This window comes from Triticum urartu, chromosome 3A, assembly GCF_056163025.1.
Source record: "Triticum urartu cultivar PI428250 chromosome 3A, HENAU_Tu73, whole genome shotgun sequence".
NCBI classification, from domain to species: Eukaryota; Viridiplantae; Streptophyta; class Magnoliopsida; order Poales; family Poaceae; genus Triticum; species Triticum urartu.
The window spans coordinates 641167769-641228716 of record NC_141875.1 but is presented as its reverse complement, the minus strand read 5'-3'; the positions used below and the strand labels follow the sequence as shown (position 1 = coordinate 641228716).

The window sequence follows — 60948 nt, the reverse complement described above, 5'->3', positions numbered from 1 at the left end:
ATCCTCGTCCACCTCGAACTCATGGTCTTCGAAATGCATGTCATTGGTTTGATACCAATGCGAATTATTGGAGCCAACACCCATAGTTGACATGTATGCATCATTGTTGACACTACAAAATATATAGAACAATGCAAATAAGCTATCTATATGAATGCATTCAAAAAATAACAAGAAAAGAAAAGTTGGAAGAAAAATTCTACCTTTGGGGCATATCGTCGAACACGTTATGCGCGTCCGCCGGCGGCTCAACGAGTGAGCTTGCCGACGCTTCGGTAGCCGCCACGTCCGTCACACGCCCTGCAAGCTTCTTTCTCCTCGCCTTCGAGGTGTCGAAGCCGTCCGCCGCCTTGTTCTTCTTCGCGGATGTCTTGCCCTTCTTCGGCCGCGCCGCATTGGGGAGCTTCGAGGGGGAGGCGGCAAGGGGTGGCGCCGGCGCGACGCCACCCGTCGCCATGGTCATCCGCGGCGGCATGAAGAGGCCGCGCGCGAGGCCGATGCTCAGAGGAGCTCCGGTGGTGGCGAGGCCAACGCTCCCCACGCTAGGGTTTCCGGCAGCGACGGCGGGGGAGGGGTCATGGCTGTAGGATGGGGTGAGCGGGTGCCGGCGCGTGCGTCCATCGGGTCAAGTTCGCCGGCGCCGGCGCGCAGGGCGAAGGTGGCGGGGAGGAGAGAATGCGGCGCGAGCGCTCGTGTGTGCCGCGCGCAGAAGCGGGCGCCCCAAATACACAGCGCAAGTTGGCGATTCGGACCACGCGCCCAACTACATATGCCCCGCGTGCGGTTATTGCGTGCCCGCTAGAGCTTGTCTACAGGTTGCGTGCGCGCTAAAATGATAAAATTTGCGGCGCGGCACTTGTTTAGCGTGGCTGCTGGAGATGCTCTAAGAGCATCTCCAACAGCCGTCCAATGCGCGGCGCCCAAAAAACAGGTTTACATCGTGCAAGTAGTTTTTTAGGGCGCTAGAAGACGTTTGCTCCAACAAGCGCTGCAAAATATGTTACGCGCGCGAGTCCAGTGGTCCCATCTGCAGCAGCCCAAAGTTTACGACGCGCGTGACCGGACGCACTAAATATGCTGTGCGCGATGCCTTTTTAATGTGCACACTACATTAGTTATAGCGCGTGCTTTTTGTGCGGCTGGTGGAGACTTCAAATCAGGTCCGCGCGCGTTAAAAGCTGCTTTTATACCGCGCGTCGTTTATATAGCACTTCTGTTGAAGATGCTTTAATATAAACCAAACTGAGATCAACCATATACAAGCTCTAATCTTAATGTTTTCAGTTAAACTAGAGAAGCTATTTTGGCAGGACTATTGCCTCCTCATTACTTCTCTTTGCTCTCTCGATATGTAAAAGCTACTCCCTCCGTTAGAATCACTGACCTTTATTATGGATCGGGGGGTATTTTAGGCTCTGTTTGGAATGTCTCTGCTCTGCTCCACTCCGCGAAGCTGCGAAGCTCAGTTTGAGCAGCTCCATAAAAAATTGAAGTAGCCTGCTCCGCTCCAGGAGCTGAGTCACCGAAGCGGAACGAAACCGAACAGGCTTTTAGTAGAAGCATTTTTTTTGGTCAATGCCGGCAGTTCTTTAGAACTGTTTGTTACTTTGTCCATCACAGTCATATCCATTTTCTTAAAGCATCTTCAACAGACGCCGAACGCGCCGCACGCAAAAAACAACTTTAGCGCACGTCCATCGTCTGGTTTAACGCGGCGCGCAGCGCTGGCTCCAGCAGCCGCGCTAAAATGCAGCGCGCGCGCCGCTCCAGCAGCGCGTAAAAAATGCAGCGCGCGCGCCGCTCCAGCAACGCGTAAAAAATCTCGCTCATTCTACAAACTAGATGTATACATCGGAAGCATAGATAAACTAGATAGATTACATAGATTTTTTTAAACGATACAAAGGTATTTTACATCGAAAGCATAGATTGCATAGATAAAAACGACAAACGATAAAAACTAGATAGATTGTATAGATAAACTACTCTAAGTCGCTACCATCATCACTATTATCATCCTCGGCGGTGTCGTCCGAGGTATCGAGCCATATGTCCAACCAACGATCATCGTCTGCCGTGAAGAACGACCTCCCACCTGCTGCAACGAGATCGGACTGCGCATTCGCCAATGCCTTCCGCCGACGCCTGTCCAACCGCTTCTCGCGGCGCCTTCGCGTGTCCTCCTCGCGACGCGTTGCCCAGTAGACTTGCTCGTAGGCGACGTCCTCCAGGTGGCGCCGGCGTCACTCCGCCATGACCCGCTCGTCCTCCTGGGCGACGAGGAGACGGCGCTGCCGCTCAGCGTGCTCTGCACGGTCTTGTGCCGTGTTCAGACGAGGCGGCGGGGCGACGTCCAGCACCTGCTGGAGCGTGTACACATCTTGGAAATTGATCTGCCCGCGCGGCCGGCCTAGGCGCCACGCCGCCGCGTCGTACGCGCGAGCGGCCTCGTGCGCCGTCCCGTAGGTGATGAGGCCGAGCCGGAGATCGCCGGAGCGTATCTCGGAGTAGTACCCGCCGTTGGGGCGCAGGCGGACGCCGCGGTAGCCCGACGCTCCTCGGCGGCGCGGCGGCATGGTGGCGCGTCGGTGGCGGGGCGCTGGAGAGGTGAAGGCGCGCGTGGCAGAGAGGAAGAGGAAGAGGAGTCGTGGAATAGGCGCGTGGCGAGTGCCGCATTTTATAGGCACGCCGGAAGCGGTGCACTAAAAATAGCGCGCGAGCTGGCGCCTTTTCGCGCGCGCGCAAACGGTTCCTGCGCACACCAGTTTCCCGCCACCGCTGAAGCACGGCAAAACGTCTCGCGTGCGCTAAAAGCTAGGTTTACCGTGCGCACATCTTTTGGCGCGGCCGTTGGAGTTGCTCTTATAAAGGGACGGTATACACGTGACGTGTTGTCGTATTCGTTTAGGAGCCCTTAAAAGGCAAGAACAATGATGATTAAGAAAAGAGAATGATGGCAACCCTTGTTTATCCTCCGCCATCATTTAGCAGCCACAGAGAACAACACGTATCAGAAGATAACAAAAGAAGGGAGCAACGCTACGCGTCAGCCGGATCTGTCGCCTCAACAGCCCATAGATGCCGGCCAAGAGCTCAGCCTAGTCTTTACAATTGCAACAATAACTGTGTTGCAGAAACTTCTACAACAATACTCATGTTGTAAAAACTTCTGCAACAGAGATCATGTTATGTTTTTTTTTGCAACAAATGTCTTGTTGTGGATTTTTTTCTGAACATTTTTTCTTTCGTGGAATCTTTTTATAACATAGGTCTTGTTGCAAAATCTCATTGCAACACTGCATTTGTTGCAAAAGCACTTTACGGCGGCGAACACACGATGCTTCTGGTTCTAGAGAAATAGATTGAGGGTGCGCTCAGGAAGGCACGTGGCAAGTGGAGCAGGGACGCCGGCTGCATTGTGCGATCCGCCGACTGATTGTTAGCGTTTTCCAAGAAAAAGGAGAAAAAAATAACAAGCAAAACGGCATGGTGGAGGGAGCCTTTTGTCCATGCCACCTACCGCTGCAAAGCAGCAAAACCCCAGTACAGTCTATATAAGCGCACGGCCGGCGAAACGCACTGAAGCAAGGAGAACAGAGCGTACCAGAGTGCCATGGCTCTAGAGTTGCTGCGCTCTTTCCTCCTCTGCCTCGCCGTGCTCGCCGGCAGAGCCGCCTCCGCTCCTCTGCACTCGCAGTGCCTGGACAACCCGCCGGACCTGACCGCCGCCGGAGCCGAGGCGGGAAAGGTCGTCGATGACCTGGCCGGCTTCAGGGCGTACGTCACCGGCCCCGTCCACTCCGACCGGGCCATCGTCCTGGCCTCCGACATCTTCGGTTAGTTCATTTGATTTGATTAAACTGTATACGGTACATGTGCTTCGACAGTACGTATATACGGAGTACGTATGTGGGAAAAGAAGCTGCTTATGCCCTTTCTTTCTGCGATGAAAAACTGCATATACTTGCCTATGAATATGGCTGTTGCATTTTGGTTTCTTCAGGATTCGAAGCGCCGTTGCTGAGGTTCGACCATCTTCGCCCGTTGTACTCGTTGTCATTCGGTCTCCTATGTGTATTTTTTTTTCAAAAAAATGTATTTTTTCGGAAGAAGGTTCGTCACCTTCGATCTCTACACCTAGGAAAGTACAAAGTCATAAATTACTCTTGAAGTGAAAATGACCCACTAACAACTCCAAAAGGCAGACCCACTAAACATCACACGATGCATATTTCTCTCTTTTTTAATTAATGGAAAAAGGTTCTCAAACAAAATTAATGGAAAAAGGAAAAAAACATAGCATATTTTAGTCAAGCATCTGTAGCTATCTTTGAGAGAGAGAGAGAGAGAGACTTCATAACTAACTTATATCACATATTTTCTCGTACTCCCTCCATAAAGAAAGATAAATATGCTCGTAAATATGTGATATAAAAATACACACACATGGGGATTATTAGAGTGTTCTAGAAAAATAAAAATAATACACACACATGCATGCATGTAGGGATGTATTCTACATGCTCGTGAATTTTTACGCTGAAATACATTAATGCGAGCTAAATAATCATGAACTTTATGGTGAACAGTGCATGTGCTTAAAAAGTATGATTTTATTTTCTTGTGTAGCTCACATCTTAATGCATTTTGTCATGAAACTCTGCACATGTGTAGACTACACCCCCTCTGTGCATGTGTATTATTTTCATTTTTCTCTGAAACTTTGGAAAAGAAGGTTGGAGCCCAAGCACCAATAGGAATTTCCAGAACCTCTAACCATGCCATCCATTTTTTTCCCGGGATATGTGCTAGGCTGCTAGCTCACTATACTTATGCCATAGATTCTTTTTTGGTTCACCCAAACAAAACAACATAAAAACTTGAAACTCTGTAGGTCAATGTATCATTTGAACAACAATATGCAGAAAATATTTTCAGACTTTTGTGCGAAGATAAATATATAAAATGTGAAAAAAAGTCTCGATCAATCAAACAAAGTGGAACTTTAGTTTAGTGAAGAGTGCAACTTGCACCTTTTCACCTAGTTGCGCTTTTTGGTGAATTGAAGTTGCATTTTAAAATTTGATTGAGACTTAAAAATCTCAATCGACTGAGATTTAGCAAAATAGTTTAATATTATCATCCAAAGTTTTAATCTTAATATTTGTTGACATGCAAAGTTTCAAGTTTATACATCGTTGTGTTCGGGAGAAACAGAAAAATTCCTATGCACATATCTCAATCCAAAACTGATGGCCTGGATAGAGGGTGTATCCCTCACAAAAAGAAAAAGATAGAGGGTGTACGTGCCATGGTGCTAAACAACAACTTTTCTTTTCTATCATAAATATCAAAGCAAGATAGTACCTCTGTCATTTATGTACGTAGAAAAGCAAAGTGACATGAGAAAGCATTGAGTGTCGTGGGCGATCATTAGCTTCTTTAACTCCATATCTTTGCATCTAAATTATAATCATGCATCATTGTGCATAATGTTTCTACATGACAAGGAAGGCACGCAGCCGACAAAGTTGCTGAAGCTGGATACTATGTTGTGGTGCCTGATTTCTTCAATGGGAAACCTTACATGGGTGACCCAAGTGTAAACATCACACAGTGGATAGATGACCACTCTCCGGTAATACATTTCAATAAAGTTCGCTCTGATTTTTATTAAACATTTTTCAAATTTGGTCGACTTTTTTCTCTAAAATACATCGAAACATACTATTGTCAAAGTGGTATGGTCCAAAATATTTTAAGTATATTTGTGTTAAATTGATATATTATTTACTGGGTTTATCTTACAGGTAAAAGCCGCTCGAGATGCTAAACCAATTTTTGCGACCTTGAAAAAAGAGCAAAAATCAATTATTGGAGTTGGGGGATACTGTTGGGGTGGTCAGTTAAATCAATACACATTACTGCAACATTGGCATTACAACCAATATAAACTCCTTTGTTTTACAAGTCTAAACATAACTCAGCTATTTTTCTTGTCCCGGTGAATTAACAGGAAAGTTTGCAGTGGAGATAGCGAAAATGGAGGAGGTGAAGGCAATCGTCGTCTCCCATCCTTCATCCATCATTGTTGACGATATGAGAGGTGACCCTTTGTTTCTACTGCTATGGTGACTAGTTTCATTGTGAATCCCTCTTCTTATTATTTTAAGTTTACGCGGAACTCAGAGGTCAAGTGCCCCATTGAGATCCTTGGAGCTCAAAATGACACAACTACACCACAGAAGTTCATATATCAGTTTTTGCAGGCCCTTCGTAAAAGAAGTGATAAGGTGAGTTAGTATCGGATCTGTTGACACTTGATATCGAATTCTTTTATATAGCTCTACTGGCATTGCTATTCCAAAATTTGAAATGTAATTTGCTAAAGTATAATATTCAATTTAGAAACATCATAGTGGGTGCAACCGGCACACATTTCACATGTTAACATGATCGCGAACAAAATACAATTGTATTTATCGATAAGAGCTCATATTTCATGATGTAGTTGGAGGATAAATCTCAGTGTATGCAATTACTCACTCTATTTGCTATCATTTCACTTTTTGTACTTCCTTGAGTGTTAACCATGGTACTTAACTTAATATAAACTTTAATTTACATTAAAATGTGCAAACAAAATTATAATACTCTACATATACTTTGAATAACAAAACTGTTATATAATCATTGTACATAGTTTAACGCAGAAGGAATTCTTGGACAAGGAAATGAGGACAAAGGTAGAACTATAAAAATGGTGTTTGACTTAACCAACTACGTACCCTTTTTACGCAAGACTTGACACAAATAGTGTATTCATAGAGCTTACCAGAAGCCTTTTACCCACAAGCTAGCTAGCCTCATATGCTTGCTTATTGTAGGTACCTTACTTCGGCAAGATCTTTCCAGGAGTTGCACATGGTTTTGCTTGTAGATACAATAGCACCGACCCATTTGCAGTTAGAACAGCTGAACAAGCTCTTGCCTTAATGCTCGACTGGTTCAAGAAATACCTGGAATGAGAAATGTTAATCACAAAGGTCAGGTCCGATACAATTCTAAGTCTCATATCCATGTAAAGTTCTCCAACCCCATTTTTGTGTAGATGTGTATGCATCCATAAAAAAGGTACATGTATTGGGTATGATTTGTGAGTCATTTGTAACCTCCATATTGGTATGTATATTGTTTGTTTATATCAAAAATCTATGTGAAGTTTAATCATATGCATTTTAAATAATTATTAATTATATGATATGACTATAACTTAAAGAAAATAATCCATTAATTTTAACCCTAAAATTATGCTTGCTTTGTGTTAGCATCTACTCCTTTGGACAACAAAGTAGAGATCCAGATCCCCCCCCCCCCCACACACACACAAATTTGTGCCTTAATAGAGAGCAGTTGAGAACTTGCTCATCTCGATCTGACTAGCTACTCTAAACCTCATGGGTGAACACCGGGGATGCAATGGAGAGAGAGAATTTGTTTTGTTCATTCATAGCATAACAACTACTATAAATTGGATTACCTCCATGTTGAATAAGGCAACTTCCATGGCAAGGATCATTATAGTGTTACACTTTTGACCTCACATGGCTTTGCACACCTTCTCAATAGGAACAATTCATCATCTGGCTTTACCACCATTTCATGAGTATCTTAAACCCTAGTATGGTATTTTCGGCATATCCTCTACATCTTAGGGCTTTCCACTTCCTTGAGAGCTCCAACTTGGCTGGGTGGTGATGGGTCCTTTGGCAGACTGGCCATTCTTGCCTAACCAACCTTGTCGGTACTTGTTAGATAGGAGACCTCACACAGTCGATCTCATTGATACCTATGAAAGGTCGGTGTGACTTTCTCTAGTAGATCTCGTCGATACCAGTAGAAGCAGGTGAGGTTAACCTTGGAAAGTTGATCATGCGGTACCTATCAAACAACGCATGATTGACCTTGCATAGTCGATCATGTCTGTACTTGTCTTTCTTAACACTCATATTCATGGCACATTCATCCATTGTGGTCTAGGTTCGGGCAAGTCTAGGCGCGATAGTGGGTTAATGGACATGTGACCTAAGTAAGTGTTAAATATGTTTATTCATGTATACTAGTTGGAAGTTATAAAGGATTAACCCTAAAGGGATTTGAGAAGGGGTGGCAAAATTAAGGATACTTTTGTAAGATTTTTTTTGTGGCCCCGAACCGCAACATTGTCTATGATCACCATATAGTCATAATTATGGGGAAGACAATTGCAGATGTATGTGCATGGCTAAAGGTATGTTCAAATACGAGGGGTAAGGATCCATATCAATGAACTAAAGAGCAAAAGCAAGACTATGCCATGTTAAAATACAAAAACACAACAAGCTTAACATCATCACCCTGCATTGATCATATCTCAACCATCATTAAATGACCCACGAAATGATTGAAAGATAACCAAATAAATGTGGTTAGTGACAATTAGCATTTTTGAAGAAATATACACCAATACCTTCATGTGTGGTACGATGTTAGGCTTCGATGATCACAACATGATCATGCTTGGTTGAGCCAGAGCTTACCGATTGCACACTAGGAAGGGAAATGGTAGGCTTATTTCATTCTCACAAACAAATCAATCAACCACTCTCCTGCGGCTATCTGGACAACCCTTGGCTTTCCTATACACTGACATTGCTTCCATTTGGGAAACTGTGACCCCACCAGGCCTTGATAACACCATTTGGCCCTCGGTCACCCTAACCATACCGTGGAAAATTTGGGACTCTAGGAACGCTAAGGTGTTTCGAGATGAAAAACAACACCTCTCATGACCTCACAGAACATCGCACCCGACTTTTAGTCTCCCGATCAATATATTTAGGGAGGCCTCTTTAAACGTAACCACCATGTCCTGGCGCGACTACCTCTTCTCACACCTTAGTGCACCCCCCCCCCTCCGCGTAATTCTGCCATACTAGATCTGGCCCCTCTAAGTAATTGATTCAGGTGGGCACACTCTCCCCCATGATTGTTCAAACAAAACTCAAACAAGGAAAATATGGATAAGCTTGCAAAGCATAGCGTTGCAATAGAAGTGTGGAAAACATACGGGCTTTACCAATGAGGCCCCTACTCCCCATTTATCTGGGCAGACAACCTAGACAAGTTTCGTACCAAAAATGTTGCACAACCGGACCCCTTATTTCGAGCCCAAATGTCCATGTTGTCCAGCATCCTCCGAACCCAGTCAATATGTGGGAGGGTTTGGGGCGATCCGGACACGTTCGTCATGTTGGACCGGCCTGAACCCACAAAAACCCATCTCCTCCAGACGTCAGACCAAGCCATACATCACCTTGACCGCACCCCTCTCCATCCTCCCCCTCCCCTCTGCTTCGATCTGGTCCCCTCCCTGCCACCCCATGCCACTATCCAGCTCCAAGAACCACTACAAGAAATATGTCAACTTGCGACCACCACTATTGGTCATTGAAAGGTCATTGTTTTTCATTTGCGACATTTTTTTGACCAAAAACAGAAGGTCAAAAGCTGGCGGTCGTAACTGAAATTAACGACCTTCTCTGTGATATGTAAAAGGTTGTTGGTTCTTCGACCAAAATTTTGGTCACTAGCAGCCTCCCCAAGCCACGTAGGATCCAGCGTGGCAAGCTAACGTGGATAAGATTCAGCCCGGTCTGATTAGGTGTCTATATGGGCCGAGCACATTAATTCAACCCATTTAGTATATTTATTTCTGTTAATTTTTGTCTGCTACATGGGCCAAGCCCAACTGGTCAGCCCATCAATTTTTATGCACGTTTGGCCTTTCAAGAATATATGTACAATTTTGTGTAGCCCATTTCTGGTTTACATTCGGCCTTTTTATACATTCAAATATTAATTCAATCCTGGAGTTGGTCCAGTACTCTTTTCATCCCATTCACATATTCATACATATGATCCACCTTTTCGACAAATTTTGCAGATAATTTCATATTTCAGCACTAAATATGTTTACATCACAGGCCATAAAGCCCTACAAAATAGTATTACTTGTTCCTATACAAAACTATCAAATGATACGTACAACAAAACAGAATACATAAAATTTAGTTCAACAAAAATAGGTTTTCTTCCTCTTCCATCTTCCAGAACACACAACACATGTGAAAATAAAGATGCCACAACAAAAATGGAAGGATCAGCCACTAGAAGCATATTGAATACAAGGGAAACAATCAAACTAAAGAAATGAAAGGCACGCACGGTGAAAATTTTGACAGCACGAATATTTTTTATATTACCATAACAAACAGAAATGTAATCTGATTGCACAAGACACATAGCATTATCACACACCCAGACGAGCGAAGCATTAACTTGTGAGGATCAGACAAACAAAGCATTCACGCTGATGATTAACTTATAAGCCCAGCCACCCTCAATCCTCAATACAACACTAAGTTTTACTACTCCTGGCAACCTAATACACTACAGTCCAGAGGCACCTCAATTCGACCACCGACCTCGGCGCATAACAGAATCATGATGTCCATTTGCATCCAGGGCTGAATTTGACCACGAAAATTGGCTATTAAGTAGTATACTCATGTGGTGAATTTTATGGATTACTTAATCTATACTCTGCATCTACCAAAAGCAAATCTCCTTGAACAGGTTCTGATGCCAAACAATCCAAAGGCATCTAACTGAAAAAGGCAAAAGAATGGTGCTTCTGCTGCAGTGAATTGAAACCCAAAGCACCCTCAAACCGTAGCAGACTAAACTAGCTAGCTCTAGGAGAACTAAAACGCTAGCTGCAAGCAAGGAATGGAGGAATGGATGGTCACCGTTATTGAAGTTGATGCTTCAGGAGCCCGCCGGCGTGGTGGTTCAGGTGGTCGAGGAAGAAGAGGAGCATTACTACATGATCATCATGAAACAATAGTGATTGAGTAAATCATAAAGCAGAATAACAAAATCATAACTAATCTAAATCAACTCAGAATCAGATAGCATATGATGAGCATGTTTACATCTTTTACTAAAGCTTTCCATATTTGGTATTGATACATGTGCATTATCTTACAACAAAGAACTGCAATGTGAAATTCAAAGAAGAAAAAGTTAAACAATGCGTATAACTATGACCAGCTGATGTTATGATGGCTTCCACATTTGAAAAACAGATATCCTCATGTTATGGGTAAGAACCCAACAGTATACTGTGTTGATCACAATTTCAACAGTTCTGGACAAATCTATCAACATAAATCATATTAAACTGATGGAAGAATTTATTCCCAAATTACTTTTTGATAGAAGCTAAACATTTATATCAAGCGCAGTATATGATGAACTAACCTTGTTATGACTAGATTTGTTGTACTAGTATGCTAACGTAACCCAGGACAGACGGACGTCACCCATCCATGGTTTTTTGGTTTGGCAACCAAAGCAAGCAGAATACTCCTATATGTATAGGAAGTTAGGAACTAGTACTAGACAGAGCATTGAAAAGTGACACAATGTGTTGGTGCATTCAAGGTCAGTCTATCCGATAGTAGAAGAGTTTGAAAACGTGATTTTACATGCAATGGATGCACATGCGCGCACATACAAAGAGATGGAGAGAGATATTGCTAGCTAGAGCCAGTTTGAGTCATCCAAAATTGAACAGTTTCAGACATGGCATCCACAATCTGTATGCATCCAGAAATCATCAGCCTCTACGCTCTAGTCCGGTACCATATCCCCACAAAAACCATGCGGACCAAAGGTGCAAGCACGAAACCAGGATCTATGAGAAATTTCTATCTATGCACCATATTGCTGGATAATTCATGGAGCAAGAAGAAATACAAAGACAACATCTGATGATGCGCTAACAAATCAGCTGCTTCGTCCATGCAGATCACGGGCAGCTTGACAGAAGAAGAGACTACCTGGACGTCCTCGACGGCTGTGCGGAGGTCGGGCGAGTCCTTGACGGCCTTGATGTGGTCGACGACGTTCCAGAGGATGTCAAGCCTGCCGACGATGCGCTCGAGCGGGTGGACCAAGCACTCCCACGCCGGCTCCACGCCCTTCTCGAGCTCCTCCAGCTTGCCCTCCTGTGAGCAACCACAACCACACACGGTCAGATCCGGACGGGCGATGAGCGGGCGAACGAACGGGGATCAGGGGAAGGGGGATAAGGGCGTACGAGGCAGGCGAGGAGTGCGCGGATCCCAGGACGGACATGCGCGGGTTCGACGCGGTCGAAGGGCGGGAAGTCGAAGTCGGCGAGCAGCGGGTTGCTGCTGCTGTCGGCGTCCGCCATGGCGTCGGAGGCGGCGGTGCAGTAGGCAGAGCAGGCGGGGGTGGCGGAAGGAAGGGTCGCCGGGTCAGGGGGAGGAGAGGGCGGCGACGGTAGAGGGACCTACCGGCAAGGTGAGAGAGCCGGCGTGTCGATCTGGATCGGGGAGGAGGCGGCGACGCGTTGGATCTAGATCGGGGAGGAGACGGCGGCGCGTTGGATCGGGGAGGAGGCGTTCCACTTGCTGTGGGAGGGAAGCAGATGGGAGAGGAGAGGTCGTCGGTGGCGAGTGATACGTCTCCAACGTATCTATAATTTTTGATTGTTCCATACTATTATATTATCAACCTTGGATGTTTTATATGCATTTATATGCTATTTTATATGATTTTTGGGACTAACCTATTAACCTAGAGCCCAGTGCCAGTTTCTGTTTTTTTCCTTGTTTTAGAGTATCGCAAAAAAGGAAAATCAAACAGAGTCCAATTAACCTGAAACTTCACGGAACTTATTTTTAGAAGGAAAGCAACCCGGGAGACTTGGAGTCCACGTAAGGGAAGCAACGAGGAAGCCACGAGGCAGGGGGCGCGCCCTCGACCCCCGTGGGCCCCTCGTGGCTCCCCTGACGTACTTCTTCCGCCTATATATCTCCATATACCCTAAAACGATCAGGGAGCACAATAGATCGGGAGTTTCGCCGCCAGAAGCCTCCGAAAGCCACCGAAAACCAATCTAGACCCGTTCTGGCACCCTTCCGGAGGGGGGAATCCCTCTCCGGTGGCCATCTTCATCATCCCGGTGCTCTCCATGACAAGGAGGGAGTAGTTCTCCCTCGGGGCTGAGGGTATGTACTAGTAGCTATGTGTTTGATCTCTCTCTCTCTCGTGTTCTTGAGATGATGCGATCTTGATGTATCACGAGCTTTGCTATTATATTTGGATCCTATGATGTTTCTTCCCCCTCTACTCTCTTGTAATAGATTGAGTTTCCCCTTTGAAGTTATCTTATCGGATTGAGTCTTTAAAGATTTGAGAACACTTGATGTATGTCTTGTCGTGCGTATTTGTGGTGATAATGGGATATCACGTGATTCACTTGATGTATGTTTTGGTGATCAACTTGCGGGTTCCGCCCATGAACCTATGCATAGGGTTTGGCACACGTTTTCGTCATGATTCTCCGGTAGAAACTTTGGGGCACTCTTTGAGGTTCTATGTGTTGGTTGAATAGATGAATCTAAGACTGTGTGATGCATATCGTATAATCATACCCACGGATACTTGAGGTGACATTGGAGTATCTAGGTGACATTAGGGTTTTGGTTGATTTGTATCTTAAAGTGTTATTCTAGTACGAACTCTAGGGTTATTTGTGACACTTATAGGAATAGCCCAACGGATTGATTGGAAAGAATAACTTTGAGGTGGTTTCGTACCCTATCATAATCTCTTCGTTTGTTCTCCGCTATTAGTGACTTTGGAATGACTCTTTGTTGCATGTTGAGGGATATTTATGTGATCCAAGTATGTTATTATTGTTGAGGGAACTTGCACTAGTGAAAGTATGAACCCTAGGCCTTGTTTCAACGCATTGCAATACCATTTGTGCTCACTTTTATCATTAGTTACCTTGCTGTTTTTATATTTTCAGATTACAAAAACCTTTATCTACCATCCATATACCACTTGTATCACCATCTCTTCGCCGAACTAGTGCACCTATACAATTTACCATTGTATTGGGTGTGTTGGGGACACAAGAGACTCTTTGTTATTTGGTTGCAGGGTTGCTTGAGAGAGACCATCTTCATCCTACGCCTCCCATGGATTGATAAACCTTAGGTCATCCACTTGAGGGAAATTTGCTACTGTCCTACAAACCTCTGCACTTGGAGGCCCAACAACGTCTACAAGAAGAAGGTTGTGTAGTAGACATCAAGCTCTTTTCTGGCGCCGTTGCTGGGGAGGTTAGCGCTTGAAGGTATATCTTGTAGTCAAATCTTTTTGTTTCTTGTTTTAGCACTAGTTTAGTTTATAAAAGAAAACTACAAAAAATATGGAATTGAGTTTGCCTCATATGCTTCATCTTTTTAATATCTTTCGTGAGTATGATGGAAAGGAAAATTGTGCCAAAGTGTTAGAAGAAAAATGCATTAAAATGTTTGGCACTAAATCTTTGAATGATGAGCATGATTGCAATGTTATTAGTATGAACTCCTTGAATATCCATGGTACTAATGATGATTGCACTAGTTATGATGAAAATGTCTCCTATAAACATGTCAATTTTTGTGGAGTGCATTGGGTTTGTAAGTACACACCAAATAGGGAAGATAGATATTGCAAGAGGCATAAGTACTTAGAAACTAAATTGTTGCAAGAAAGGCTAGATGATTGTGCTGAAAATTTAAATTTTCTTGGCCATACTTGTGAGCTTTGCAATGAACGTGGCCATTTAACCATCCGATGCAAATTGTTTCATGATCTAATCGTTTCCAAAAATTGTGATGACTTGATTTCTCTTGCACATCATAATGAACTTAGTTTGCTTATGGGTTACAAAGAAATGAAACGTATAACTAACTATATTCCAAAATTTTCCCTTGATAGAGTTCTTCATTTTGATCTAGAGGAAATTTATATGTATTGTGCGGTGAATTGTATTGAAAATCCTTATATTGCCAACTACATAAATAAAATAAAACAAATAGAAGATGAAGAGAATACTAATGAAAGGGAAGAGACTTCCCAATACCCTCCTATTATTTCTTATGATGAATCAGGCAACGAGGAGGAGCTTCCTATTCCACCAATCTCATTAATAAGGAGTTCCAAAAACAGGATTGAACCCACACATGATGTGGTGAAAAAGAAGAAAAGAAAAAGGAAGAGAGGTAAAAATATATCTCTCCCAAATAATGTTGCTCCTATTACTATTGTGCCTCATGAAAATATAATTGTGGAAAATAATGATACTTCTTATGATCTTGAAAATCTTTTTGGCACTTGCTTGGAAGAATATGATAATTGCTATACTATTGGTGCTATCCATACTATTAATTATGAGAGTGATTGTGCTTATGATATGAAAAGGCCCAAGCTTGGGGATGCTATGTTTGATGAAGATGATATTTTTGAGAATATATTTGCTGCAATTAATGTTTGTCCCAAGCTTGGGGATGCTATGTTTAATGAAGATGATATTTGTAGTCTCCCAAGTTTTGATATGCAAATTTATAATGATGATAGCATGCCTCCTACTTATGATGGTTATTGTGATGATACTTATGCTATAAAAGGTAGTGATTATATTTATAAAACTTGTCATGATTATGGTTACCCCTTTTCTGAACATTACTCTTTTAATGTGGAAACAATTTATAGTATTCGAGTTTCTTATGATACTCCCACTATTCTGAATGAGAAGAATTTTGCTTATGTGGAGAGTAATAAAAATTCTATGCTTGTAGATCATGAAAAGAATGCTTTAGGTGCTGGTTATATTGTTGAATTCCTTCATGATTCTACTGAAAATTATTATGAGGGAGGAACATATGCTTGTAGGAATTGCAATAATATCAAGCTTCCTCTCTATGTGCTTAAAGTTTTAAAGTTATGCTTGTTTTACCTTCCTATGCAAGTTGATTCTTGTTCCCACAAGTTGTTTGCTCACGAAATCCCTATGCATAGGAAGTGGGTTAGACTTAAATGTGCTAGTCATATTATTCATGATGCTCTCTTTATGTTTCAATTCTTATCCTTTATGTGAGCATCATTGAAATCATCATGCCTAGCTAGGGGTGTTAAACGATAGCGCTTGTTGGGAGGCAACCCAATTTTATTTTTGTTCCTTACTTTTTGTTCCTGTTTAGTAATAAATAATTTATCTAGCCTGTTTTATAATTGAGTTTTTTTGTTTTAATTAGTGTTTGTGCCAAGTAGAACCGTTGGGAATACTTGGGGAAAGTCTTGTCGATCTTGCTGTAAAAAACAGAAACTTTAGCGCTCGCCAGAACTGCTGCCATTTTTATTTGGAAAGTGATATTTAGTTAATTATTTTTGAATATGATTAATAGATAAATTACTCACATCCAGCAATTTAGTTTTGAATTTTTGGGGTTCCATAAGTTTGCGTTAGTTATAGATTACTACAGACTGTTCTGTTTTTGACAGATTCTGTTTTTCGTGTGTTGTTTGCTTATTTTAATGAATCTATGGCTAGTAAAAGAGTTTATAAACCATAGAGAAGTTGGAATACAGTAGGTTTAACACCAGTATAAATGAAGAATGAGTTCATTACAGTACCTTGAAGTGGTGTTTTGTTTTCTTTCGCTAACGGAGCTTACGAGTTTTCTGTTAAGTTTTGTGTTGTGAAGTTTTCAAGTTTTGGGTAAAGATTCGATGGACTATGGAATAAGGAGTGGAAAGAGCCTAAGCTTGGGTATGCCCAAGGCACCCCAAGGTAATATTCAAGGACAACCAAGAGCCTAAGCTTGGGGATGCCCCGGAAGGCATCCCCTCTTTCGTCTTCGTTCATCGGTAACTTTACTTGGAGCTATATTTTTATTCGCCACATGATATGTGTTTTGCTTGGAGCGTCATTTTATTTTATTTAGTTTTGCTTGCTGTTTTAATAAAATACCAATATCTGAAATTATTTAATGTTAGAGAGTCTTCACATAGTTGCATAATTATTCGACTACTCACTGGTCTTCACTTATATCTTTTGGAGTAGTTTGTCATTTGCTCTAGTGCTTCACTTATATCTTTTTAGAGCACGGCGATGGATTTATTTTGTAGAAATAGATGAACTCTCATGCTTCACTTACATTATTTTGAGAGTCCTAAACAGCATGGTAATTTTCTTTGGTTATGAATTTAGTCCTAATATGATGGGCATCCAAGAGGGGTATAATAAAAACTTTCATATAGAGTGCATTGAATACTAAGAGAAGTTTGATACTTGATAATTGTTTTGAGATATGGAGATGGTGATATTAGAGTCGTGCTAGTTGAGTAGTTGTGAATTTGAGAAATGCTTGTGTTGAAGTTTGTGATTCCCATAGCATGCACGTATGGTGAACCGTTATGTGATGACGTCGGAGCATAATTTATTTATTGATTGTCTTCCTTATGAGTGGCGGTCGGGGACGAGCGATGGTCTTTTCCTACCAATCTATCCCCCTAGGAGCATGCGTGTAGTACTTTGTTTCGATAACTAATAGATTTTTGCAATAAGTATGTGAGTTCTTTATGACTAATGTTGAGTCCATGGATTATACGCACTCTCACCCTTCCACCATTGCTAGCCTCTCTAGTACCGCGCAACTTTCGCCGGTACCATAAACCCACAATATACCTTCCTCAAAACAGCCACCATACCTACCTATTATGGCATCTCCATAGCCATTCCGAGATATATTGCCATGCAACTTTCCACCGTTCCGTTTATTATGACACACTCCATCATTGTCATATTGCTTAGCATGATCATGTAGTTGACATCATGTTTGTGGCAAAGCCACCATTCATAATTCTTCCATACATGTCACTCTTGAGTCATTGCACATCCCGGTACACCGCCGGAGGCATTCATATAGTCATATCTTGTTCTAAGTATCGAGTTGTAATTCTTGAGTTGTAATAAGTAAATAAAAGTGTGATGACCATCATTATTAGAGCATTGTCCCAATTAGGAAAGGATGATGGAGACTATGATTCCCTCACAAGTCGGGATGAGACTCCGGGCGAAAATAAATAAATAAAAGAGGCTAAAGAAGCCCAAAAAAAGAGAAGAGAAAAGAGGCCATAAAAAAGGAGAAAAGGCCCAAATAAAAAAATAAAAAAATGAGAGAAAAAGAGAGAAGGGGCAATGCTACTATCCTTTTACCACACTGTACTTCAAAGTAGCACCATGATCTTCATGATAGAGAGTCTCCTATGTTGTCACTTTCATATACTAGTGGGAATCTTTCATTATAGAACTTGGCTTGTATATTCCAATGATGGACTTCCTCAAAATGCCCTAGGTCTTCGTGAGCAAGCAAGTTGGATGCACACCCACTAGTTTCTTTTGTTGATCTTTCATACACTTATAGCTCTAGTGCATCCGTTGCATGGCAATCCCTACTCACTCACATGATATCTATTGATGGGCATCTCCATAGCCCGTTGATACGCCTAGTTGATGTGAGACTATCTTCTCCATTTTTGTCTTCCCCATAACCATCATTCTATTCCACTTATAGTGTTATATCCATGGCTCACGCTCATGTATTGCGTGAAGATTGAAAAGGTTTGAGAACACCAAAAGTATGAAACAATTGCTTGGCTTGTCATCGGGGTTGTGCATGATTTAAATATTTTGTGTGGTGAAGATAGAGCATAGCCAGACTATATGATTTTGTAGGGATAACTTTCTTTGGCCATGTTATTTTGAGAAGACATAATTGCTTAATTAGTATGCTTGAAGTACTATTATTTTTATGTCAATATTAAACTTTTGTCTTGAATCTTATGGATCTGAATATTCTTGCCACAATAAAGAGAACTACATGGATAAATATGTTAGGTAGCATTCCACATCAAAAATTCGGTTTTATCATTTACCTACTCGAGGACGAGCAGGAATTAAGCTTGGGGATGCTGATACGTCTCCAACGTATCTATAATTTTTGATTGTTCCATGCTATTATATTATCAACCTTGGATGTTTTATATGCATTTATATGCTATTTTATATGATTTTTGGGACTAACCTATTAACCTAGAGCCCAGTGCCAGTTTCTGATTTTTCCTTGTTTTAGAGTATCACAGAAAAGGAAAATCAAACGGAGTCCAATTGACCTGAAACTTCACAAAACTTATTTTTGGAAGGAAAGCAACCCAGGAGACTTGGAGTCCATGTAAGGTAAGCAACGAGGAAGCCACGAGGCAGGGGGCGCCCCCCTGGGCGCGCCCTCCACCCTCATGGGCCCCTTGTGGCTCCCCTGACGTACTTCTTTCGCCTATATCTCTCCATATACCCTAAAACGACCAGGGAGCACAAATAGATCGGGAGTTCCACCGCCAGAAGCCTCTGTAGCCATCGAAAACCAATCTAGACCCGTTCCGACACCCTGCCGGAGGGGGGAATCCCTCTCCGGTGGCCATCTTCATCATCCTAGTGCTCTCCATGACGAGGAGGGAGTAGTTCTCCCTCGGGGATGAGGGTATGTACCAGTAGCTATGTGTTTGATCTCTCTCTCTCTCGTGTTCTTGATATGATACGATCTTGATGTATCGCGAGCTTTGCTATTATATTTGGATCCTATGATGTTTCTTCCCCCTCTACTCTCTTGTAATCGATTGAGTTTCCCCTTTGAAGTTATCTTATCGGATTGAGTCTTTAAAGATTTGAGAACACTTGATGTATGTCTTGTCGTGCGTATCTGTGGTGACAATGGGATATCACATGATTCACTTGATGTATGTTTGGTGATCAACTTGCGGGTTCCGCCCATGAACCTATGCATAGGGGTTGGCACACGTTTTCATCGTGATTCTCCGGTAAAAACTTTGGGGCACTCTTTGAGGTTCTATGTGTTGGTTGAATAGATGAATCTGAGATTGTGTGATGCATATCGTATAATCATACCCACGGATACTTGAGGTGACATTGGAGTATCTAGGTGACATTAGGGTTTTGGTTGATTTGTATCTTAAGGTGTTATTCTAGTACGAACTCTAGGGTTGTTTGTGACACTTATAGGAATAGCCCAACGGATTGATTGGAAAGAATAACTTTGAGGTGGTTTCGTACCCTACCATAATCTCTTCGTTTGTTCTCCGCTATTAGTGACTTTGGAGTGACTCTTTGTTGCATGTTGAGGGATAGTTATGTGATCCAAGTATGTTATTATTGTTGAGGGAACTTGCACTAGTGAAAGTATGAACCCTAGGCCTTGTTTCAACGCATTGCAATACCATTTGTGCTCACTTTTATCATTAGTTACCTTGTTGTTTTTATATTTTCAGATTACAAAAACCTTTATCTACCATCCATATACCACTTGTATCACCATCTCTTCACCGAACTAGTGCACCTATACAATTTACCATTGTATTGGGTGTGTTGGGGACACAAGAGACTCTTTGTTATTTGGTTGCAGGGTTGCTTGAGAGAGACCATCTTCATCCTACGCCTCCTACGGATTGATAAACCTTAGGTCATCCACTTGAGGGAAATTTGCTATTGTCCTACAAACCTCTGCACTTGGAGGCCCAACAACGTCTACAAGAAGAAGGTTGTGTAGTAGACATCAGCGAGCTGTGGGAGGGACGAGGCGGTGGGTGGGTGGCGGCGTGCGGAGGCAAGGATGCACGGGTGGGGCGTGAGGGACGCTAGGGTTTGGAGTTTGGCCAAGGGGGTGGGAGGGAAGAGGCCACGAGGGGTGAGAGTGTGAGAGGGACAAGGGCTGTCGTCGGATCCGGGAGTATCCGACGGTGTCTGACCCATGATCCGCGTGAGATGCCTATGAACCAATCAGAATGCAGTATACATTTTGAAGATGTCATGACCATTCAAATTGGTCGTAATTGATTAAAAATAAGTTCTTTTCACAAGAAAAGTATTTTCTATTTTTTGAGTAACAATAATTGTTCTTTTTTGTGAAAAACCTACCAAATATTTGTTGCAAAATGGCACCACATCATTTTTAGAAATCATTAGACCAAATTTTATGCACAATTGACCAAATGGTTGGGTGTGAAAAGTTTTTATCCACCTCTCGTGAAAAAAGACAAATTTCCGACGATTCAGCAGGAAACAGTTCAAATTTGAACTATAGCTGCCTCATAGTTTGTTATTTATTTTTTTCCAAAATTCATTTTTAGGTTCAAAAGTAACTATTTAATCAGAGAAACACCAAAAGTTTCTCAAGATTCAACCACTAGCTAGGAACGGTCATGCCCGCCGTTTTGACCGCATTTTGAAACGGACATGAAAAATTCAAAAAAAATCAAAAAATTGAAAAATCTTCGCATTGTGTCGTTATATGTGGCCAACTTACTGGTAAAAATAATAAACTTGTAATACGATAACTTCTTTAAAAAAGTGTTCTCGGAAATGAGCTATCATGCGTGAAGATTCGTGGCTTTCAAGCCAAATGATCAATCCTATGGCCACATTCATGACATAGTTTGTTCAAATGATCTTATATTGTGCACAAGGGTGCATCTTGGAATTCCAAACAATGTTGCCTAAGGGAGTTTTCATTTTTTTTGCACAGAAAATTCATTTTCCATTTTCTGAGTGCCCGAAATGAGTTTTTTTGTGAAGGACCTACCATATATTTGTTGCAAAATTGGACCAAATCAATTTTATAAAATACTAGGCCATATTTAATACACAATTGACAAAATGGTTGGGTGTCAAAAGTTTTGATCCACCTCTGGTGAGAAAGACAAATTCCCACCGATTCAGTAGCAACCGGGTCAAATTTGAACTGCAGCTGCCTCATAGTTTGCTCTTTATTTTTTTTCTAAAAATCATTTCTAGGTACATAAGTATCTATTTAATCAGAGAAACATAAAAAATTCATGATTCAACCACTAGCTAGGAACGGTCAAGCCCGCTGTTTTGACTGCATTTTGAAACGGGAATAAAAAATTCAAAAAAAATCAAAAAATCAGAAAACCTTCGCATTTGTGTCATTATATGTGACCAAGTTTCCAGGAAAAATAATAAAGTTGTAATACGATAATTATTATAAAAAAGTGTTCTCAGAAATGAGCTATCATGCGTGAAGATTCATGGCTTTCAAGCCAAATGATCAATCTTATGGCCACATTCATGGCATAGTTTGTTCAAATGATCTCATACTTTGCACAAGGGTGCATATTGGAATTCCAAACAATGTTGCCTAAGGGAGTTTTTATTTTCTTTGCACGGAAAATTCATTTTCCATTTTCCGAGTGCCCGAACTGAGTTTTTTTTGTGAACGACCTATCATATATTTGTTGCAAAATTGGACCAAATCAATTTTCTAAAATACTAGGCTATATTTAATGCATAATTGACAAAATGGTTGGGTGTCAAAAGTTTTGATCCACCTCTGGTGAAAAAGACAAATTCCCGCCGATTCAGCAGGAACTGGGTCAAATTTGAACTCCAGCTGCCTCATAGTTTGCTTTTTATTTTTTCCAAAAATCATTTCTAGGTACATAAGTATCTATTTAATCAGAGAAAAATAAAAAAAATTCAAGATTCAACCACTAGCTACGAACGGCCAAGCCCGCCGTTTTGACCGCATTTTGAAACGGGCATAAAAAATTAAAAAAAATAGAAAATTGGAAAATCTTCGCATTGTGTCATTATATGTGACCAAGTTTCCAGGAAAAATATTAAACTTGTAATACGGAAATTATTTTAAAAAAGTGTTATCAGAAATGAGCTATCATGCGTGAAGATTCGTGGCTTTCAAGCCAAATGATCAATCTTATGGCCATATTCATGGCATAGTTTGTTCAAATGATCCCATATTGTGCACAAGGATGCATATTGGAATTCCAAACAATGTTGACTAAGGGAGTTTTTATTTTCTTTGCACGGAAAATTCATTTTCCATTTTCCGAGTGCCCGAAATGAGTTCTTTGTGTGAAGAACCTACCATATATTTGTTGCAAAATTGGACCAACTCAATTTTATAAAATACTAGGCCATATTTAATGCAAAATTGACAAAATGGTTGGGTGTCAAAAGGTTTGATCCACCTCTGGTGAAAAAGACAAATTCCCGCCGATTCAGTAGGAAGCGTGTCAAATTTAAACTGCTGTTGCCTCATAGTTTGCTCTTTATTTTTTCAAAAAATCATTTCTAGGTACATAAGTATTTATTTAATCATAGAAACATCAAAAGTTTTCCAAGATTCAACCACTAGCTAGGAACGGTCAAACCCGCCATTTTGATCGCATTTCGAAACGGGCATAAAAATTCAAAAAAAATCAAAAAATTGGAAAACCTTCGCATTGTGTCATTATATGTGAACAAGTTTCCAGGAAAAATATTAAACTTGCAATACGGTAATTATTTTAAAAAAGTATTCTCGGAAATGAGCTATCATGCGCGAAGATTCAGGGTTTTCAAGCTAAATGATCAATCTTATGGCCACATTCATGGCATGGTTTTTTCAAATGATCTCATATTATGCACAATGGTGCATCTTGGAATTCCAAACAATGTTGACTAAGGGAGTTTTCAGTTTCTTTGCACGAAAAATTTATTTTCCATTTTTTGAATGCTCAAAATGAGTTTTTTTTGTGAAGGAGCTACCATATATTTGTTGCAAAATTGGACCAAATAATTTTTCTAAAATATTAGGCCATATTTAATGCATAATTGACAAAATGGTTGGGTGTCAAAAGTTTTGATCCACCACTTGTGAAAAAGACAAATTTTTGCCGATTCAGCAGGAAGCGGGTCAATTTTGAACTGCATCTACCTTATAGTTTGCTCTTTATTTTTTATAAAAATCATTTCTAGGTATATAAGTATCTATTTAATCAGAAATACATGGTTTGATGGCGATACATCGAGGTTTGGATGGTGGACGAGGGCCCCAACTCCAGAGCGCGTAAACTCGCATGCCCGCCGCGTGGTCACCGCGTGACCGTGGCGTTGCCATGTGTTCTGGGCGGCCTAGGCATCTCTAGGGGGTTGGGTACTTCCCAGGAAGGTGCTAGGAAGAAAATTACAACATAAGATTTTCATGAGGAGACCGAACTATGCTCAAACATGAATTAGCAGCCAAGTGTTTGATTAGCGATACGGGAAATGCACGTGGCCAATGGGCACGAGTTTTGGCTGAGGATGATCATCTACTAAGAAGACTGTCTTCAAAAAAATTTAGCTCAAAAGGAGGAGCCTAGGTGGTACTTGCTTTGCAAAGTACCACACTGGACAGAAATATGAATGTTGAAGCTGGGCTCAAAATAATGAATGGATTGAGCTGAAATTTGGTGGGGGGTGGTTATTTGGGCATAGGAAAGCACTATGGAAAATTGATACCATTTGGACATGCCAAAGTGGTACTTCCTTCACAATGCTATTCCCTGGACAGAAACTTGGGAAAATTAGCGAGAGAAATTGGATAAATTAAATGAGCTCAAATTTGGTGTAGGTAAGTTACATAGGTATGGTCATGCCCTGATAAATTTTCAGATCATTTGGGTAAGCCTAGCTAGTACTTACTTCACAAAGCTTCTCTTGAGATAAAAACTTTGGAAATTTCCTGAGAAAGATTTACCAGGGAAATGGAGCTGAATATTATCATGTGGCAATGATTTGGGTATGGAAGAGTGCCCAAAAAGTTTGAGGGTAATAGGAGGGATCTGGATAACACTTGCTTTGCAATGTGCCAATCTGGCCATAAAATATAAATGAAACCTGGGCTCACATAGATGATTTGACTGAGCTGCAATTTGGAGGAGGGTGATAATTTGGTCATATGAAGAAACTGTATAAATTTCATGTCATTTGGATATATAAAAATGATACTTCCTTCACAATGCTTCTAGGTGGAAAAAAACTTTGAAAATTTACCGAGGAAGATTTACTGGGCAAATGGAGCTGAATTTTGTCATGAGGTAATGATTTGGATAGGAAAGAGTGCCCAAAATTTTTGAGGGCAATCAAGAATATATAAATAGCACTTCTTTCACAAAGTATTGTTGTGAACATAATAGAAAAATGAATATTGTTGAATTATTTTTTAACTAGGCAAGGAAGGATTTTTACATATTTGACGAAGATATAATGGGCGCTGCTACGCGTCCACCGGCCGATCCGCGCGATATGTCCGCCACCTGGATGGCCGTTCGATGTAGGCGCGCGCAACCGTCCGATCGATCTCCTGGCACGCGGCTCGGTCGCCTCCCCTCCACTCATTAATTCCTGAAACAATGGTCCAGTTGCAGAAACAAAGGCTCTGTCCCGGCCCCGACCGACCTGCGCCCAGTGTGGCGCCGCCCCCAAACCACCGCAAAATCAGGCGCCGCCGGCGTGGGGGACCTCCATGGCGCACCACATCGCGCGCCAGATGGTGGGATCGGACGCAAATCTAGCTTACCGAGGACCGCTTGCAGAACGGACGCGGCCATCTTTGTCAGCTCCAAGCGCCGCCGGGGGGCTTCCGCCGCGGGCTGGATCTTCGACTTGGTTCGCAAATCCCCTGGTGGTGTTTCCTGAAGCTCGATCGAGCAGATCCCATCAACAATCTTCGGTGAGATCCTGTTTCTGAAACACTAGCTCTGTTCCACTCTAAAAAACATGAACACTTGTGTGAAAAAACAGAGGAATGAGCCTCCCAAATTTTAGTTGCACATAAGCCTCCATATTTCTTGAAACATTAACTCTATTCAACATGTCCTACCTGTTTGTATCTATGCACACATGAGACTCAGAAAAATTTAGTTGCATTGGCTTATGCCTCTAGTTTCATTGTTTAGTTGCCACTTGCTCTTAATTTTATGAAACTTGTTAATGCTTCCACTTTCATTGCATTGTGTATGTTTTCATGTTTCTGTTAATGCCCTGCTCCAACTGTGTGATTTGAATGTGGATGTTGCATGTTCATGGGACCCCTTGCACATGTAGAAATTCTGTCGGTTTGATTATGTTGCATGTTTCTGTGTGGTGCCTGAATTTCTGAAACATGATTTTTTTTGCTGATTCCATGGAGAGATGAAAATGACTGTTGCGCAACAACTCTGATGCAGGATCATGGGAATGAAGGGGAAGGGAGCTATGTCCAAGGCAATTTTTCTGTTTGTGGTGGTGAGGATTCAGACGCGTTGTTGTTTGCTGAAGATGCAATCAAAGATGATTCAGATGATGGAGATGTTTCATCACAGCCACTGCCACCCTATGTTGGCATGGTATTTGACACACTTGAGGATGCTCAGAAATTCTGCAATGACTATGCCTTCAAGTTGGGGTTCGGGACACATATATCTTCCTCAAAATTCAGCCAGAAGAGAGGCCAGAAGAAAGAGGATCAAATATTGATCAAGAGGGTCTTTGGGTGTGTGCATGCCAGAAAGCCCGATAAAACGGAAACGAGTAGCACATTGGAGAGCATTGCAACAGGAAAAAGCAACTCCAGTAGGCAGCCTAGTGAAGGAATGGATGTGACAAGAAAACGTCAAAAGAACAGGCTGCTCCGCCATGATTGTAAGGCGCACATGATTGTTGGGCTGAGAGAGGAGAGATGGACAGTGACTTGTTTTGTTGCGGAGCATACACATCCATTGCTGGAACAGCCAGAGCGTGTTAGGTACTACCAGTCGCACCGCAGCATACCTGCCGAGGATTACCAGCTCTTGTTGATGTTGCATGATGTGAACCTATCAAATTCAGATTGCATGGGTGTCCTCGGCAGGGTCCATGGAGGTGACACCAGGATACTCCCATATGTGAAGAGAGATGTTTCGAATGAACGTGCAAAGCTCCGGAGAGGGCTAACATTCCGAGACAGTCGAGTACTTTGAGAGGAGGAAAGCTGAGAATCTAGAGTTTTTCTATGCGAAACAAAAGGATCCTGCAATAAACTCCGTGACTGCCTTGTTTTGGGTTGATGGGAGAACAAGGGCGCTCTACCCGAAATATAAAGATTGTGTGTTCTTCGATACAACCTTCTGCACCAATAGATACAATATGCAATTTGCTCCTATAGTTGGGGTCAACAACCATCTCTAGACCATTGCACTCGGGTGTGCCTTGTTGCCGGATGAAAGTATTGAAACATTTAAGTGGGTCTTCCAACAGTGGATGGTTGCCATGGATAACGAGCATCCCACAAACATCATGACCGACCAGGACAAAGCGATGGCAACAGCTATTGAGGATGTGTTGCCAAACACCTGCCATAGGTGTTGCAAGTTTCATGTGTTTAGCAATGCACGTACCAAGTTGGGGAGGCTGTTGAGAAGAGATGAACCGTTTGCAGATGTGTTCTACACTTGTATCAATCAATCAGAAACCATTGAGGAGTTTGAAGAAACATGGCAACACATGTTGCATTGTTTTGAAGTGGCTGAGAACAAACACCTAAAGAACATGTGGCGAACAAGGCACATGTGGGCTCCAGCGTACTTCAAGAACAAATTCTTCCCGTTCACAAGCACAACGGGCAGGTCTGAGGGGCTTAACTCATATTTCAAGACACTAATTCGTCCGGCTGATTCCGTTTGGAGGTTTGTCCAGCAATACGAAATGTGCCAAGAAACTATGCTTGATCGTGAAGACAATGCTGGATTCACTGGTGAAACAACAGCTCCGCCACTATACTCTCGGTACACACACTTTTGCGCTTTACCAAAAAAAGAAAAAAATTGTTGTTGGGCCAAGTTTCTGTGTGATGTGGTTTGTGACCTATTTCTTGTGATGTTGCAGGTACAACATTGAGCGCCAAGCTGCTGCTTACTACACCCGTAGCGTCTTTGGCAAGTTCCAGAAGCAGGTGATCACGTCTATCGGCTTCGTTATCAACCAAGACGCTGAGTATCGAGGGCAAGGCCTGCTGTTTGAGCTAAAGGCAAGCTCCTGTGAGAACCCAAAACTCTATTATGTGCATATTATGATGGATGAAGGGTTGTTTGAATGTAGTTGCCACTACTTTGAGATGAATGGCCTGATTTGCGCACATATAATAAGGGCAATGGTGCATCTGAATGTTCAAGAAATTCCGCAACAATACTTGTTGGAGAGGTGGTCTGAAGCAGCCACAACAAGCATGGGCAGGACTGGCCGATTGCTGGACTTCGGGCACCCCTCAACGAACACATTGAAATACAACTCCTTGTGTCGAAGGTTGACATGGCTCGCCTCTAATGCATGTTGCAACGATGATGCCTACAAGATATTAGATGAAGCAATAACAGTTCTTGAGCCTGCCATAGCAGCGGCAAAGAGAGGAGCGCTGTCAGGGCAACAAGCAACGCAACAGAGTGAACCCCCAACACCACCCACTGCCGCAACGGGAACATTGAATGACAACCTACCACAGGCTCAAAGCTCAGAGATGCTACAAAACCCAGCTCGTGTCCCTAAGAAAGGTCGGGCAACTGAAAGAGAGAAGAGAAAGAAAACACGGGTAGAGCAGCGAGACGATGAGCAAAAAAAGAAGGCGAAGCAACAAAAGAAGAAGCCGACGGCAACAGTAAAGCCAAGAGCTGGAAAAAGGATTGCCCGCTGCAAGTACTGCCATGAAGAAGGACATAATATTCAGACATGTGGGACGCTAAAAGCTGCAACGGAGGCGGCGGCAGCACCCCCTAAATGCCAGTTCTGCTCTGAGGTTGGACATGCAGTCCCAGCTTGTCAATACATGAGAGCCGTGATGGCAAGTGACCGAAACATTTCCCAAGCAACGCAGCTGAAGCTCTAGAAAGAAAAGATGAGAGAAACAGGGAGGAAAATCCTCCTAAGAAAAAAATGTTTTTCATTTGGGAGAAGATCCCCCATCAGCCAGCTTTGGGTGTTTTGTTTCATCTCCTAAGCAAGATGTGCTTGCTCCCTGTGTTTGAGCTACATTAGTAACTTATTTTTTGCAAAAATGATGATGTACAAGCTATAATTTCAATTTGCAACCTGTGTTATGTTTGCTCCATGTAGTTGCCTAGGTTTCGGACATACAACCTCACTGTTTCTATGCATATACATCCCATATTAATCCATATTGCAGGAAAAAAAGCTTGTGTGGTCTCACAGGTTGGAAAAAAATATGATGTATTCCTGTTACATGAAAACATGATCTTCACAGGAAGGGCACTTTTTCGTTTTGGTTATGTTACATGATGTATTCATGTTACAGGAACATGAGCACTTTTCATTTTGGTGATGTTATAAGATGTATTTATGTTGCAGGGACATGATGTTGTGATGAGAAAATGCCTTCAGTTCATCATTTTTCTAGTGTAAGTAACAAAAAATGTTACGGAGATGACGATCATTATAGCAAATTTCGACATTTTTCTAGTAAAAGATTTCTAAATGCAACAAATGGCTCGAATACAACACCAGTGTGCAGAAAAAAGAACACAATTTCAGGAAAAGGGTAACAACTGCCATTGGAATCATGTCTACATTATATATATGTGTGTGCAAAAACACAAGATCAGTAGTGAAACACCATGTCTCCAGCATACATAAATGAGGGAGAAAGGGGGCATGCCCGAGCATGACACATTCTACTTCCGAAACACTTTAGTTTCGTATACTACTAGAGAGCTCGGTTACAAACATGTCGCACACACATGCACTACAAAAAAAGGTCTAAACTACTAGAGATGTCTTGTTGCGGTTGGCATCAATCTATGAGTTTTTCAGCAAAGCTTGAAGCTCGTCCTCTGAGTTGAGGGTGTTTTGAGGGTGCTTGAAAAGCTTCGCCGCAATGTACTTCCGGACATTGAGCAATGAGTTTGAATCCTGAGCATACACAACAAGAGAAAAAACACATTGTGAGACACTACTAGCAGGGGATGAAAAAAAGGTGGGTAATAACATAAAATTTCAGAAATATATGATAGTAGTTGACTGCTATAATTTATTTACTACTAGTGTTTCATAGGTTGCAAAAGAAGAAAAATAAAAATAAATGAGTCCGAGTCGTACTGTATTGAATGGCTTCATCCCCCTGGCAGTTAAATTCTCCAAGTATAGAATAGCAAAGATGCCACAATCAAATCTGTCATGGAAAAAGGAGGGAGAGGAAACATGAGATCACAACAAAAAGATGAAAATGCTTCCTAAACAGGATGTAAAGTTGCGAAAAGCCACAAATGAATAATATAGAAAAAATAGTACGATGTTGACTGCTGCGGGTAGCTTGGTGGACTGGACATCTGAAATGTGCCAAAATCTTGCTTCCATGGGTTAAATTCTGTGACCAGTTCTTTGAAGTTTGTTATCTGGAAATGTCGAATTGATTAGTACCGCAACATTGATTTGAAAAAACAAAAAAGGGAAAATCGTATAAAAAAGATGTGTTCGACACCATACCAGATTGCAACAAGGCTTCTCAAGGATGCTGACATAGTCAGGGTCTAAGCTCCTGGAGTCAAAGACATTAAACTGTTTTTTCATGAATTTTACAACAACAACTGCCCAATGGTCTCTCTAGACTATGGTGAAGAACAGCTGCAAAAATTAAAAAATGAGATAAATAAAACGGAAACATTGTTGCGCTACAAGGAAAACTTTGCACTACATACGACAGTTGAACGAGAGCTTTACTTGATCAAATTTCACGATGTCATTCTTCTTGCAGACCCTGGTCAAATCTCTAATGCAGGAACTTGTCTTGAATGGACTTGGATCAACACAAAGCTTGGTCTGTATTAAAAACAAAAAATGGTCACAACAAAAAGGTGAAAAGCTAGTAACTATCATGTAAAAATCTACTATGTTGCGGGTGGAAAACTCAAGTGACAAAAAAAGCAAACAAAAAACATGTTAGTTAACTCACAGCAACATGTGGTGAGAACGCAAACTTCCTTGGCTTGGTTGAGTTGTACGTCTTCTCAATGTTGAAACTTTCGATGTAAAGTGACATCACCTCATTGTTCAAATGTGCGCGCTTTTTGAGCCCATTATTGAAATGTTTGAAGGAAATATAGAAACCACCTATCCTGATAAATGCAGGGCTGTTTGTTGCCAAAAGAAACAATATCTCGGTTAGGAGGTGTCGATAAAAATGGATGGATTTTTTTCTCTCAACACACATATAAAAAGTGCAGAATTTATGAGATTTTTTAGGGAATTTTGGGAATGACAGAAATATAGGTTGCTTCACAACCTAGGACAAAAATTGACACATGGACATGACACATAGGCAAAACTGATGAGGTGGCGCCTAGTCATAGCAATTCACCACAATTTACAAGGTTATGACCATCTATATTGGTCGTGATCAGCTAGAAATAAGGCAGCAGACCAGTGCTGTCTGCTTTATGACCATTTCGTGTAAAAAAATTACGACCTTTCTGATCAAAATGGTCGATATAGTTGAGGGTTTGGAGCCCCACGAACGGCTTTTGACCAATTGATCTCAAATGATCGTAGATCTATAACTAATTCTTCCAGGGTCACTGACAAAAGGTTACTAGTTAACATATTTCTTGTAATGAACGGATCCGGATTTGGGCCCAATCCCATTGACTGGTCATGGCAGATTCGAGATCCGTGCCGTCCAACGAGAAGCTCACCCCCCCCCCTTTGGTTGCGGATGGACAAGGACATATCTTCAAGCTCCGTGGCCTGGAGGGTGAGTGCAACCATGGTCCTGTTTGGATCATGAGGTTAGAGTTAGTTTGGGTTAGTTGAAGGCTTAAATAATAACCCAAAAGTATCCAAACAGGGAGGGTTAGAGTGGGTTAGTTTCATCTAACCCAACTATCCCGGTGGAGAGATGCTTATTTGGGTTAGAGTGGGTTAGAAAATAACTCTAACTCTAACTGTGTTAGAGTATCCAAATAGAGCCCATGTTTTTGTTGATGTTTGTGTCGTCCCTGGTGGACTAGCGAGGCTCTTGGAGCTCTTGGTTGTCGCCGCCAACCCACACTCCTGAACGATGTTGGGTGCTAGTGCCACGTCCTCCTAACCCGTGACGGCTTCTGGAGTTCAAGGCGTGAGCAGCTTGTCACGTCATGCAAGCAACATCGACCAAGGCCAGATCCAACCTTCTGTTCTGGTTGTTCGCTTGGTCTTTGACTCCGACGTGAACCAACAGTCCATGTTGTCTTGCCTCCTGTATCGTCCGTTGACCTCTGCCGCAAGAATGTAAAGATATTACAATACGACATCGGGACGTCCGAATGGATAATGGCTGAGCAAGTGACGCCCACCGTCAAAGCCAGTGCCGCCCAACCCCATTCACCCGACTTCGACCCTGAAACGACGACCCGTACGCCGTCTTGGCCGCTGCCCCAAAGATGACAAGACAAGACAAGGGCAAGACGAAGAGGTGACAAACAACGAGAAAAAAAAAACGAACTCTAGTGTGGCATGGATTGGTTTCCGACTCGATCTCAGGAACAGTCGGTCGTTTCAGAATTTCAAACTCGACCGCCATGTCTTGTTCTCGGCCGCCCCCGCTCGCGCTCTCGATCCTCCTCTCCCGCCTCCGCGCCTGCGGCTCCGCCCCGCACGCGCTGCAGTGCCACGCCCTGCTCCTCACCTCCGGCCACCTCGCCGCCTCCCCGCTCCGCCTCTCCAACCTCCTCCTCCTCGCGTTCGCGTCGGCCTCCGCGGCGGCCCACGCCGACGCCGTCTTCGCCCGCCTCCCGGGGGCCGCCTCCGGCCACGCCTTCCCCTGGAACACCCTCATCCGCCTCCACGCCCCCGCGAGCCCCCGCAGGGCCCTCGCCTACTTCGCGCGCATGCGCCGTGGCGCGGTGGACCCCGACGCCTACACCTTCCCCGCCGTGCTCAAGGCGTGCGGCTGCGCGCCCGGCTGCAGGGTCGGGCTGCTGGTGCACGCCGAGGCCGTGAGGAGGGGTCTGGATCGCGACCTGTTCACGCGGAACGCGCTCGTCAGCTTCTACTGCAGGACCGGGGACTGCCGCTCCGGGCGGAGGGTGTTCGACGACGGCGCGCGGGACCTCGTTTCGTGGAACTCCATGGTGGCGGGGTACGTCGGATGCGGCGAGGTGGAGCTGGCGCAGGAGCTGTTCGACGAAATGCCGCATCGGGACGCCTTCTCCTGGGCCGCCATGATTGATGCCTACGGGAAGCGGTCTGGAGGTGTGGACCGTGCGCGTGAGTTGTTTGATCAAATGCCTGAGAGGGATCTGGTGTGCTGGAACTCGATGATCGATGGCTATGCTAGGCAGGGGAGGATGGACGAGGCGAGGATGCTATTCGATGAGATGCCTGAGAGGAATGTGATCTCGTGGAGTATTGTTGTTGACGGGTATGTCAGGTGTGGGGAGCCTTCAGAGGCTTTGGAACTTTTCCGAAGGATGCTGAGGTGCGGTATCAGACCTGATAGGGTCGCTGCAGTTGGGGCTGTCACAGCCTGCGCACAGCTGGGAGCTCTGGAGCAAGGCAGGTGGCTGCACTCTTACTTGGAGAAGAAGAAGATTTTATTCGATATTGTGGTGAAGACAGCTCTGATAGATATGTACATGAAATGTGGGCGCTTGGATCTCGCCGTGTTGATCTTTGAAAGCACGCCTGACAAGACCGTGGTTACTTGGAATGTGATGATTGTTGGACTTGGAACTCATAGCTGCGGACTTGATGCTGTCAAGCTTTTCTGCCAAATGGAGTCTGAAGGAGCACCAATGGATGATCTTAGTGTGCTTGCCGTGCTGACTGCATGCACACATGCTGGGTTGATCTCAGAGGGTTTACAGATATTTCATAGAATGAAGAAGGATTTTGGGATAGATCCCAAGGTTGAACATTATGGTGCATTGGTTGATCTCCTTGGCCGTGCTGGACATTTGGATCAGGCTAGGCATGCCATAGAGACAATGCCCATGGAACCAACTCCAGAATTATGGGGATCTCTGCTTGCTGCCTGCCGAAGTCATAGGTGCGTCGAATTGGCTGAGCTGTCGGTTGAACGCCTAGCAAGTCTTGGAGCTGACGACTCTGGAGTCTATGTTCTTCTGTCCAATATCTATGCGGATGAAGGAATGTGGGATGGTGTCTCGAGGATTAGGAGACTGATGAGTGCTGAAGGGATGAAGAAGGACATTGGAAGGAGTGTGATTGAGGCAGATGGGCAAATACACGAGTTTGTGAATGGCGGCAGTTCACATCCTGATAAGGATGAAATTTACATGATGCTGTGGAATTTATCTAACATGGTAGCATCTGCTTGATTGCTCTGTTGCACCGAAATTGTGTTGAATCCCTTGGTGTGATGCCTGTTAGTTGATTGAACATTCTCGGCATGAAATGCTACATGCTGGATGAAGCTCTTGAAAACTCATTGTCCCAGGGCTTCTTTCTGAAGCTGCTTGTCATGAAAAACATTTGCAAATGTGAGTTTCCAGATAAAACAAAACATAATTGCCACTATTGCCCTTTTTAGTGTCCAAATCCATGTTAGTCCTTCTGAACATTTCCACACTTCATTGGTTTCAGGAAAACAAAGTGTTTGGTTGGAGCTGTGGCTTATTTCCCAGAGGACTTTGGAGATATTAACATGATCGAAAATTGCACCTGGTAGTTAATTACGCTATTGGAAGAGCTACCTCCCAAGTTCTATTGATGATATAGCAGCCAAATGGGTGCTTAGTTACTTGCACACTGGTCCATGCCTTTCTTTGTATTCATTTTACTGGACTTAGTTGCAGACTGACTAAAAGGTTCCGAAACGCAGAGATCTTGAGATCCATGGGGTGGTGGTCCATTTTGCTTTCCTTGACTTACTTGCACGGAGGTAATTAATTTCAACCTTCATAGTTCACTATATAAAACATATTTGTTGAATGGACAAGCTCTATTTGAGCTTGATGTTTTTACCCCTTCTTTCAGCCAGTTTTAATGGGTAAGAAACAGTTCGGGGCTACCAGTTGATGATCATGGAGTTTTAATAACGATTTCAGGCTTGACCACAAGTTTGATCTTAATAAAAAGACTTTGAACCTCTGTTGAGTTGGTCTTTAACATCCTCAGAATGAAGAAAAGTGAAACTCAGGTTGAAGGCTGGCGTCATCGAGATAGTATGCAGCAAGTCCAATTGTCAATGTCGCCAGCTATTTTTGTCTACTTTCTACATTATTATTTTATGTTTGAATGAAAATAGATGGAAATTAATCGTGTGAAATATAGTAGGAATGACCATCTAAGCATAGAAGTGCAAAGAACAACCGTGTTCTCTTTATGAATTCTTTGGCTTCATGTCGAATTCATTGTTTTCCACATTACAAAGCTGTTCTGAATATCCAGTTTCCTGACCAGAGATTCTCTTGGATGGCCATAGGCAAATTTCATAACCTTAGTGATGTCAAAATTGGCTGGCCATTTTTTTTTTGAATGCTGCCGATCTAGAAGCATGCTTTAGCATAAATTAGAATATAAATATATAATACCTGTAACTATGCTGATGAGTACTATAGAGACAGGAAAGAGCTGCAGCCTTCAGGCCTTGATTCGAAGGAGCTGCAACCCATGTGTCATCTATGTTGGGTCGAAAGCATGCATCTCGTGTTATACAAAACAAAACAGCTCGAGATGGATCCTACTGCTTACTTCCATGTGAATATTTTTGCAGGACCACTTCATAGGAGACCTCTTCTTGTTTTCTTAAGAAAAATGCTGACCTGCTTCTACCGCTAGAGAGTAGCACTAGGGCCACTGCGCGGCAGCTTTTTATTCCTCTCACCATACAAACCCTCTTCTGTAATGTCACTCTCAGGATACAACTGGATTGATCTTCTTTTTTCTCATTGTCTTTTTAGGAGATCTACATGCTGGTCCTGAAGCCATTTGAAGCTACAGTAGGAGCAAATGGTAAAGCTGCTACCCTCAGTTCTTCACGTGTAATCGGTCCATGGTCAGCAAAGTGTGATTACTTGCTTTGAGCACTTTCCTACATGCTGCTTTTTCTTGGTTTGGAAATTATTAAGTTCAAACGTAATTGCCGATGTAATGTGTGGGCCAGCATTTACATTAGCCGCCTCTGTCATTAGGCATTATTCTCACTGAATTCCTTTGGTGCATAAGGAATTGTTTTTCAAACAGGCAGAATTAAGGCTTTAAGCACAATACCTGTCAATTCTGAAGACTTCCAATAGTTCTGCTGTATGTTAACTTTCTAAAATTCATGTCTTAACCTCTTTCTATTGGGTGAAACACTATAGATTTTTGTGAGCTCTAGTCTACTGGTCAAATGGACTTATACTAAAGTAAAGACATAAAAACGAGACCAACAGGGACTAGACCGTGTGGCAATTTATTAAGAGGAAACAACCAGGTACAAACCTGTTAGTGATTTGTGTAGAACCGTAGTAATCTATTTGAGCAGAAAAGAATGTTTAAAGAGAGCAATACTTGTCAACGGACAGTAGTGCCTGAACTAGCACCTGTCAGTGTTATTTAAATATACATGAGTTACCCCGGAGTGTCCCGTAGTATAGAGGCATCCTGACCCCTCTCCAGTAAAAGAGCTATTGGTAATAAATATTCACTTTGAGACAAATCTTCAACTGTTCTTTTGTTGAATGCATACAAGGCACCCTGCAGCCTCTCTGCTTGCAAAATAAATGCTCTGCTTGGTACTGGGTTGTTTATTACCTATGCTACAGCTTTTGCGTAAAATGTGGTACATACATGAAACTAGACCTGGTTGGTTAAATTCAACACATGAAGCCTGCTCTGCTGAAGAAATACAGTCTGCACAGAAGTCATCATCTTCTTTCTTTTCTCATTTGTCAATATGAATCTACTGCTCCCTTGTACAGTACAGGTGGTTGTTTTGTTACATGGAAAGAGGGATGGCACAAAACCCACGAGAGCTGAAGATGCCCAGGGTAGAGAAGATACTGTCAACTTCTGGTGGAACATACGAACGTTTACAGCATTTATACACTGCACAGTTGGAGACCGTGTAGAAGATCCAGTCTGAAGTTCTAAGCCTATTCAAGCAGAAGACCACATCGAGGTCTGCTTATAGATTTGATTTCTAGTTGCAATATACTCCCTCCGTCTCAAAATAAGTGTCGCTGATTTAGTACAAAGCTGTGCTAACTTTGTACTAAACCAGCGACACTTATTTTGGGACGGAGGGAGTATTAACAAAGAAACTGGTTATCTGCACAGCCAAGCTGGTCTTCCGATATCAAAATTTCAGACCATTCACTCTCAAAATTACTAGTTCACAAGCTGAACTAGACATCTTACAGTACAAAATGCCCCTCCAGTCTGCTACTAGTTAACCTCTAGTAAAAAAGAAAAAGGAAAAAAGAAGAAGCCTTTTTAACAGAGAAAGAGAATAGAAGGAAAAGAAGAGGAGACTGAAGGAAAACCACTACTCTCTACTAGACATATCATATCATAGAAGCTCCTACTAACCATCAATGATCACCTGTGGCAGACACACTTGTAATGATAGGCACTATTCATGGGGTCATTTGCATCCACCGGGACTTGCTCAGCGGTACACTTGGATTGACAACCCCTGCATTCGTTGTACGTGCATATGGGAGCAATTGAACCAATCAGCATTCTCCTTGCATACTTGGGCGGCTTCTCCTTGTTTAGACCCTGCTGTGAAGCATGTGAACAACATGTTAGTTATTGTTGCTTTCAGATGGCTATGTCATGGGCCCCATTTTCCAAATTAACTTGCATATCCTGCACGGCTGCACCCATGCTCTTTTTGCTCTTGTTCTAAGAACTTCTCGTACTAACTGTAGGAGTAAGGAGGCAAGTTGGCTACTGTATCCTCTTCCTATCAGTCCGCTTACCAAAAACTCCATGGGCAGGTATATAGTATTTCAAGCAAGTTGAAGTTTACAGAATCTTTATGCAAGCATAATTTATCATGTGCTATAGTACCTATAAGAACGGCGCTTAGTACTAACTAGATGGCATATGTACCTTGATGTTCTCTTGCAAGTCCATATGTTCTTCAGGTAATCCCTGGTGAGCATATTGTTCTCCATAGTCTGCACCTGTACAGTAGATTGAAGTGAAACTAGTGAATACATGGTGAACATATGCACACTAAAGAAAGAAAAAGAAAACAAGCCATTCTAATGCAAGAACAAACGAAGAACACAAAGTATTTGCAGTGAAGAAGTGAAACCTGAGATGCTACCATGGCGGCCTTGGTTGCAGAGAGCCTGGCCGATGAGCAAGCAAGAGAGGAGGAAGAAGAGGAGCAGGGAGCTCGAGGTAGTTGTGGGGCTACCACCGGCCATAACCCGCCTTCTCCAAAATGGAGAGATGGATAGGGAACGGGAGGATGGAATGGAGGTGTGCTTGTAATTACAGAAACTGCTTAAGGTCGCAAGTGCTAGAGGCTATATAGATGGCAGACGGGTGCAAGAGCTCTTGTGCGTATGCGTGCGTTGCCTTGTGGCTCCGCTGTTGCCTAGCATATGTAATTATGTGTGCGTATCCTTGTGCCATACCATGCAGACAATGGTGTAGAGAGGGGCGGGGTGGGGTGGGGACTGAGGTGACCACCAACAGGTGGCTCCGCTCTCCCTCATATGCACGCACACACGGGATAACAGAGGCCTCTGAAACTTAGCAACGGGGGACCGTCCTTGCATTGTTTTTGCACCGCATCACCTTTGTCCCTTCTTGCCACACATGTGCCTTCTCTGCACGCATCTTATTTTCTTTATTTATCCCAGTTTTGAACTTAAGTAGTCAAATAATGTGCTTCATTAGCCGTTCTGCTCACCTCTTTTTGTTCCTTCTGTTCTACAGAGGCAGGCCATGGAGGGAAGGGAAGATGGGCCAATTATTTGCGCCAATCATATGCAACATCGAAACGGCGGACACAGTGCGCAAAATCTATGTGGGAATAGTAGTAAACCTAATAATCAGCGAAAGAACATGCTTCAAGGAAAACCCTGAGGGAGAAGAGGAAACTTATGTTCAGTTAAAGGACATGCTTCAAGGAACTAACTACCTAGGATGCCTGGGGTAGTGATGACGGTGAAAGCCAAGGGGAAGCACAGATTTATGGCGTATCATCTCTGAACATGCAGAGGTGTATGTCTGTATGCCAGAGGACCGAGAGGAGGGTGTGGGAACTGGAAAAGCAGCTCGGGTGAAGATGCTTGGATTCTGCATTTCGGAGAGAGCAGCGTGGCGGAGGTGCTTGGATTTCTGCGTTTCTCCCAGCCTAGCTCTTGTTTTCTTCTCTCGCTCTCCTTCAGCACGGCGGCGTGGGCTTGCCACTGGATTCTGGGACAAGCATCCAGAGCCGTACCACGCGCAGTCTGGCGGCCTCTTGCAGCCGCAGAGAGCAATTCTCGGAAGCTCGGGATCTGCGGCGCGTTGGTCATATTGCTTGTGTGCTTCTTCCTTGAGGAAGATGCACTGACTGGCCGTGGACATGGGCAGTGCTCAGCGGTGGTTGCTTTCAGTACCAGAGCGGCTACCACCACCGGGAGAGGCCAATGCTGGCGGTCACGAGACGCCAACTGGGTCAAGATTTTGGTCCAGTCTGAAAAATAGCCAAGTGGGTACTGTTTGTCCAAGTAAGGACATTTTGGCCACTAAGAATCCAGCGTGTAAATTGTTCTTTGCTTCCAAGAACTTACTGGACTAATTTACACTGGCTAAGCATATTTGCAGGGGGGGTCTGCATTCCACCCTGTCGTGCTGAGGGGGACTTCTTGTTTTCAGCCCCACGGATCACAAGGATATGGCGTACTGCACTCCCGACTAGACGACATTCACAAAATCCATATTTTGCCATCACAAGGTACATCCATCCACCAAGGTGTCGGGATACCAGAATTCAAACCCATGTGTACTCGGTAGAGTGTTACACTTTTTAGGCACCTACAACTCAACTGCCCCACAAATAGGCACAAACACAATTTGCTAATAGTATGTCCTATACATTGATACGACTTTTCTATTATTCAACTGTAGTTATTTCTGAGTCGATCTAGGTATAATCACTCTGACATGGGGCAGAAATTATACTATTGGATCTGAACCAGTGGCAAGCTTTATCATGGGGCTGCAAAGGTTTGTGATCTTCTTGATTGATACAGCATCAGATGCGCGGGTTGGGATCCTCTGCAGTTATCAGTGCAGTGCTGCAGATGACACGTGGGGTCGGCTCCACACAACTTTGACTGTAACTGCAGTGTTGTTACAACAAAGATCTGCACCCCAACGCACATACACAACTTGAAGAACTTTTGCTAGTTCCTAGTTTCCTAAAGTTTTCATTATTTTGAAGTCCCAATCATCTCAAATTGCAAGATTTCACTCTTAGAAGGTGTGCCATTTTTTTAGCTTGTAGATAATATGTGGAGGGATTTGAAGAAAGGCCAATTGTAGTGACTTGGGCTAAATTAAGCAACTGGCCAGCAACTGAGAGCCGATGAGAAGGAAGATGGACAAGGGAAATTTCTATTTGGTCGAAGGCGCCCATTGCCCCGGCTATAGGTTTTAGATGGGCCAGCCTACGAAAGCTTCTCACACTGTCACGGTTTTGGTATGCTTCCATTCTGATTTTCTCCATTTTTTGTGTTTTATTGCCATTTTCTTTACTTTCTTACCTTTTCCAATTGATGAATAAAGTTCTATTTTTTGTGAAAACTTCCAAACTTCATGATTTTTTAGATTTGTGAGTTTTTTTTCAAATTCATGAACATTTATTGATCGTTTTTAAATTTTGCAAAGTTTTTTTTTTCAAATTTGTGGAATTTGTTTCAAACCCACATTTTTTTAAAATCATGATTTTTAAAAATTAATGATCATTTTTTAAATCATGTTTTTAACTATAAGAAAATGGTAGCTGTTGTTCTGCACCAGTGAGCCAGAAAAAAACAACCTAGAGACACAAAATTGCTTTGCAAGAGCCACAGTTGTGCCTCTTTGAAAAAGGAAAAAGAAAGTCAAAAAAGTGCTTTCTGCTCGGTTTTCTTCATCTGGTTTTTTTGTGAAAAAAGTTCATGGAAATCTATCAACATGGGTTCTAGTTTCGAAGATCTTGACGTGAGGAATTCAAAGATAAAAACGGTTTGAAATTTGACACACGGTTTAAGAGATAAAATATTTTGAATAAACGAGTCTACGAAAAAAGAAAACTCTTAGATTGCGACAAGTGGGCACCTCTTGCGGCGGCGAAATCACTAGTTAAACGATACTTCACATCTCCACCTCTCTCACCACTACATCTCATCTGCAGCCGGGTGGTTTGGCTCTCCACCCCAGTTCATACTCGGTGACGGTGAGCATGGGAACATATTGATGAGTGGGCTCTTTGGTCATTTTTTTTTGCAAAAAACATCCGATCTATTCGTCTTCAATCATGACAGTATAACGAACACCAGAAATAATAAAAATTGCATCCAGATTCATAGACCACCTAGCGACGACTACAAGCATTGAAGCGAGCCGAAGGCGCGCCGCCGTCATCGCCCATTCATCACCGGAGTTGGGCAAAACTTGTTGTAGTAGACAGTCGGTTGGTCATCTTAACGCCTTGCTAGTTAACGACCATCACCCCATGCCTGCTCTTTGCAACGTCTGTCATTTGCCACATCAATACCTGGGTCAAGGGGCATTTAGTGTTCTTTTGTCAAAGATAACATTGCATTTGGTGCATCTTGCTAATAAAACGTAAAGTGGTGGTTTTTTGTTATTGATGTCACAATTGTGATGGTTTTGTGGATTTCACTCTTCACAAGGGGCATTCCTTAACTAGTGATATCGCTATATATAACTTTCTAAATTTTGTTTACATTTTGCGAAGACTCTTGCAGGCACCTCTGACCTATGATCGTTTGTAGTGTTGACCCAAATGTTTAGAAATGTTTTTTTGGAATATTTTTTAAAGTTTCATAGAACTTATTGGCATTATTAATCGATGACCAAAAAAATCTAACATATAGAGAAAGACGCGGGAAATAAGTTTTATTTCTGCCACATAGTTGTGGACACACAGCAACATGACTTAGGAAAAGCGGAAGAGGATACAAAGGTAGTAGCATGCATGGCCAACACAAAGCATGCACGCACATCAGATCAACCTACGTACGTACACTCCTACGAACGAGTGAAAGTTGGTAGCAAGCTGTTGGTAGTGGGTGACTAGCAGGAGGCCGGCCCGTAGCCGCACTTGGCGGGGATCTGCATGGCGCGGTTGGCGTCGATGTCCTTGGGCAGGAAGCCCTTGTACTTGCAGAGGCACTTGAAGTTGGCGCCGCGCACCGCGCCGCAGCACGCGCCGCTGGGGCTGGCCTCGTTGCTGCCCACCGAGCAGTAGGACCTGCAGTTGTTCAGCATGCTCCCCGTGTCCACGTTGCACACATGAATCCCGGCCGCGCCCGACGCCGCCGCCACGACCAGCAGCGCCACCAGCGCTGCGGCGACGCTGGCGCTGCTCGTCGTCACCTTCCTCCCGGCCATGGCCATGGCTAGCTAGCTGCCGGATCGATCAACTGGGGGATCAGCTGCGCTTGATGTGTGCGTGCGTGGGGGGCAGTTGATTGTCTGGGTGTGTGTCACGTTTGGGCGATGGCTAGGGCTTATATAGCGTGGGGGTAGCGTGGCCCGCGACGACGTGCGTTTGGCCGCGTCGCTCATGTAATTTCCTAGAAGATGGTGCCAATGGAGAGACGAGTAATTCTTTGTTTTTTCGTGTTTGAGAAGTAGGAGTAGTAGTGTGCATATGATTGTCTGAACAGGGGACTGGCATGAGACCATTGACTGTGAAAGCGGTGTAAGAATTAGTAGAGGAGAAAGAGGCGGCAGACAGCAGCCACTCCTGGTTGGACAAGTGCTCCACTAGCTAGTGACACTTGAAGAAGACTGAGACCGCTACCTAATCAACCAACTTTTGGAGGAATACTATTTCGAGGTTCTCGTAATGTCTCGAATCAAGAGCCGTGTTGAACAATATTTCTACAAAAGTTAGGTTGACTGACGTGGTGGAGGTCTTTTGTCCCGGGAAGAACCAAAGTGACGATGGGAGAGATTCATGAAGGTGAGGTAATGCCATAGACGTTGACCAGTACCGGAGCAAACCGAGGAACAAACGAGGAAAGAGAGCAAAAGAGAAGAACCATCGGTGTTTCTTTAGGAAAAAGGACAGGTGCAAGTTTGAAAAATATCAAATTTGAATCAAAAGTTTCGTCTGTGTAACAAGATAGCAATTACCTCCCAATCTCATTATCCACATAAGCTCAAATTTGTATTTTTAAATGAAATCAAATAACAGTTTATAAACTAGCTATTAGTTTACTAATTCGAGAATTACACAAATAATATCTCCTATGCGTTGCAGCCGGTGTTGGGCGTGCGACTGTATGTGAGGCTAGTCATAATGGGAGTAACTTAACTAGGAACATAACACATCTCAAGACAAGATTACTTATGTGGCAGCTAGTTAATGAGAAAGGTGTTTGGAGTCTATGGTAACATAGTACTACGCGACTTCTCAGGAGCCGCAGCTTCAATACGGACGCAACTTGCCGAGGAACCAACTCGCCACATTAAAGTGGCTGATCGGCCCTTTGCATGGCCTAGTCGCGGATATTTAAGTCGTGCTCCGGCACCGTCCACATTGCAATCTCTCTGCTCTTCCTCCTCCTTCTACTCCCCTCCTAGCCCCTCTTCCTCCATAACTCCGGTGATGGGCAAGTCATGGGCCTCGGCGCCGGCAAGCGGTGGTTCCGGGATCAGCTCCGGAGGATCGTGGCAATGCCGCCTTCGAACTCCGGGGCCGTCGTCCTCATCGGTGGTCGACTCCTCGACGAAGGCGGAGATCGTCATCTCCTCCAGCGACGAGGAGGACCAGCCGCCGCAATAGCAATCCGCGCGGCGGTGTAGGCCCTGGTGTACGTCGTCACGGACGAGGAGTACGAGCAGCACTATCGTGGTATTTGCACGGCAGATGGCAAGGGATGGCTTATCTCGCGTGGTTAGGGACCATGAGCGCTGACGGTGTCCTAATGCGGGATTAGATCGTCATCTCCTCCAGCGACAAGGAGGACCAGCCGCCGCAATAGCAATCCGCACGGTGGTGTAGGCCCTGGTGTACATCGTCACGGGCGAGGAGTACAATCAGCACTATCGTGGTATTTGCACGGCAGATGGCATGGGATGACTTATCTCGTGTGGTTAGGGACCATGAGCGCTGACGGTGTCCTAATGCGGGATTAGTCCATCCCATGGCATCTGCCATGCAAATACCACGACAGTTGGCGCCCATCGTTGGGCCTCTCGTGGCGCCGATCGGAGTCACATTTCGGACAGGACTGAAAGATTATGGTGATTGCTTGTATCTACGTGGGTATTTCCCCTAAGAGGAGAGGAGGATGCAACACAATAACGGTAAGTATTTCTCCTCAGTTATGAAAGCAAGGTTATCAATCCAGTAGGAGAACCAAGCAACACTATGTAAACGATACCTGCACACAAAGAACAAATACTTGTAACCCAACATGTAAGAGGGGGTGTCAATCCCTCATCGGCATTGAGATAGATTAAATTGTATGAGATTGGATAAATAGATCTAGCGAAAACACACACAAAAAGTGCAGCAAGGTATTTTTGGGTTTTCGGAATAATAGATCTGAAAACAGTATGATAGAAAATGGACCCGGGGCCGTAGATTTCACTAGTGGCTTCTCTCGAGAAAATAGTGAAAGTGCAACTATCCCTAGGTGGTTTTGGTAATTACTAACAACATATAGCTCATTGAACTAATACTATTTCAAGATGATCATTTTAGAAAGTTCAATGATTGGCATGGCATGGATTAGGAATGTGGACCCCTCAAAATGCTAAGGACACACATTGGCTCAATCTCAAGACTCTACATTTTCGTTTTAGTGATCCAAGATCACATCGAGTCCATAGGAAAAGCCAATACTATTAAAAGGGGATGATGTGTTGCTTAATGACTTACTTGCTCAAAATAGTTAGTGATATGCTCCAAAACCCTCAACCACTTTTTCATATCCACATATGTCCCAAACCAAAAGTCAAACTCGGCTCCACCGAAATGTTCTATCCGGCGCCACCGAGTTCACTTGACATAGCCACTGCCAGAAACCCTAGTCATTTCGGTCTCACTGATAGGGATCTCGGTCTCACCGAGATGAGATTGCAAACTCTCTATTTCCCTCCGTAACATTTCGGTCCAACCGAGATGAGCGATCGGTCCCACCGCGTTCGCAATGCAAACTCTCTGTTTCCCTTTCGTAACGTTTTGGTCTCACCGAAATGAGCGATTCGGTCCCACCTAGTTTGCCTGACCAACTCTCTGGTTAGCTTATTACCAAAGTTGGTCCTACCGAGTTTGTGTAATCGGTCTCACCGAGATTACGTTATGCCCTAACCCTAATGGAATCGGTCCCACTGAGTTGACATGTCGGTCCCACCGAAAAGCCTAACATTCACATTTTGAACTGAATCGGTCTGACCGAGTTTTCTGATTCGGTCCCACCGAGTTTGGTAAATTGTGTGTAACGGTTAGATTTTGTGTGGAGGCTATATATACCCCTCCACCCTTCCTTCATTATGAAGGAGAGCTATCAGAACGTGCCTACACTTTCAGCATTCATTTTCTGAGAGAGAACCACCTACTCATGTGTTGAGACCAAGATATTCCATTCTAACCATATGAATCTTGATCTTTGGCCTTCCCCAAGTTGCTTTCCACTCAAATCATCTTTCCACCAAATCCAAATCCGTGAGAGAGAGTTGAGTGTGGGGATACTATCACTTGAAGCACAAGAGCAAGGAGTTCATCATCAACACACCATCTATTAACTTTTGGAGAGTGGTGTCTCCTAGATTGGTTAGGTGTCACTTGAGAGCCTCCGACAAGATTGTGGAGTTGAACCAAGGAGTTTGTACAGGCAAGGAGATCGCCTACTTTGTGAAGATCACCCTAGTGAGGCAAGTCCTTCGTGGGCGATGGCCATGGTGGGATAGACAAGGTTGCTTCTTCGTGGACCCTTCGTGGACTCGCGCAACCGTTACCCTTCATGGGTTGAAGTCTCCATCAACATGGATGTACGATAGACCACCTATCGGAACCACGCCAAAAATCTTTGTGTCTACATTGCGTTTGCTCCCTCCAAACTCCTCCCTTTACCTTCATATGCAGATGTTTTACATTCCGCTGCTATACTCTTAGACTTGCATGTGCAGATTGATTGCTTGACTTGTGCTAAGTCGCTAAAATCTGCCAAGACTTAAAATTGGGAAAAGGCTAGATTTTTATTTGGTCAAGTAGTCTAATCACCCCCCTCTAGACATACTTTTGATCCTACAAATAGCATACGGTGGATAAACAAATTATTGTTGGGCAATTGATAGAAGAGCAAATAATTATGACGATATCCAAGGCAATGATCATGTATATAGGCATCACGTCCAAAATTAGTAGACCGACTTCTGCCTGCATCTACTAGTATTACTCCACACATCGACCACTATCCAGCATGCATCTAGTGTATTAAGTTCATGGAGAAACAGAGTAATGCAATAAGAATGATGACATGATGTAGACAAGATCTATTCATGTAGGAATAGACCCCATCTTTTTACCCTTAATAGCAACGATACATGTGTGTCATGTTGTAGCGACCCGACCCGAATGGATCAAGTCTCTGTGCTTAAGTGTCATCCCTGGATCGGTATGCTGACACACACAGTACTCGAGGATTTATAACAGAGGTAAATCACATGTAAAAGTAACGTAAATACTATTACCTCAATCCAAAATAGCGGAAGTAACAAGATTGTGGATTCCCATCAACACCAACGGCAAAGTTGAGTGTAGAAATCGTAACCCTAACGTATCACTTACTCGTCGTAAGATATCCTGCAACATGAGACGTTGCAGCCACAGAGGGTCAGTACATTGAATGTACTGGCAAATTCACACCATAGGAGAATGATGAATAATGGCTATCACTACATGCATATTTGGCTGGTGGAAAAGCTCTATGGTTATAGTTTTGCGTAAAGCCAATTTTTCCCTACTGCGAAGGATTAAATTTTATTTAACTATCATGGTGGTTGTTGAACATTGAGAATGGTTGACAGCATTCTCAATCCCAATTAAGTAACATCATTATACCCAACAAAATTATTTAAAGTCACATGATGAGATTCACATGATAATCCAAGTACTAGATACTCAAGATGTCCATAACCAGGGACACGACTAATCATGATTAGTTTACACACTCTGTAGAGGTTTGCGCACTTTTCCCCACAAGACTCGACCGCCTCCGTTTGGTTTCTCGCACTACATGGTGTTTGAGAAGACGGATGACCGAGACATAGTCTTTCAGAAGCGCTAGCACCTTACGATCGGGTAGACTATACCACCTACATCCCCTACATCTGCTAGTCTACCACTGTAAGAGTTCGCACAACTTAGTCAACTATGCTAGAGCCCATAATAGCTTGTGGCTGCACACGGATGTTTCTAGTATGAATAGTCTCATGATCCCTTTGAGCCTGGGTGGCGGTCCATAAAAAAAAGGCAATCCTGGTCTACCCAGGTGCCTAGACAAGCAATCCTGGAATAACCAGGTACCTCAATCCACCCAGATGTGTGTTTAAGTTGCCACCTTAAATAAACCATTAATTAACAATCTCACATCTGTCATGAATACTCTCAAAACCCAATCCACGTCTACGAGCATAGCACGACAATGTAAGCATAACGTAATAGTAACTCCCAAGGGTTTGAAAATAAACATGTAATAGGTTCCTACCTCATCAACTACTTCCCAATACCCACATGTTATCAATCCTACTCATGCAATGTTTGAGGTTGAAACTAATGCATAAAAACTGGGTGATAAAGGAATATGATCAAAGTGTGAACTTGCCTGCAATGTTGATGAAGATGATTCGCACTCAAAAATCTTGATAGCTCTACTCGTCACACTCCGGTTAATTTATCGTAATCAAGCAATAGTAACCACACATAAGCAATCACTCAAAAGATCAGAAAGATCGAAGAAGTCGATTCGGAAAACATCAAAACCAAAAAAATAACTCTTGCAACATAAAACAATTTCTAACAGTACCAAAATTATGTGAATTTGGCCTTATTAGAATGTTAGGTCAAGAGCTTCGATTTGCAAAAAGAATCAACTCAAACGGAGCTACGAAACTCAAGTTATGATCAAACGGAGTTTGAATTCAAATCTGATCTAATTCAAATTTTAAACTTTTCAAAAACATGTTTGAGTTGGATTACTGGATAGAGGGGATCATAACGAAGACGTGGGCGTTGGTTTCGTTGGATTTGGACTAACGAGCAAAAAGTTACGGTGTTTTGAAGATCAGGGGCTATTCTGCAAATATGTTATTCACAAACGGGTCCCTGGCCGAAAATAACAGAAAAAGAAAAAAAAACTAAAAGGCGAACGCTCGCTTATAAGGTCTAAACAGTGGACGTTCGCTATTTAATAAAACCTAAAAAACAGATCTAGTCTAGGGGTTTTTTTTAAAAAATAAACCAAAACTTAAAATAAAATCGGATCGGACCGGGCGGTTTTTTTACCGGTCCACGGCGGGTCAACGGCAACGGCGACGGTGGCGGTTTCCGGCGAGGCGAGGCGACGGCGAGCTCTATCGTGGCAGTAGCGGCGCGAAGCGGCTCCAGCGAGGAGCGGGTGGCGGCGCAGGCGAGCGGCGACGAGAGGCGGCGAGCGGCGGATGCGGCAGAGGGCGGCGCGGGCAGCGGCGCTAGCAGGCGGCGGCGTAGGCGAGCAGCGGCGCGGGCGGCGAAGCAATGCGGCGGCGACGCGGATCTGCGGCGATGCGGGGAGAGGAGAGGGAGAGGGGCCCGGGGCTCCGGATTTAAGGAGGGGGGAGGCGAGGGCGGCTTGGGCGAGGGGCAATGGAGGCGGGGCGGCGCCGGACTCCGGGGAGAGTCCCGGTCGGGGATGACGGGGAAGGCGGCGCGGAGCTGGGCCTTGGCCTGGCTTCGGCGGGGTCGGCCCAGTGAGGATTCTTTTTTTGTTTTTTTAAAAAAAACATTTCCAGACAAATAAAATAATAAAACAAATTAAAAGAAAATATTATATAGGCATATAATATATCAAAATTTTCAGAAAAAGATTTTCTACACGGTGAACATTTTTCTTGCATTAAATAAAATACACATAAATTCTAATAATTCAAACAGTTCTACTAGTATATTAAAATCCAACAAAATCATTTAAAAAAAACCAAAATGATTTCAAATTAATTTTTCTCCAATTTTCTATTGTAGGGAATCATGTTACCCTATTTTCCATGTATTTTATTTTTGGAGAAAAATAATTTGAATAAAACTCAAATAACTCCAAATTGAAAATAAATTCAAAAGACTTTGAATTTGATCCTTTGAAACTCCCAACTCATATTTCATATAATCTGAAGAAGTCATTTTATCTTCTCTCGTGAAAATCATTGAGTTGCATAAAGTTTCAGAATTGGAAATATTTTCAAATGAAATTCAAATATTTTCAACACCCCTTGTCATTTAATAAATGGAAGAAGTCATGTCATCTTCTCTCCAGGGTTTCGTGATGAAAAAGTATTTGAATTCACGGAGAGCATAAAGGCAAAAATGAAAATTTGGGAAAGTCCTTTTATTCCCTCTCGTTTAACTTTCAAAAAGTTTCGAATTTCACTCACTTTCAGTCAATCAATCAAACAGTCAATCAAATCTATCTATTTATTATAACATTCCAAAATTTAGAATTTTGGGATGTTACAAACCTACCACCCTTAAAATGAATCTCGTCCTCGAGATTCGGAGAGGCTAGCAAGAAAAGGTTAGGGTTTGGGGGTCTCCTCAGAATCCATCGATCATCACAGGGGTCTGGGGTGCTACCACCCTTAGAAGCATGGTTACTGTTCCATCAAAACTCATATACTCCATCCTTATTCTTGACAGTGTCGGTCTTCTCAGATCCTCGAGAAAATTCCTCCTCTGAGCTCTTCCGGTAACGGCATAACCTTTTTCCTCAATTCTTTTGTCCTTTCCTCTTGGTAAGGTTATTCCAAGATTTGGTCTCCTTAACTGACGGGTCTGGCGCCAATTCTAAATAACTATCGATATCTCATGGTGGTTAACAATTTATGGTTTCTCTTGCAGGAAATGGGTCTGAGTTGATCCTCACCGTATAACCTACGGGTGACAAAGCTGCCTTGTACAAAGGAAAAATACCTATACCATTCTAAGGCTTAAACAAGGTTTTGATCGTCGGCACTCTACTATAGGTAAGTCACTCAGATTTACCATCCCATATAGCAAGGCGAATAATGAGAGTAAGTCGGTATGGTGATCAATCCATCCCGCACCCAAATCATTACCATGTATACAGTTTAGCGAATCTCGCATACTAACACTCAGTCATCCTCACAAGCATTGCAGAATTTCTCTCGTCGATGAACCAAGTTCGGAATAATCCATTGATTCTGCAAGCCAATCAAACATCTATCGTTCCTTCACAACTCTCAGGTTTTGCGTTGCTCCTATAAAATCTTCTATCGATAAAATCATAACTTCTTCCGGGGTTTTTCCTTCAGCAAGAGTGTGCTTGCTTCTTGGCAGGTCCTGGGACCTGTGGGTTATGGCCCATCTCATCACTTGTAGCCCTTGAACTTTATCATCGGGCAACTGATCATTATTCCAACTTCCAACTTCCTAGTATTCTTAAATCCATCCAATTGTATTGTCTTCCTTCCTTATATTGGCACCAAACTAGGACATGATTATTTAGACTCATCATGGAGTTTTCCATTGATCCATACTTCCGACATCATACCTCCTTTATATCCAATAGTAATTTATCTCTTCATCCTCGTGGGTTATCCCACATACCGAGATATAAACTTATACTTATGGAGTCCATATTCCACTTCGTGGAACATCATTATCCTTTCCAGGGTCAAGCGTCCTTACAGGGGAATATTGGCCATCTCTGCATGGCACTTCTTCAACTGGGAAACATGAAACACATCATGAACTCCTGACAGTCCTTCGGGTAACTCCAACTTGTAGGCCACTTCTCCCATACGCTCCAAAACTCGGTATGGTCCTACAAATCTCGGGGCTAACTGTCCCTTAACTCCAATCCGTTTAACTCCTCGCATAGGGGACATGCGAAGACATGCTCTGTCTCCAATTTCATAGGCTACCTCCTTGCATTTTTCTTTTTGAGTCTGCATAACTCTTCTGCCTGGACTGAGCTACCTTCAGTCTATCAACTTAACATTCTCTTTGGACTCCTTGATCACCTTTGGTCCAAACAACTGACGGTCTCCAACTTCATCCCACATACTCTTGGGGCATCACACATATCGAGACAAAACTCATATTCGTTTTGTCCGAAATCCACTCAGTGGAGTATCCTTATCTTTTCCAGGGGTCAATGGTTCTTACAGGGTACTACCACCCTTAAAATGCACAAATCTTCCATAGAACATATTTCTTATATCCTCATAATGGCCAAAATTCTTCTTCATAGAGTAACAACTCATAAAATCCATATCAGTACCAACGATGCTAATTTTATTCATTCTCAAGTGATTACAATCTCTCGCTTTTCCATTACATGTCTCAACTCAACACCTCAATAGAAAAGAAAATGTTCTCACTTCTACTACTCCATTTTTTGTTGCAAACTCAACTATCTAGCACAAGTTTCCTTCTCCTTGGGGCATTCTCTGGCAAAGTGCCCTGCTCCATTACAACTAAAACATATTACTTCTGACAAGTATCGAGGTTTCCTTTTTGGGCAACTGTTGAGGTAGTGCCCTGACTCCTTGCACCTATAACAGGTGATATGACTCAGGTCCCTCCTGGAATCCAATCTGCTTCTCTTCCTGGACCTTTCCATTCCAATTAGGGCTTCTATTTCCTGTGGGTCATACTCTACTTCCTCTGTCGGGAATTCTACTAGATCCCCATTCAAACAATTTTGGGAGATGTGTCCTTCTCCACATGAACAGCAAGACTTAGTGCAGGGTTTACTCGGGTCTTCTTTAGGTGTGTCCTCCACCTCTTCCTTCATCATAGTTTCTTCTAAAATTCCCATAAGGGCTCCTTTCTTTACTTCTTTCTTCTGCTGGATGGTTCGTTGTACCATGGGGTAAATGTGACACTTAGCAGGATAGTGGGTAGTCCCTTCACACAAGAAACAAGTAATCTGCCTAACTGGGCATTCTTCAACTGGGTGACTTCCTTCACAATTAGGGCATTCATCCTTGTGTTCTTTATGGGTGTGTCCTATTTCTCCACAAAGCTTGCATGCACAAGGTTTCTTCATATCCTTTCCATAAGGTTTCAACTTCTGGGACACAAACCGAGACTTTGGCAAAGTCAACTTAAATTCTTTCCAAGTGGTTACTCCTTGCCATCCATTGATGGTTTGGTACATCCTCCACCAAGTAGCAGCACCTCTTTCAAAGCATTGAAGAGCATGCTGGGGCATATCCTTTCCGGCTATAGGGTTATTCTCCATGTGATCTTCCATGTTCTAAATCCATCGGTCCGTCTCCAATTGACTCATCGGTTTAGCAAATACGAGCTCATCTCCATTCATCATCTATTGGGTCCATGGGTTATGGGGTGAGATAAGAGAGATAGAGAGGGATACACACAATACAAACAAAAGTTTTGAAAAGACAGATTTTATTTGTGGCTGTTGGGAAAAACATCAAACAAATGACAGCTCACAAACGTCGCATCTAATGTAGGTATATAATAGGGGTTTGGTCTTCTAAAGGTCAATAAATCTTCAACATCTCCAAACTCTTCAAGCCTTGTTCATGCCTCCAATGGCTTCTTCCGATCATGCTTGTCTTTCTCAAGTTCTTTTGCCAGATCAACTCTGTTGACGCGAAGTCTCTCGTGACGTACTTTAATATTCTGGAGTTGTGTTCAAAACTTCTGGGTTTCAACATCCTTGACATGAACCATTGGCACTACGGTCCTTCCGTTCCTGACGAATCTTTGGTATCTCGAGGTTTTTCTACTCTAGCTTGGCTACTTTCAACTTTTGGGTCCTGAGTTCTTCACGAAATGCTTCCTTTCAAATACGGCTTCTTGTGGCTCCATCTTAACTTCTTGATGTAATACTCCAGATCCTGGTGATACACCGGCTAAGGTTAAAACTTCATCTTACTAATAGGTGGTCCATCAACCTTCTTCCATCAATCGATTCTGAAGAAATGCATCCTTAACTCAGCACGGTGACAATAGCATCAACGGTGATGACATGACGGATAACTGTGTTTCTTCCCTTTTCATTGCCATGAGCTATCTTCCATAGTTGATATCTCCTGCCTTAGGGTTTTCTTGACAAAACTTTGAGTTCTCATGCTTCATGCTCCGGTCTTTCTCCGATACACCTTGATCTCGGGTATTGACAACTTCCATAGTCTGTCAAGTTCCATAAGGGTTGCCTTCCTAGGTCACACAAATCTGGAAATTCTTCAGAGCCTTCAAATTCTACTTGTCTTCGGTCTTCAACTTTTGTAGTTTCCATTATTCAGATGCGCGGAAAATACTCTTCATTTCGAAGTGGTCTTAGTTGTCCGATATCTTGTACTTCTTGGAGTGGTCTCATCAGTCGAATCTTCGTGTGGTCAAAAGGGGAAAGGGGTATGGTCTCACTAAAGGGAATTTTGAATAAGCTCGGAAGAGAAGAGAGGTAAAAGATCCTTTTAAAGAGTAAAGTTTTAGAGAATAATCTTTGCTATGGGCTTGCCAGTTTCTAGGGTCACGTCCTACAGTCAACATGTGCTCTGATACCATCTTGTAGCGACCCGACCCGAATGGATCAAGTCTCTGTGCTTAAGTGTCATCCCTGGATCGGTATGCTGACACACACAGTACTCGAGGATTTATAACAGAGGTAAATCACATGTAAAAGTAACGTAAATACTATTACCTCAATCCAAAATAGCGGAAGTAACAAGATTGTGGATTCCCATCAACACCAACGGCAAAGTTGAGTGTAGAAATCGTAACCCTAACGTATCACTTACTCGTCGTAAGATATCCTGCAACATGAGACGTTGCAGCCACGGAGGGTCAGTACATTGAATGTACTGGCAAATTCACACCATAGGAGAATGATGAATAATGGCTATCACTACATGCATATTTGGTTGGTGGAAAAGCTCTATGGTTATAGTTTTGCGTAAAGCCAATTTTTCCCTACTGCAAAGGATTAAATTTTATTTAACTATCATGGTGGTTGTTGAACATTGATAATGGTTGACAGCATTCTCAATCCCAATTAAGTAACATCATTATACCCAACAAAATTATTTAAAGTCACATGATGAGATTCACATGATAATCCAAGTACTAGATACTCAAGATGTCCATAACCGGGGACACGGCTAATCATGATTAGTTTATACACTCTGCAGAGGTTTGCGCACTTTTCCCCACAAGACTCGATCACCTCCGTTTGGTTTCTCGCACTACATGGTGTTTGAGAAGACGGATGACGGAGACATAGTCTTTCAGAAGCGCTAGCACCTTACGATCGGGTAGACCGTACCACCTACATCCCCTACATCTGCTAGTCTACCACTGTAAGAGTTCGCACAACTTAGTCAACTATGCTAGAGCCCATAATAGCTTGTGGCTGCACACAGAAGTTTCTAGTATGAATAGTCTCATGATCCCTTTGAGCCTGGGTGGCGGTCCATAAAAAAAACAGGCAATCCTGGTCTACCCAGGTGCCTAGACAGGCAATCCTGGAATAACCAGGTACCTCAATCCACCCAGATGTGTGTTTAAGTTGCCACCTTAAATAAACCATTAATTAACAATCTCACATCTGTCATGAATACTCTCAAAACCCAATCCACGTCTACGAGCATAGCACGGCAATGTAAGCATAACGTAATAGTAACTCCCAGGGGTTTGATAATAAACAGGTAATAGGTTCCTACCTCATCAACTACTTCCCAATACCCACATGTTATCAATCCTACTCATGCAATGTTTGAGGTTGAAACTAATGCATAAAAACTGGGTGATAAAGGAATATGATCAAAGTGTGAACTTGCCTGCAATGTTGATGAAGATGATTCGCACTCAAAAATCTTGATAGCTCTACTCGTCACACTCCGGTCAATCTATCGTAATCAAGCAATAGTAACCACACATAAGCAATCACTCAAAAGATCAGAAAGATCGAAGAAGTCGATTCGGAAAACATCAACACCAAACAAATAACTCTTGCAACATAAAACAATTTCTAACGGTACCAAAATTATGTGAATTTGGCCTTATTAGAATGTTTAGGTCAAGAGGTTTGATTTGCAAAAAGAATCAACTCAAACGGAGCTACGAAACTCAAGTTATGATCAAATGGAGTTTGAATTCAAATCTGATCTAATTCAAATTTTAAACTTTTCAAAAACATGTTTGAGTTGGATTACTGGATAGAGGGGATCATAACGAAGACGTGGGCGTTGGTTTCGTTGGATTTGGACTAACGAGCAAAAAGTTACGGTATTTTGAAGATTAGGGGCTATTCTGCAAATATGTTATTCACAAACGGGTCCCTGGCCGAAAATAACAGAAAAAGAAAAAAAACTAAAAGGCGAACGCTCGCTTATAAGGTCTAAACAGTGGACGTTCGCTGTTTAATAAAACCTAAAAAAACAGATCTAGTCTAGGGTTTTTTTAAATAAACCAAACTTAAAATAAAACCAGATCGGACCAGGCGGTTTTTTTACCGGTCCACGGCGGGTCAACGGCAACGGCGACAGCGGCGGTTTCCGGCGAGGCGAGGCGAGGCGACGGTGAGCTCTAGCGCGGCAGCAGCGACGCGAAGCGGCTCCGGCGAGGAGCGGGCGGCGGCGCAGGCGAGCGGTGAGGGGAGGCGGCGAGCGGCGGATGCGGCAGAGGGCGGCGCGGGCAGCGGCGCTAGCAGGCGAGCAGCGGCGCGGGCGGCGAAGCAATGCGGCGGCGGCGGCGCGGATCTGCGGCGATGCGGGGAGAGGAGAGGGAGAGGGGTCCGGGGCTTCGAATTTAAGGAGGGGGGAGGCGAGGGCGGCTTGGGCGAGGGGCAATGGAGGCGGGGCGGCGCTGGACTCCGGGGAGAGTCCCGGTCGGGGATGACGGGGAAGGCGGCGCGGAGCTGGGCCTTGGCCTGGCTTCGGCTGGGTTAGCCCAGTCGGGATTTTTTTTCGTTTTAAAAAAACATTTCCAGACAAATAAAATAATAAAACAAATTAAAAGAAAATATTATATAGGCATATAATATATCAAAATTTTCAGAAAAAGATTTTCTACACGGTGAACATTTTTCTTGCATTAAATAAAATACACATAAATTCTAATAATTCAAACAGTGCTACTGGTCTATTAAAATCCAACAAAAATCATTTTAAAAAACCAAAATGATTTCAAATTAATTTTTCTCCTATTTTCTATTGTAGGGAATCATGTTACCCTATTTTCCATGTATTTTATTTTTGGAGAAAAATAATTTGAATAAAAATCAAATAACTCCAAATTGAAAATAAATTCAAAAGACTTTGAATTTGATCCTTTGAAACTCCCAACTCATATTTCATATAATCTGAAGAAGTCATTTTATCTTCTCTTGTGAAAATCATTGAGTTGCATAAAGTTTCAGAATTGGAAATATTCTCAAATGAAATTCAAATATTTTCAACACCCCTTGTCATTTAATAAATGGAAGAATTCATGTCATCTTCTCTCCAGGGTTTCGTGATGAAAAAGTATTTGAATTCACGGAGAGCATAAAGGCAAAAATGAAAATTTGGGAAAGTCCTTTTATTCCCTCTCGTTTAACTTTCAAAAAGTTTCGAATTTCACTCACTTTCAGTCAATCAATCAAACAGTCAATCAAATCTATCTATTTATTATAACATTCCAAAATTTAGAATTTTGGGATGTTACACATGTCTCCTTCTGTCACTGAGATTGAGCATCGCAAGAACGAACCCATCACAAAGCACATCTTCCCATTGCAAGAAAAATCAAACTAGTTGGCCAAACCAAACCAACGTTTTGAAGAAGAAATATGAGGCTATAATAATCATACATATAAGAGATCAAAGAAGACTCAAATAATATTCATAGATAGAACTGGTCATAAACTCGCAATTCATCGGATCCCAACAAACACACCATAAAAAGTTATTACATCAAATAGATCTCCAAGAACATCAAGGAGAACATTGGATTGAGAATCAAAAAGAGAGAAGAAGCCATGTGGCTACTGCCTATGGATCGTAGGTCTGTGGTACAGTACTCACGCATCATCGGAGGAGAACCAATGAGGATGATGAACCCCTCTGTGATCGTGTTCCCGTCCGGCGAGGTGGCGGAGAAGGGCTTTAGATTGGATCTCGTTGTTCTGGAACTTGCGGCGGCTGAAATTGTTTTTCGTCAACTCCCCTAGGGTTTCTTGATTATTTGGGTATTTATAGAGCTGAGAGGCGGTGGAAAGGACCTCCGTGTGCTCCACCACCCATCAGGGCACACTCAGGTGGGTGGTGGGCCCCACGTGCTTTCCCTTGTGCACTTCCTTGGCTCCCAAGTTGTCTTCTGGGCAGAAAAAATCTCCAAAAAGTTTTGTTGTGTTTGGACTCCGTTTGATATGGATATTTTGTGAAGTAAAAAAGAAGCAAAAAAACAACAACTGGCACTAGGCAGTATGTCAATAGGTTAGTTCCAAAAAATAATATAAAGTTGCTATAAAATGAATGTAAAATATCCAAGAATGATAATATAACAACATGGAACAATAAAAAAGTATAGATACATTGGAGACATATGAGCATCCCCAAGATTAATTCTTGCTCGTCCTTGAGTCGGTAAATGATAAAAACAGAATTTTTGATATGGAATGTTGCCTGACATGTTCATCACATATTCTTTTCTTTTGTAGCATGGACATATGGACTTTTGGATGGTTCAAAGCAATAGTCTATAATTGACATGAAGACTTCAATACTCAACATATCAAAAAGCAACCATGTCTTTCAAAATATCAACACCAAACAAAGTTATCCCTAGCCCGTCATGCTCAATCATTGATCCATTCATGAAACACACTCGAATATTAGCTACATCCAATGCGCAAATATGACCATAATGTTGGGGAACGCAGTATTTCAAAAAAAATTCCTATGATCACGCAAGATCTATCTAGGAGATGCATAGCAATGAGAGGGGAGAGTGTGTCTACGTACCCTCGTAGACCGAAAAGCGTTAAGCAACGTGGTTGATGTAGTCGAACATCTTCGCTATCCAACCGATCAAGTACCGAACGCACGGCACCTCCGCGATCTGCACACGTTCAGCTCGGTGACATCCCTCGAACTCTTGATGCAGCTGAGGCCGAGGGAGAGTTTCGTCAGCACGACAGCGTGGTGACAGTGATGATGAAGTTACCGGCGCAGGGCTTTGCCTAAGCACTGCAACGATATAACCGAGGTGTGTTTTTGTGGAGGGGGGCACCGCACACGGCTAAGAGAAACTTTGGTGTGTCTTTGGGGTGCCCCCCTCCCACGTATATAAAGGGGGGGAGGGAGGAGGAGGCCGGCCAAGGGGAGGAGGCGCGCCATGGGGGGGCAATCCTACTCCAAGTAGGATTCGCCCCCCCCTTTCCTATTCCAACAAGGAGAAGGGGGAAGGAGAGGGAGGAGAGAAGGAAAGGGGTCCGGCCCCCTAGTCCAATTCGGTTTGGTCTAGGGGGGCGCACGCCCTACCTTGGCTTGCCTCCTCTCTTCCACCAATAGGCCCATGAGGCCCAATAACCCCCCGGGGGTTCCGGTAACCCCCCGGTGCTCCGGAAAATACCCGATACACCTCGGAACTGTTCCGGTGTCCGAATATAGTCTTCCAATATATCAATCATTATGTCTCGACCATTTCAAGACTCCTCGTCATGTCCGTGATCTCATCCGGGACTCCGAACTACCTACGGTACATCAAAACACATAAACTCATAATATTGATCGTCATCGAACGTTAAGCGTGCAGACCCTACGGGTTCGAGAACTACGTAGACATGACCAAGACTCAGATCCGGTCAATAAGCAATAGCGGAACCTGGATGCTCATATTGGCTCCCACATATTCTACGAAGATCTTTATTGATCAAACCGCACAAAAAACATATGTTGTTCCCTTTGTCATCGGTATGTTACTTGCCCGAGATTCGATCGTCGGTATCATCATACCTAGTTCAATCTCGTCACCGGCAAGTCTCTTTACCCGTTCAGTAATGCATCATCTAGTGACTAACTCATTGGTCACATTGCTTGCAAGGCTCACCGTGATGTGCATTACCGAGAGGGCCCAGAGATACCTCTCCGATACACGGAGTGACAAATCCTAATCTCGATCTATGCCAACTCAACAAACACCATCGGAGACACCTGTAGAGCATCTTTATAATCACCAAGTTACGTTGTGATGCTTGATAGCACTCAAAGTGTTCCTCCGGTATTCGGGAGTTGCATAATCTCATAGTCATCGGAACATGTATAAGTCATGAAGAAAGCAATAGCAATAAACTAAACGATCATAGTCCTAAGCTAAAGGATGGGTCTTGTCCATCACATCATTCTCCCGTTCATCAAATGACAACACATGTCCATGGCTAGGAAACTTAACCATCTTTGATTAACGAGCTAGTCAAGTAGAGGCATACAAGGGACACTCTGTTTGTCTATGTATTCAAACATGTACTAAGTTTCCGATTAATACAATTCTAGCATGAATAATAAACATTTATCATGATATAAGGAAATATAAGTAACAACTTTATTATTGCCTCTAGGGCATATTTCCTTCACATAGTGCTCCCTAGTTGGTGCTTTATAAGAGAAGATGGAGACTGAAATAAAAATAAAAATTGCATAAAGTAAATAGATAGACCATTCGCAGAGGGAAGCAGAGATTTGTAGAGGTGCCAGAGCTCAAAGCTTAAATTGAGAGTTAAAATATTTTGAGAAGCATTTTTTCCCGTCAACGAAAACGATCGAGTAATTCCTAATACTTTACATGCTAGATACATCATAGGCGGTTCCCAAACATAAAATAAAGTTTATTCCTTTTTTTCACCATCCTTTCACAATCCATGGCTAGCCGTATCCACGTGTGCCTTCCATACCAACACTTTCCAAGGAATTTATTACTTGACAACATAAAGTAAATTTCTTTTTCATTTCCGGACTGGGCATCCCTATTGCAATGACAAGTGAATAGACACTCATCTTGAGAATAACACATCTAGCATGAAAAAATATTGGCCACCCTCTGCCGCTTCCTGAGCGGTATGGGCACATGATAATCCCCAAGTGCAGGGAATCATCATAGCAATTTCCAAAGGTGGAAGTGATAAGTATGGAGTGTCGAACCCACAAGAAGCTAAAGGTAATATCAATATTCTCTCAAGCCCTATCTGCCACTGATACGACTCTACGTACACCGAACGTTTGCTTCCAACTAGAAACGAGAAATAAAACTACGTTGTGGGTATGAAGAGGATAACTTTGCATGATATCGGAGAGAGAAAATATAAAAGTAGGGGCTATTATCATAAAGTTAGAATATATTACTAAATATTATAAATAGCGAGTGTGGAATAATGGTGGATCGGTGTGTGGAATTGTCCTAGGCAATAGTTAACAAGACCGGTAATCACTATTGCAGTTTCATATGAGGGAGAGGCATAAGCTAACATACTTTCTCTTCTTGGATCATATGCACTTATGATTGGAACTCTAGCAAGCATCCGCAACTACTAAAGATCATTAAGGTAAAACCCAACCATAACATTAAAGTATCAAGTCCTCTTTATTCCCATATGCCATGTCTCGCTTATCCGTTTTTGTGTTTCAGTCACTCACGCAACGCAAACAATAAGCAAACCATGGACATATTGCAACACCCTACAGCGGGAATCCCTCACGCT

At 43.0% G+C, this 60948-nt stretch overlaps 5 protein-coding genes and 2 pseudogenes across 8 annotated transcripts; 3 read left to right on the top strand and 4 right to left on the bottom strand.

The window, feature by feature from the left end:
• Positions 1 to 2243: 2243 nt before the first annotated feature.
• On the bottom strand, positions 2244 to 2576 carry LOC147981026 (ethylene-responsive transcription factor 5-like). Its single transcript, XM_087515838.1, has one exon. The coding sequence runs from the start codon at positions 2574 to 2576 to the stop codon at positions 2244 to 2246; it is 333 nt and encodes a 110-aa protein (XP_087371964.1).
• A 971-nt stretch (positions 2577 to 3547) lies between these two features.
• Positions 3548 to 7230, top strand: LOC125545703 (endo-1,3;1,4-beta-D-glucanase). Its single transcript, XM_048709735.2, has 7 exons — positions 3548 to 3836; positions 4004 to 4025; positions 5515 to 5638; positions 5811 to 5901; positions 6017 to 6106; positions 6190 to 6293; positions 6888 to 7230. Exons 1-7 carry the CDS (start codon positions 3614 to 3616, stop codon positions 7026 to 7028), a joined length of 795 nt encoding a protein of 264 aa, XP_048565692.1. The 5' UTR covers positions 3548 to 3613; the 3' UTR covers positions 7029 to 7230.
• A 4583-nt stretch (positions 7231 to 11813) lies between these two features.
• LOC147981025 (organellar oligopeptidase A, chloroplastic/mitochondrial pseudogene) lies at positions 11814 to 12363 on the bottom strand (annotated as a pseudogene).
• A 13683-nt stretch (positions 12364 to 26046) lies between these two features.
• LOC125547109 (protein FAR1-RELATED SEQUENCE 9-like) lies at positions 26047 to 28721 on the top strand (annotated as a pseudogene).
• Positions 28722 to 32299: 3578 nt separating this feature from the next.
• LOC125545701 (pentatricopeptide repeat-containing protein At5g66520) lies at positions 32300 to 40270 on the top strand. 3 transcript variants are annotated; one of them, XM_048709731.2, is made up of 8 exons: positions 32300 to 34326; positions 34430 to 34510; positions 34668 to 34727; positions 35749 to 35800; positions 36751 to 36950; positions 37705 to 37773; positions 38729 to 39507; positions 39605 to 40270. In XM_048709731.2, the coding sequence occupies exon 1, from the start codon at positions 32404 to 32406 to the stop codon at positions 34162 to 34164; it is 1761 nt and encodes a 586-aa protein (XP_048565688.1). In that variant the 5' UTR covers positions 32300 to 32403; the 3' UTR covers positions 34165 to 34326; positions 34430 to 34510; positions 34668 to 34727; positions 35749 to 35800; positions 36751 to 36950; positions 37705 to 37773; positions 38729 to 39507; positions 39605 to 40270. The 3 variants fall into 3 exon arrangements, with proteins under 3 accessions (XP_048565688.1, XP_048565687.1, XP_048565686.1); XM_048709730.2 differs by having other exon boundaries at positions 34668 to 35800; XM_048709729.2 differs by lacking the exons at positions 35749 to 35800; positions 36751 to 36950; positions 37705 to 37773; positions 38729 to 39507; positions 39605 to 40270 and having other exon boundaries at positions 34430 to 34668.
• LOC125545702 (uncharacterized) lies at positions 37083 to 38403 on the bottom strand. Of its 2 annotated transcripts, none has more exons than XM_048709733.2 (3): positions 38097 to 38403; positions 37889 to 37962; positions 37083 to 37552 (listed from the first exon to the last, which is right to left on the bottom strand). In XM_048709733.2, the coding sequence occupies exons 1-3, from the start codon at positions 38209 to 38211 to the stop codon at positions 37370 to 37372; spliced, it is 372 nt and encodes a 123-aa protein (XP_048565690.2). In that variant the 5' UTR covers positions 38212 to 38403; the 3' UTR covers positions 37083 to 37369. The 2 variants fall into 2 exon arrangements, with proteins under 2 accessions (XP_048565690.2, XP_048565689.2); XM_048709732.2 differs by having other exon boundaries at positions 37088 to 37555; positions 38097 to 38393.
• A 1618-nt stretch (positions 40271 to 41888) lies between the features above and the next one.
• Positions 41889 to 42509, bottom strand: LOC125548989 (uncharacterized). Its single transcript, XM_048712491.2, has one exon. The coding sequence runs from the start codon at positions 42404 to 42406 to the stop codon at positions 42083 to 42085; it is 324 nt and encodes a 107-aa protein (XP_048568448.1). The 5' UTR covers positions 42407 to 42509; the 3' UTR covers positions 41889 to 42082.
• Between the last annotated feature and the right edge of the window lie 18439 nt (positions 42510 to 60948).

Excerpts from the sequence above, each read along its gene's own strand:
- LOC147981026 (XM_087515838.1), bottom strand. The coding sequence starts at position 2,576 with ATGCCGCCGCGCCGCCGAGGAGCGTCGGGCTACCGCGGCGTCCGCCTG.
- LOC125545703 (XM_048709735.2), top strand. The coding sequence starts at position 3,614 with ATGGCTCTAGAGTTGCTGCGCTCTTTCCTCCTCTGCCTCGCCGTGCTC. Across the intron at positions 5,902-6,016 it reads TGGGGGATACTGTTGGGGTG|GAAAGTTTGCAGTGGAGATA; the intron begins GTCAGTTAAATC and ends GTGAATTAACAG. Across the intron at positions 6,294-6,887 it reads TTCGTAAAAGAAGTGATAAG|GTACCTTACTTCGGCAAGAT; the intron begins GTGAGTTAGTAT and ends TGCTTATTGTAG.
- LOC125545701 (XM_048709731.2), top strand. The coding sequence starts at position 32,404 with ATGTCTTGTTCTCGGCCGCCCCCGCTCGCGCTCTCGATCCTCCTCTCC.
- LOC125545702 (XM_048709732.2), bottom strand. The coding sequence starts at position 38,211 with ATGGCCGGTGGTAGCCCCACAACTACCTCGAGCTCCCTGCTCCTCTTC. Across the intron at positions 37,963-38,096 it reads CCGCCATGGTAGCATCTCAG|GTGCAGACTATGGAGAACAA; the intron begins GTTTCACTTCTT and ends TCTACTGTACAG. Across the intron at positions 37,556-37,888 it reads ACTTGCAAGAGAACATCAAG|CAGGGTCTAAACAAGGAGAA; the intron begins GTACATATGCCA and ends CATGCTTCACAG.
- LOC125548989 (XM_048712491.2), bottom strand. The coding sequence starts at position 42,406 with ATGGCCATGGCCGGGAGGAAGGTGACGACGAGCAGCGCCAGCGTCGCC.